This window comes from Humulus lupulus, chromosome X, assembly GCF_963169125.1.
Source record: "Humulus lupulus chromosome X, drHumLupu1.1, whole genome shotgun sequence".
Classification (NCBI taxonomy): Eukaryota; Viridiplantae; Streptophyta; class Magnoliopsida; order Rosales; family Cannabaceae; genus Humulus; species Humulus lupulus.
Window position 1 is genome coordinate 152963365 of NC_084802.1, and position 72089 is coordinate 153035453.

General features: G+C 39.3%; 1 protein-coding gene across 1 annotated transcript; it reads left to right on the forward strand.

The window, feature by feature from the left end:
- Nucleotides 1–16644: 16644 nt before the first annotated feature.
- LOC133806379 (uncharacterized) lies at nucleotides 16645–44677 on the forward strand (the record flags this gene model as incomplete). Its single annotated transcript, XM_062244488.1, has 3 exons — nucleotides 16645–16875; nucleotides 16993–17154; nucleotides 44219–44677. Coding segments are annotated over exons 1-3 (852 nt in total), but the record flags the coding sequence as incomplete, so codon positions are not given.
- Between the last annotated feature and the right edge of the window lie 27412 nt (nucleotides 44678–72089).

Consider the following 72089-nt stretch of genomic DNA (forward strand, 5'->3'; position numbering starts at 1 on the left):
TATTATATGAATATCAGAAAATTCTGAAATTCTTTATTATAACTATAATCTTGTTTTGGTGCGAGAGGATTAATATTGTAGGGAACGAATTTAAACAGTTCGCAGTAAAACAATGTTATATGGAATCTTTGAATTAAATACTGTAAGTACAGCTCATTAGTATTATGAATACATGTAATCTAGATCTGGATTATTGATGTAGTAGGACATCTTAGTGGAGGTACTTTGTATAAAGTGGTTATACATGAACAGGAACATGTATGTTATTAATATTAATAATACTATTTACTTTATAATTATTCATAAAACATATCAATAAGATGATCATATACAAATTGATCTTAATCTTGATGTTATTATGAACTCTTGTTTATGTCATATGAGTTCTTTGATTCACTCGTTACGGTTTGTCAAAATAATCAGGCTGAAAACTTTTGTTTTGGGAACCCATTTATGTAAATGCCTGAGGACAAAATATACAGATATGAAATCTATACCTTTTCGAGAGGAGTTGAATAATGGTTCCCTTAAGGGTTGGCTTTTGGAACTCAAAGGTTAGTGAGCCCAAATTCAAAATCAGTTTATGAATTAACCTTCAATAGTAAAGATAATGGTACTTAAGGAAACAAGATATAATTAAAGAGTTTAAACAGTGATTTATTCATACATTAATTATGAACCAATAATAGAGGATTTAATTGTATGTCGTGATTAAATCGATGGACACTTTTTATATATTTAAAATTAATCAATAAATAAATGTCTATAATTACAAGAGTGCAATCTCAAATTTCTAGTGGAATACTAATGAGATTAATAAATGAAGGCTATTATATTAAAGAGTTTTAATTAATAATATAAATTTATTGGAGCTTGAAATTATAGGTCCGTAGATCCCCAAGATAGCTCTATCAACAATGTTCAAGGTAAGAGTTGAAATTTGGAAAAACCAGGAAAATGGCACATTTGGAGGAAATTTATTCTTCAGGGTCAAATATGTAATTGAGACAAACTATTTTTGAAATTAATAAATTAATTAATGATATTTTTCAAAAATTATTTTTTAAATAAAATGGTATGTTCAAAAATACAAATAATTAAGATAATTAATTTTGAATTAATTAGCTTTATTTATTTAAATAATGTTTAAAGATATTTATGATAATTCAAATTCGATTTGAATTTAAAATGATATTTATTCTTTAATTAATATGATAAGTAAGTTATCATATTTGGATATTAAATACTAATTAAAAGAAAATGGTTGGAACACATCCTTGAAATCAGGGATGCGCTACACGCCAACTACAGTATATGCACTGTAGTTGGTATGTAACAAGGTCCAAGAATGGGTCTTGGATATTTATTTTATTTATTTAATTATTTAATAATTGATTTATAATTTGAATTTTGAATTTTAAAAATTTATTTAATTACTTTATAAATCTATCAGACGGAAATAATTTCACTAAACTTTTGAAAGAGAATAATATACTTTTAACAGAGATAAAAATAGATCATATTGTTTTTCTCTTTCCCTGAATACTATCTCACACCTAATATTCCAAGATCTCATGTGTTGAGAATATCTTATGAATCAAAAAATTTCCCAACCATTACTCTTCTTGCCCACACACGTCTTGAGGTGTAGAGATACATCTTAGAAGATCTTGGTCTGAGTATTTTGAAGAACTGATTTGGTTTGGATGTTCGTTTGAGATACAAAAAGATAGCAAGGATTCTTCATAGTTCTTCAACTGGTAAATCTTCATCTTTTTATTTCTCTATGATTAATGTTTTTCATATTATGGATCCTATTATTTTAAAGTTTTTTTTTTAAAAAACATTTAAATCTCTAGGCCCAACACCCCGTGATTTCCGTTGTGCATATGGTAAACCAGTTACCAACATATATTTCAAGACCCGTCCATTGTGAGAACGGCCGTAGTTGTTATTTGACTTGCTGAGGGTATATATATATATTTGATTTACATTTGACAGGTACACTGTGATCACATTATTATGTGGAAATTTATCAACTTTGACGAAAGTTGATTTCTTCTAGTGATAATAGCATAAATTCACAATGATTGCTATCTGGCTTGGGTCGATTTAATGTTTATATGGGTTCTTAGTCGTTGTTAGAATCTAACTTTTGGTGATAACTTTGGGCGATTATGGAATTGATGGTAGTTAGAAATAAAAGATAAGTTTACTACAATACCCTTAGGATATGTTAAGATGACAATTATATAGAGGGGCATTAAGATCTTTTGGATGAAACGTTAGAAAAGATGAGCATAAGATCACAAAAGTTACCATTTGTCACCATTTCCTCTTCATCTTCTTCTTCACTCTCAAGAACTCTTTGTACCAAGCCTTAGAACTATGAGGATTTCTATAGGGGATCAAGCTTAATTAGTGGAGTTAGCAGCAATCAAAGGTCACCTACAACCTATGAATTTCAGATTCCATAACAAGGTTAGGACATTATTGTTCTTCATGGTGTTCTTGAGGATTTGGGGGGTTTTTATTGATTTTTGAAATTGATGACGCTAGGTTTTTTATTTGGGTAGATTGAGGTTAGAAAAATGTCTATTTATTTTTGTAAACACTGAATTCAAAGTGGAAATCATTAATTTGTTCAGTTTTAGAGATTGAGGAAAATTGTTGATTTTAGATCTAACTCTTGAATTTTTGACGTGGGGTTTTTAATTTGATGTATGCTTGATGATATATGATGTATATGGAGTTCTATACAAGTTTTGTAGTCTTTATTATGCTTAGAATTGGGTGGAAACAAGTTTGGGGTCGATTTGGTAGAGTTTGAGAAAACTGAAAAACGTAGGAATTTGGGCACTGTGAAGGGTTAGTCGACCAACCTAGCAATTTTCTGGGCGCATTTTTATTTCTTGAAAATGGTCAACCGACCCTTATTGACAGCATTGTTTCGGTTCTAATTTCAAGGGATTTTTATGGGTAACCTTGGGGGATCGTGAACTAAGATTCCTAGAACATAATTGAGTAGGTTTAAAGTGTATTTGGAGCCTAGTGAGGTTCATGGAAACTTTTTGGTAGGTTTTGGTTTATTGGTAAACTAAACCTACATTATCATGATTGTGACTTAGGGCTATTTGAGGATGCTTGAAGGAGATCGCACTTGGGTCGATATGTTATTCATTGCTAGAATCTAGGTAAGAAAAGTTGGGATATGCACATAGAACGGGCTTTAGCCCATTATTTTAGAAACGGTTATTACCGTAGCATTGAAACAGAACTTGGGCTATGTTCCCTTGTTGCACACTTGTTACTGTGCATATTGGTCATTGGAGGCAATTAATAGTGTTTGAATGACATTGATTTATATTTATGCATTCTCTTGCATTATGTTGATTGTATTGATTTCTGTATGATATTTATTGTGTTAAATCTTAATTGAATTGACATAGGAATTTGTATGTGGTTGCATACCTCATTTGTTATGCTTATTGGTGAATTATTGGTAATGAGGATGCAGTTAATACCTTAAGCATAGTGTTATGAGACACACTTTGCTATCTGTGGTGCTTTATTAGGCATCTATCATACACATGGTGTTGGTGATGTATATTGATTGACATAGTTTGTGGTAAAATTATGTATGATTTGAATATATATGGTTATGATTTATGATTCATTACTATTGTTATTGTATTGTATGGATTGTTATTTATCTGATTTTTATATGTGTGGCATGACTTATTTATCATATAATTGGCTATTTATATATGTTGTGATTGACACTTATGCTTTGTGGGACTTTTCTTGCTAGTCTCTGGCCCACAGATGCTCTTTGATGTATGTATGGGTTATTATTTGATAAATCAACCATGAGTTGGAGGGCTTGGCGAGGGTGTATACATGTTCAACCTGCTTAACCTATGGGGTTAAGTTATATGAGGGACTTGAGTCAAAAGTTAGATTTGTCGCTTAGGACGACTTATTTTATGAACAAAGGTTGTAACAATATTTTTATTTAAATCTAATGGGATCCCATGTCACCTTTTGTAAAATGATTTGAATCTTTTATTAACTTTTAGTAATTACTTACCATTTTATCACCAAATGACACTTTTGGGTCAAAACATCTTGCTTAACAAGATAGGTATTGTTTTGAATACACTAGGTAACTGTAACGTCCCAAATTTTCCAATAAGGCTTAGTGCCTTAATTAGTGGGCCAGGAGGGAGTAATTTAATTTATATATGAATTATGCGAATTTAATTGAATATATATGTGAATAAGTGAAATATATGATTTATATTATAATATGGATATTTATGCATGTTTATGTGTACTAAATATGCTTGTTGGCTCGTTTTCATTAAAAAGTGCATTTTCGTAATTTCGACCTGATGATGGTATAATTGTAATTGTATGTGTTATGTGATTGAGATCACATTATTATGTGGATATACTTGCAATGTTCGACTTGAGTTGATCCTTTAGAGCAATTTAGCAGAAAAGTCACAAAGGGGACTTATACCCGACTCAAGGTGAGTCAAAGGGTATTTTAGTAATTTTACATAATTTGGGAAATTTCTTGGGCTATGGTATATTTTGAGGGAAATAATAGTATTTGGAGGTTTAGTAAATTAATTGGGAATTTAAGTTGTTAATTGAGGTTTAGTGGAGTTTTGGGAAAATTGACCAATTTTCCCTTGGGGATGCCTTGAAGAGAGATTTTGGGGTGAGGGTAGAATGGTCTTTTGACCTATTTGGCTGAGGTGTTAGCTGGGTTAGGTAGCTCACGTTGGGGGCTTTCCACATTCATTTCGGGTTGTCTTCTCAAGCTATCACTCAATAGCAACATTCAAGCTAGGAGCCAATCTTGGTAGGGGAATTCTTGGGGAATTGGAAGGATTCTAGAGACATAGCACTGCCAAGGATCTCCACTCACCTTAGAATTCGAAATTCAAAGAGGTTTGGTAATTTTTATTTTAAGTTTTTCAAGCTTTTGGGTGTGTTCTTGAATTTTGGAGTGTTTGTGTTTTTAAACTGAAATTTGAAGTGCTTAGAGTTTAGGAATGGGCATATTGAATTTTGAAATGATGTTTTTGTACTTCAAACTTTGGTGTGTTGTTGGATTCTGTGATTTAGGAGTAGAATTTTCGGATTTGGATGATAAGAGATTGAGTTTTAATCTCTTGTCAATTATGATGTTTTAATTGTTTCTTGGGGTTATAATACCAATTTGTGACTGTTTTATTGTCAAAAATCAGACTGGAAGCATCTTAGGATTGAGTTTTGTGTCGGATTATGTAGAGATAAATCGTAACATAGCTATTGGGGTCGAATGTTTATGGGAAATTCTTGGTTTTCTAGCGACCTAGTGCAACTGTGCTAGATTGTGGCACAACCGCACTAGTGTCCTAGAAACCATATAATTTTTGTTTGATTGGAGTTTGGAGACTAGGGGCGTGACCGTACCCATACCCCAGAAACTCCAAAATTTCTGTGGGCGTGACTGCACTAGGGGCAGGCGTGACCGAACTAGGTGCCCCGAAAAATGGTTTTGCTGATTTTTTAGGGCTCGGGGAGTTTGCGAATCCATTTGGTGGCCCACACAGGGACTCGGGTGACGTTTCTAACATACGGTATACTGAGAATAGTAACTTTGTAAGTTGGAGTTCGGAGTGAAGCTCAGGATTTGGATTCAAACCCTTATGAGAGTAAGTCTATGATGTGACTAGATTTCTGCAAGGCTCAGGATCAGGATCGCAATTGAGGCTGTATCTTCATTCGCATGTAACTCGAGGTAAGAAAACTACACCTGTATTGAAATTAGGGCTTGAGCCCATGTGATTGAACGTGGTTGTAACTCCTCCTGGGCATGTGTTATTTGAGTATGAATAATTGTGCTTTATGTAGTTGTGTTATGTATGCAATATTTAATAGTTTATATTTTTGAGTGCAATATGCACTTGTACGACCCTATAGTCGCTTTCAAAAGAAACTAGAGTTTGAGTTACGTTTGTCCAGCTCTATAGTCATTTGAATGAAACAAGTGCGGTGCGCGCTTGGGTGGCCTTTGGCCACATAATAGATTGAATATTTTCATGAGCGTTGTTTATAATTACTAAGTAGATCATTTATAATTGTAATATGTTGATTGTTTGTATGTGTTAATTGAGTTTTCTTGCTGGGCCTTGGCTCACAGGTGCTACATGATGCAGGCAAAGGAAAGTTGGACAAGCATTGAGTTGGAGAGCTTCAGGAGTGACGTGTACATATGCGGCTTGCTTGACCATCACAGTCAAGACTTCTTTTGGAGATCTAGGGTTTTGTTGTTTTACAGCTTAGGTAGGCTATTATGTACCTTGTGCATTTCGTTTGTATCAATTATGAACTCTTTTCTTTGGGATCCCGCACATGTACCAAATGTTTTAATGAAAAATAGTATTCGACTGACCAAAAACTTTTAATACCAAATTTTTAATTAACCTTATTTATACGTTTTAGTCAAAATGACTCGCTTAATGAGTTGAGCAAAATTTTAAACACACAGAGTGCAACAGCCTTGGTTTATTAGGGCATTACAACTTAGTATCAAAGCCGCCAAGGTTTAATGATTCTTGAAGATTTGGTGGCCATGTACACTCGCCACTAAAAAAAGGTCAACTCATGGTTGGGTAACCAATGATCTAAATATATGTTAATTGCTTGACTGAAATAGATATGTTGTATTTGCATGCTAGCATAGAAAGCATGAAATATACTGATAGGGCCTGGCCCTTGACTGTTATATGTACATGAAAAGATATGCTTATTAGCATTGCTACATTAAGTTAGCATTGTGGAAATGCTTATTAGCATTGTTATTGCATGTATTTGCTTAATTGGTTGTGTTGGACTGTGGGGTGACTTCTAAAACTCGTTATCATTGCCTGATAAGTCGAGTCATTGATTGCAAATATAATTGGAGAGTTATGCCTCCAAGGCGATCCGTTCGACTAACCAGCACCGAGATAGTGGCTAAAGATGATAATCAGGATCAGAACCCTCCATTAGCCCCTGAGAACTAGTAGCAGGTGCTTGCTGATATGCAAGCCAGACTTCGGAGCTAGGAGGATGAGATCCGGTTATTGAGACAGCAAGTTCCATCAGGGAACGTGTGACGCCCCACATCACTATGGCTCCTTTCTGGAATGACGACTGGCCCTACAAACCAAGACAAGTCTTTCCAGCGTGATTTGTCCTCACTCGCACACTTCCTGGGAAAACTTCCCAGAGGGTCACCCATCCCTAGATTACTTCAGGCCAAGCACGCTTAACCATGGAGTTCTCAAGTGATGGGCTACCGAAAAGAAGATGCACCTTCCTGATATAGGTAGTACCCATCAATCCATTTAAGCCCTCTTCAACTGTGTAGTCCCATACCTGCACAGTCTTAGAATCATCACACTTGACCTTCCCCAGGCGGTGTGGGATTGCACAGCTTACCCGGTCTTTCCCCTTACGGATCACGGGATTATGACTGTCACAGAACGTTGCACCAGTCACGCAACCTGCTGTGGTACAAATGGTACAGCAGCCAGAGGTTTAAAATACGTTGCAGCCATTGTACGAAAGATTCAAGAAACAACACCCTCCAACCTTTGAGGGAGGTCCAGATCCACTCAAGGCTGAGTAATGGATGAGCCTGACTACCTCCATCTAGATTTTATAAGGGTTGTAGGTAATGACAGAGTGGCTTGTGCCACCTTTATGTTTCAAGACGATGCCCATATTTGGTGGGAAGTGGAGTCTCAAACTCGAAATGTCACTACTATGAGTTGAGATGAGTTCCGACACCTATTTAACCAGAAGTACTATAGTAATGTAGTTAGAGCAGCGAAAGTGAACGAGTTTACCAGTTTGGTGCTAGGCAGTATTTCAGTCGTCGAGTATGCATTGAAGTTTGACAGGTGGGCTAAATTTGCACCTGACTTGGTGCCTACAAACGCAGCCAGGTAAGATAGATTTGTTCAGTGGGTAAGTGCTATGATAGCCCAGGATGTTCGGATTAATTCAGTGCCTGGGGAAACTACTTATGCCCAGGTGGTTGAAAAATCCCTCATGGTTGAGGAGGCAGAGAATAAGATATGGAGGGAGAGTGTTGCACGATGTGATGTTCAGAGGGCAGTGCCTCCATTTGTTTGATCGGGTATGGGCGAAGGCCCTAGTTACCAGAAGAGGAGACCCTTGACACCTCTACCCCTGCAGGTTCTGATAGGAGGGGTCGAGGTGTTCAGGCTGGCCACCAGGGTGCCAATGACTTGGAGGAGTTACCCAGAGTGTGCTAGGTGTAGGAGCACCATCTGGGAGAATGTCGGACGAATGCATGCTATCTGTGTGGGGTGGTTGGAAATCTCAAGAAAGACTACTCAAGCTCAAAGAAAGAGGAACCAAAGAAGGCAGACAACTTGACTCTAGCTCGAGTGTTCACCTTGACGCGGGCAGAGGTTGAGGCTAGTCCCATAGTAGTGACAGGTCAGCTTTCTAGTGCTGGCATTTGTTACACTATATTGATTTATTCTGGTGCTACACACTCATTTGTTTCTAGTAGATTAATTGATAGATTATGTAGACTTTGTGACTATGATACCGTGGGGTTTGGGACCTTATTGCCTACTAAGGAGGTGGTAGTCTCTAGGAGATAGGTTAGGTCATTGCCAGTGGTGGTTGAGAATAGAGAACTATCAGTGGATTTGATTGAGTTTGGTATGGATGATTTCAACATGACTTTGGGAATGGATTGTTTAGCCAGGTACGGGGAGACTATAGATTGCAAGAAAAAGATGGTGACTTTTGAGCCTAAGGGTAAGGACCCCTTTGTTTTTGTTGGCACTGTGCATGGACCCCGTATTCCTATGATATCAGCATTAAGAGCTAGGGACCTAATGCAAGGAGGTTGCAAAAGCTTCCTGTCTAGTGTGGTGGACACCACTAAGGTCGTGTCAATGGGACCAGAGGAGACCAAACTGGTTTGTTCGTTCTTGGATGTGTTTCCTGAGGACTTACCAGGATTTCCACCTCATCGGTAGATTGAGTTTGTTATTGAGTTGGCACCAGATACAAAACCAGTGTCTAGGGTACCATATAGAATGGCTCTGGAAAAATTGAAGGAGTTAAAGGTATAGTTACAAGAATTACTAGACCTGGGATTTATCAGACCTAACTTCTACCATGGGCTACACCAGTTTTGTTTGTGAAGAAAAAGGATGGGACCCTGAGAGTGTGTATAGATTATAGGGAACATAATAAGTTGACTATCAAGAACAAGTACCCACTATCGAGGATTGACGAACTGTTTGACCAGCTGTAGGGTAAGACAGAGTTCTCGAAGACTGATCTTCAATCTGGTTATCACCGGCTGAGGCTTAAGGGGAGGATATTCCGAAGAGGGCCTTTCACACAAGGTAAGGGCATTATGAGTTTCTAGTCATGTCGTTTGGGTTGACTAATGCCCAAGTGGCGTTTATGGATATGATGAACAGAGTGTTCAAGGATTATTTGGATTAGTTTGTGATTTTATTCATTGCCGACATCCTAGTTTACTCTCAGACAGAGGTAGAGCATGAGCAACACCTCCAGTTAGTATTATAAAGGTTGAGAGAGCAACAATTATATGCCAAGTTTAAGAAGTATGAGTTCTAGCTACCGCAAGTGACATTCCTCGGTCACATTGTTAGTAGAGACGGGATTAAAATTGATCCGGCCAAGATTGAAGTAGTTAAGGACTTGCCAAGGTCAAGGAATGCCTCGTAGATCAGAGTTTCCTTAGGTTGGCAGGGTGAAATGGGCGCTTTGTGGAAGGATTGCAAGAACTGATACGCAAGAACTTAAAGTATGTATGGTCACACAGATATGAGAACAAATTCCAGGAGTTGAAGCGACGACTGATTATTGCTCCAGTGTTGAGCCTTCCTTCAGATGGGGATAAGTTTGTGGTGTATTGTGATGCATCGAGACTTGGGTTAGGTTGTGTGCTGATGCAGACTGGGAAGGCGATTGCCTACCAATCATAAGAGTTTGAAGTATTTTTTCACTCAGAGTGACTTAAATATGAGACAAAGAGATTGGCTGGAGTTAGTAAAAGATTATGACTGTGAGATTCTTTACCATCCAAGGAAAGCCAATGTGGTGTCAAATTCTTTGAGGTATGAGAGGACTAAGACAATTGTTCAGTTCAAAGTATATATCAAAGGAATTGGCAAAAGACATGACTAGAACGGGGATAGAGTTGGTGGTGGGCCAGTTGGCCAATATTACCTTGCATTCCACTCATATGGAGAGAATAAAGGAGGGCCAGATGAATGAACCCCATTTTATAAAGCCTAGAGAGTACATCCTAGTGGGAGTAGCTAAGGTCTATACTGTTATAAAGACGGGTTTCTGAGATACAAGGGTCGGATTTGTGTTCCGACGGACGCGGGTATCAAACGGGAGATTCTTGATGAATCTCATACCAGACCATATTCATTACATCCAGGCACCACGAAGATGTATCAGGACCTAAAGTCTTTCTATTGGTGGCCTGTGATGAAGAAAGAAGTGATTGACTATGTGGCGAAGTGTCTAACCTGTCACTATTGATTTTGTAGGGGGCTTGCCTAGAATAGTGGGGCAACATGACTCGGTATAGGTGATTTTAGACATATATACCAAGTCAACTCATTTTCTGCCTATGAGAATAAACTTTACCATGGACCAATATGCAGAGTTCTATGTGAAGGAGATTGTACGTCTCCATAAGGTTTTGAAATCCATAGTGTCAGACTGGGAACCCATCTATACATCCAAGTTTTGGGAATGCCTGCAGAAGACTATGAGGACTCAGCTAAAGTTCAGTACAACTTTCCATCCTCAAATAGACGGGCAATTTGAGAAGACAATTAAGACAGTAGAGGACATGCTTGGGGCATGTGTACTAGATTTCGAGGGGTCCTGGAGTAAGTATCTTCCGTTGATAGAGTTTTCATACAACAACAGTTATCAATCAACGATTGGTGTAGCTCCATATGAGAAGTTGTTTGGCAGGAAATGTAGGCCACCTATTCATTGGAATGAAATGAGAAGAAGTACTTGGGTCATGAGATGTTTCAGAGAACTAGTGATGCTATTGAGAAGATAAGAGTTTGAATACTCGCCTCGCAGAGTAGACAGAAAAGCTACGCTAACCCTAAGCATAGGAACGTAGAGTTCCAAGTTAGGGACCATGTTTTTCTTTGAGTTTCACTACTGTGGGGAGTGAAATGGTTCTAGAGGAAGGGCAAGTTGAGCCCTAGCTTTGTGGGTCCTTTTGAGATCCTAGAAAGGATCGGGCAGGTAGCCTATAGATTGGCTTTGCCCCAATGATTTATCAGGAGTCCATGATGTGTTTCACACCTCAATGCTTCAAAAGTACGTGTCGGATACGACCCATGTACTAGGGTATAAGGATCTAGAGCTTCAGACATATTTTTCTTATGAGGAGCGACTAGTTAAGATCCTAGACAGAAAAGAGAAGGTTTTGAGGAGCAAGACGATTCCTCTAGTTAAAATTCTATGGATAAACAACAAGGTCAAGGAAGCGACGTGGGAGCTAGAGTCAGATATGCATGATCATCATCCCAAGCTATTCAGGTAAATTTCAAGGATGGACTTTCTATTAGGAAGGGATAGTTATAATGTCCCAAAATTGTTAATAAAGCTTAGTTCCCTGATTAGCGGACCAGGAGAGCATAATTGGATTTATATGTGAATTATGCGAATTTAATTGAATATATGTGTGGTTAAGTGAAATATATGAGATGTATTACGATATGATTGTCTATGTGTATTAAATATGCTTGTGGGCCCATTTTGTTAAAAAGGACATTTTCGTAATTTTATATTGTATGTGTTATGTGATTGAGACCACATTATTATGTGGATATATTTGCGATGTTCGGCTTGATTCGATCCTTTAGATGAATTGAAATAGAACTTGGGCTATGTTTCCCTTGTTGAACACTTGTTACTGTGCATATTGGTCATTGGAGGCAGTTAATAGTGTTTGAATGACATTGATTTATATTTATGCATTCTCTTGCATTATGTTGATTGTATTGATTTTCTGTATGATATTTATTACGTTAAATCTTAATTGAATTGACATATGAATTTTTCTGTGGTTGCATACCTTGTTTGTTATGCTTATTGGTGAATGATTTGTAGCGAGGATGCGGTTAATACCGTAAGCATAGTGTTGAGAGAGGAACTTTGCTATATGTGGAGCTTTATAAGGCACCTTGTTAGGCATCTACCGTACACATGGTGTTGGTGATGTATATTGGTGATGTATATTGATTGACATAGTTTGTGGTAAAGTATGTATGATTTTAATATATGTGGTTATGATTTATGAATCTCGAGTATTGTTATTGTATTGTATGGATTGATATTTATCTGATTTGTATATGTGGGGCATGACTTATTTATCATATAATTGGCCATTTATTTATGTTGTGATTGACATTTATGCCTTAGGAAACTTTTCTTGTTGGGCCTTGCTCACGGGTGCTCTTTGATGCAGGTAAGGGCCAATATTTGAAAAATCAACCATGAGATGGAGGGCTTGGTGAGGGTGTGTACATTCGACCTACTTAAACTATGGGGTTGAGTTATCTGAGGGATTTGAGTCAAAAGTTAGATTTTGTCGCTTAGGACGATTTATTTTATGAGTAAAGGTTGTAACAATATTTTTATTTAAATCAAATGGGATCCCATGTGAGCTTTTGTAAAATGATTTGAATCTTTTATGAACTTATAGTAATTACTTACCATTTTATCACCAAATGATAATTTTTGGTCAAGACATCTTGCTTAACAAGATATGTATTGTTTTAAATAAACTAGGTAACAGACATGGTTTATGAGGGCGTTACAGGTCAACTCCATCGTTAAGAAGTATTCCTTCTAGTACTTCCCTGTGTTGCACTTGTAAGTGGCATCGGTCAAGAAACTCCTCGAACTATCTCGATCATAGAAATGGTAGAAACCTGTGTTGTTCTGCTTCTAGGTTACATTTGAGATCGAAAAGGTAGTTGATCTCATGGGGAGGGGTAGTTGGCCACTTCCTCAAATGGTAGAAGATGTCCAGTGCCGATAGCATTCTATATCCGTTGCAGGTAATTTTGAAGGGCTCGATCTCGAAATAATTGTCCAAACCTGGAAAAATGTTATTTAGAGGCAGGGTAGCACCGACCTCAATATTATACATCGACCAGGTGCTGAAAGAAACCCCATGGACATTGGCACATTGTTCAAGGGTAGGTATGTACAAAGTAATCCTGGGAAGTCCATACTTCTTCAAGATACCAGCCAAAACATTTTTCGAAAGATGGCTGGCTAGAGCGACATACCAAGAGATCTTCTTCTTCTTTATACCAAGCTTAACATGTACGTGAGAAAGAAGCAGTTCAGGAATATATTCCTCCGCAAGTTAGATGTGCCCCACGTGTTGCATTCCGACCAACCTCAGGATCCTTCCAGTTTATTCGAGCAGTTTTTTAACTCTTGCCATATTTTTCTTGGATCTAAGAGATGAGGGATTTGTGTTGGCCTCAAAAGGTGGGATTTGAGATAAAGGAGGAAGAGTTGGCTGCTCGGTGTCTTCGAACAACAATGTTAAGAGGTCTTCATCTATTGGCCTCTCACTTCCCCAGTAAGCGTGCATGAATATCTGAGAAGAAGAAGGGGAAGTGAGATTCTATGACAAAGAGAAATTAAATAAAAGGTGCTCGTAGATACACTCATGAGTATATCTGACCATTGGAAATTAAAGACAAACATAATTGAGTATACGACGAGTAAAGTTTCAGAACAAAAAGTGAAAATGAAAAGTTTTTTCAAGAAAATTTTTCATCTTCATAACAAGCGGGAAATACCCAGGCTTCAAAAAAAGGTAAAAATAGAGTTTTCACCCTACCTTTGTTCCCAAATCAATGATTCTACACCTACAAACTCTACCTATCATCTCTAGATTGCCTAAAAATTACTTTGCTAGTCTCCTAATCCCAAAATTACCAAGAGATCCAACAACAACAAAATTAGAAAAAACTCAAGAACAATAAGTTTCTTGTATTTCACAAAATCACATCAAAATGTGTATATTCCTTAAAAACAAATGGCAAAAGATAGAAAATTAGAGTATGACAACATACTTGGAATGAATATGACGAAAATATTGTTCGAAGAATGCCTGAAAAAGCCTCAGATTGATCACGAACTGAAGAAGCTTTTACTGGAAAAAAGTTGAGTTCTTGGGAGAGAGAAAGCAAAGGTAAGGATGAAAAGGAATGGTGAAATAGCCTTATATACTCGAGTAGATGGATGATGTCATCAGCACATTTTTGTGTGTGGGAAGTTGTGAAGATGTGAGTTTTCTCCTTGGTAAGTTTGTCATTATGATTATTTACCTTTCCAAGACAAAAGAAAGTACATTCAAAAGGACATGTTAAAATGGACTGATTGTATAAAATGTTTGCTCGCATAAGTTTATTTGATACTGGTTGCATCATAATAAAATTAGGGGCAAATGGTTTACCCCAAAACTAGCGTGATGACGTGGAAAAAATTTGAGACACGTGGCAGTTAAGCAATGGCAAAACAGACAAGAAGTGTGGTCGATACACGACCAGTTGATAGAGAATCGCAAGAAGATTTATCATACAGCTGGACATACTATACTAAATGTAGCAGTCAACAAGGGAACAAGAACATTCGACCAGGTTGGTTGATGGTATTTGAAGAAGTCTTTCGAAGCCATGATTATAGGGACATTTTTTAGATATTTCTATTTCTGTGCAAGTGGTTTCCCGATGAAGACCAATCCCACTTTACTCCTGAACTTCGCAAGGGTTGGTAAGTGCTTTTTTCCTTGAGTTGTTTCGTCTAAAAATGTCCCGCCCGTAACTAATCCTTAGTCTTGAAATATCTCATTTCAGGTCCCTTCCGTTGTACACCTTTCGTGGATTCTTTCGACGAAATATTTTAGCCAATGACCACCCTCCGCGATGAAGAGTTGGACCTCACCTTCCTCGTCACTGATGCCCACCTCCAGTAGTATGGGTTACTGCGGGAAGGGCAGAGTATAAGCTTGGTGGTCCTCACCAGGTTTCGGGACTCGAAGCATTCATGTCACGAGGTGAGGCTCCACATGGAATACATGGCCGCTAAGGCGCAATTTGAATTTATGCAATGCCTTCATGAAGATCATGTGGAGAGCCTCCTCACCATCAAGGTCGCTGTAGGAGCAAAGGAAGATGAAGAGCTTGAGACGTGGATCGATTCATCTTCCATGCCTCAAGGTAAATCCCCAATTGTTCTTCATTATTATAAGAACGTAAGGGAGGGAACTAGTCTAGACCATTATTTGTTTTTGCCCTCACTCCACGAGTGTGGTCAAATCTCAGGATGTCGTTGGTCCGAGGAGGACTACCAAGACTATCAAGACCTCATCGACGTATTCCTTTGCAATTCGAGGAGGAAGAGACACCCCAAAGGTCTCGCGCCTCTGGACGAGGTGACAACTATGCACGCCACTTTATTTTGTTAGTAGGAGACCAATATAATGCAGGAGATTAGTTAGCTCATCCATGAATTCGCCCATTCCATCCTTCACTCAGAGGAGCCTGATCTCGGTGGGGCTCTTGAGGAGATTTATACTTAGTCTTGCATGCATTTTTACTTGTTTTCATTTCTTTCCTTCCTTTCCGAACGGTTAACCGGTTTGTTTCCATTGTGCAAAAATTATTGGCTGATCCAAATTGTTTAGCTCAAAGCATCAGAGGGTGTTGGGACCTCTCAGATAGACCTCCTAGTGGTGTGTACCACGGCATCCACACCTCCGGCTGTCGCGCCACCCCCCGTGGCCCCCGCAACTCCTAGAGCTGCTCCACTGGTCCTCACCCCAAGGATAGTGGCTCCTGGTGAGGTCATTGACCTTGAGGTTCCCCCCCCCCCCCCTAAAGATGGGGAATCCTCTTCTAAAAAGGGCACGGAAGTCCCTTCAAAGGTGCCTGACTCTCCACCAGTCAGGGCACCTCGATTAGTAATCGTCCCAGAGCATTATGATGGGGAATACTTCGAGAAGCACAAGCAGGTTGTTGAGTATTACAACGCCTATACTGACGAGGGTAGTGAGGACTTCAAACTCCTTGCTGAGTTCCTAAGCAAGGATCGACTATAGGATTTTGTTGCTCCTCCCAGTCGCGAGGAGCTGGAGCCTCTCCTCGTGTTGTGAGTACGAGGGAAGATTGCTCCGCTCACCGCATAGCTCCTCCAAGGGATAGCGGGCTCCTTCACTCATTGTGGTAGCGACAACGAGGTTTCATATTTGGCAGCCGCCACTCCTTCGTAAGGGTAAGTCTTCATGTGTTTATCTTAGTATTATTTATTTCATTGACTTCTTTTTACTGATTTGTTACTCTAACTTTGGCACAGACTACGAATTTCAATCAACGGCTCTGGGACTTCATAACTATGCAGTCCTTTGAGCTGAAGGAGGCTCGGGAAGAGTTATTAAACACTTCAAAAGAGATGGAGCGATTCTGAGAAACCGCAGTCCCATTGGAGGAGCACTAGCAACTCTAGAATAAAATGGAGGACACAAGGGCCTTTGTCTGTGAGATGGAGAGCATGCTAGTCACTGAGCAGTCAAAGTTGTCCACCCTGGAGGAAACTTCCTCTAACTTATTAGAGGAGGTCGTGGGTCACACTCGTGCAGTGGAGGAAGATCTGGCTAAGGCCCACGAAAAGCTCTGGTTGAGCTGGACGGAGTCTTTAGCCCACACCGAAAAGTTGATCAAAGCCAGAGAGGATGCTGCACGGGCAGCTACTTGAGCCGAAGCTGCCACCAAGGAGGCCGAAGACCTCCGTCTCCGAGTAGAGGAATTGGAAAAGGACCTCGACGTGACAGTTGATGATACACTCTTTGTTGTGTGGCAGAGCAACAGAGACATGGATCTCTCATTAATCGAGGACCCCAACATTAGAACAGTGATGAAGGCGCACCTTGAGGTGGAGGAGGACAGGGCGGCCCAGAAGAGGGAAGCCACTGCGGCGGGTCGCATCCCCAAGGATGATTGTGTGATCAAGCTGGTGGAAGAGGTTCCTCCAGGCTAAGGGGCACAGTAATTTTGTCATGTATACTGCATTTTTAGCTATGTAGGCCTACGTACCATAGTTTATTGGGATATAAACAATCAAAACTTGAGTCCCTGAGCATTATTGTAAATATTTTTCCATTTAAACATATGCAACTTGCACTACTTTATCACCATGATTGCACTCTTATCATCGAATTAACACTTAGTAAATAGACAACTTGGACTTTGTTAATTCAACTCAATGTAACGTAACTCATGAGAGTTCCAAGTCACCGACTTAGGTCTTGTGCGTGACTCTCGAAGACTCGAGTCTTTATTGACTTCTCTTAATACATAGACAATTTTTAAGCATTTAATGTTGCTCAGGCTCATGGCATTTAGTGCGAAGTCGGGTGATACTTGATGCAGCCCTGCGTCCTAGAGATCCAATGACTCAGGACGGGGCTAGCCTGTGGTACTTAGAGCTTGAGGATCTTTGTGCCAATGTCTATACGTTTATGCTCTCATGGTCCTAAGAGTAAATTATGCGGTGCCAAGTGAGGGCACTTGGCTATCCTACGCCTTTGAGTTCCAACGTTTCAGGCTTTTAGGACGTCTATACTACTGTAGACTTTTTTCTGAGTGCTCGATGCTTAGGACATTTAGTGTTGCCTTTCAAGCTTCATGTCCTTGAAAGTAACTTTAATGTTGTCCTATTTTCTTGAGTCCCAATGACTCGAGCCCCTAGGAACTCATTCACACTAAGCCACCTGCCCCCCGGGTATGTAGTCACCTGTGGTTTAGCTCAAACCTATTGATTTACCCCTCGAGTGCGCAACTCGGGGCCTAATCAAGTTGAAGTTGTGAACATATCATCCTAGGTTGAGGTAATTGAGTTCCCTGCCATAGACTCGGTTTTTTCGCGACACTCAAGTTTTAGCACTCGAGGTCTAGCTCCGAGTTCCAATGACTCGGGCTTCCACTCGCATCTCAAGATCGTAGGACTAGGTTAGTGCTCCTCAGGCACAATGTCCATGGGAGGTGACCTAAGTCCATTCTCGTACAAATTTTACTCCTAGGGTCGACTCCTGTCTCTGAGTGCAAGAGACTCGGGCCCCAATTCATATCTCGAGATTGATGGACTAGATTATTACTTATCAGGCACGAAATCCACGAAAGGTAACACTAAGTCCATTCTCGCACCATTTTGGAGCAATTAGTGCAAGGTCCTGCAGAGTATTCTGCTTAAGTATTTGGTGACTTAGGCTCGTGCTCGAGTGCGAATGACTCGGGCTTCCGTTCACATCTCTAAGATTGGGATTTGGTTATTACTCCTTGGGTGCGCGCTGTCCTTGGGAGAATACACTAAATTCATTCTAGCGTTACTTAGATCTCTTTAGCACTGGATATTTCCCAGGCTAGTTAGTTATGTGGTCTCATGACATTAGGGACGCTAGCTTAGCTTCCCCAGTCATTGACTTCTCGATGCTATTCTTTCTTGCAACCTATTGGGACTTGGTCAGTGCTCCTTGGGCGCAACGTTCACAAAAGGTAACCCAAGTTCATGCCTTAGTACCACGTTGTAACGCCTTGGATAGCCAAGACCGTTACACTGTGTATTTATAAAAGTGCAAGACTTGCTAAAAAAGTCTTTCAGTTAGAAACATGTTACTGAAACTATAATTGAACTAGGGTTAAAAGATTTTGGTCACAAAATTTGCATTTCATATATTTAAATATTTTAGTACATGGGATCCCAAAAGAAATAGCGTTTAAAAGACGGTTTACAAAATTTCAGGTTATAGGTACAGCTACTAGCCACTCTAAGGGAAAAACAGACATTTAGGCTTTCCTGTCCTGTACCACTCCTCGGTCGTCGCGGCCGATCAGCTGACTATGTACATTCAGCCTCAAAGCTCTCCCACTCAGGACTGGTCCACCTTACCCTTGCCTTTACCTACACCACATAGCACCCGTGAGCCAAGGCCCAGCAAGAAAACAGAATAACATAGCATAATCATCAATTAAAAAATCAGATAACTCGAACAGTATAATCATATACTTAACAACACAAAATATCCATAATCAGGTATTCAGCATACAAAGTTTGTCAATTAACATTAATAACCAATTCACATATAATAACCAGGGTCGACGCCCTTAGGTCGCACCCCTTATTTATCCCACTGACTCAAGCCCGCTTAAACCGATCTCAGTGAATATCAAGCTTTCCTCAGCTACCAGCGGCCAAGCCACGCCCTATGCGCAAATATTGATTTCGGCACTCTTAGGCCATTTATCACATGTCCCATGGCATAATACCATCTATGACATCATACAGATATAGGGAGCTCTTAGTCCCAATACAATCACATAACCAGGTGCAGTTTTCTTACATTTGGATTCCTGTTGCTTTGATCAATGATGACAACCCTCAAGCATGATCCCTTCCGAGCCCTAGCATACACCTAGTCACAGTCACAAGTTAGAACCATTACCAAACTTCAATCACAAAACCTAACCTCGAGACCAATCCCGAGCCCTCGGGAAGCCCTAATTCCACCAAACAGGGTGGTGGAATCAAACCCCGAGCCGAAATAACCCAAAAACCCCCTTCTAATAATAGGGTAGCGCTACAATGCCATAAAGAGGGTGCTATAGCGCTACAAGCAGAGCCAAAAAGCTATGAAACAATAAGACCTAGCGCTGTAGCGCCCAATGACTAGTGCTACAGCGCTAGTCACAGCACAGCCAAACCCATATTTTCTTCCTTCAATTTTCCCCGAGCCAAACCTCTCCAAAACTCATCCAAACCTCAACCATATCCCAAAACAAGCCTACCAACATCTATAAATCATCCCGTAAGACCCAACCATATGAAAATCAAGCACATGCACCCCAAGATAAAGAATTCACCATGATTGAGCTTAAAGCTTAAAACTCAGCAGAACAATAGAAATTCAGGACTTTGAAGCTAGAACTTCTTACCTTTGATGGAGGATTTTGACCTAGGTTATATTCCACACCTTCTTAGCTTTCACTCCTCAAAACCACAGGCTTAATTCCCTAGAATTCCCATCAAAACTCAGCTTAGAACAACAATTTCAACACCAAAAACCAGAACTGAAAAACATGTTGAAACTTACCTCAAATGGACTGAATTACTCTTGCTAACTCCTCAAGCCAAATCAAGGGCACAAGTGTGAATTCTTAGCCTAAAGTTCCTCAGAATTTCAACCTCAAATTCCAGCAGAAAGGGTGAGAGAAACCTAAACCGTGAGAGAGAAAACAAGACTTTTGTTTTTCCTTCTTTCCCTTCCTTTTCCTTTTGTCTCTTTCCTTCCTTCGGACTTCTAAAGTTTTCTACACATTCCACTAAAGCAATAAATCAAAAGTAATACTTATCTCTGATTTTTTTTAAAAATGACCAATTTGCCCTCCCATAATTCCTAAGCCTTTAAATCAATCTAGGGGCATTTTGGTCATTTGCTCCCAATTCCTGCTAATTCTTTGAATGTCTCTAATATTTACCGCTTACTTTCCAACACCTAACTAATCACCAATTATATTCCTCAATATCAAATAGACTCCAATATATTTCCTAAATTCCCAGAAATACCCCCAGGCTCGCCCCGAGCCGGGTATAAATTCTCACCGTGACTTTTCTGCTGGACCGCTCACTAGGATCACCTCGAGTCTCAAGCTACAAATATATCCACATAATAATGTGGTCTCAACAATTAACACAAAGATTTACATTTATGCCCTCAATGGGACAAAATTATGAATATGCCCTTATAACCTAATCAGGGCCTACATGCATACTAGTACACATAGTCATGCATCACATATATCTAAATAATCATATAAACATGCTTTTAATCATTTAAAAACCACATATAATCCAGTTATGCCCTCCCAGCACACTAATCAAGGCCCTTAAGCTTTATTAGTAAATTTGGGTCGTTACACACGTACACAAGACTTAGTCTTCCATTCGCATCTCCAAAGCAAGGGACTTGTTCGGTGCTCCTCTAGCGCAATGTCTACAGGAGGTGACCTAAGTTTTTTCTCGCAGTACTAGGATTCCTATTCTTTAGTCTTTAGATGCTAAGCCTACCCTGCTCTGAACAAGCTTGGTTTCTTATGTCACGGACTCAAGGCTCCTTAGTTTCTTAGGTTTATTTATTGTCGGGGTATTGATGCTAAGCCTACTCCAGTTTTGACAAGCTTAGTTTCCTAGGTCATCCTCCACCAGGCGTGGTTCTCTGTGAGGTTGCTGCCCTAACTGAATGCCCCCCAAGTGATCGAAGATGAGTCTACGATCACTTGTCCAAGCCAATGAGCAGGTGCTCTATGAGTAGTACATACAAAATAAAGAAAACTAACAAATATAAGGAGATTACTAAAAAAAAGGTCGGTAGGACGCTACTCGAAGCTGAAAAGCTTCAAGGGGCTCCTCCACAAGTTCCAGGGACTCTTAGAGTAAAGTGTGGTTTGTGGTCAGATCATACATTTCTCATCGGTGCGTGGAGACTGCTGCTTCAACCAGGAGCATGGCCTCATAACCATAGGCCTTAGAAAATGGTGAGTGGCCCATGGAGGTCCTGGCAGTGGTGTGGTAACTCCACAATGCTCTAGGCAGCTCCTCAGGCCAAGCACTTTTCGCGTCTTGTTGACTGCTTCAACCTGCCCATTCTCCTGTGGGTGGGCCACAGAGGAAAAGGTCTTCACAACCCCATGCCCTTAACAGAAGTCCATGAACACCTCATTGTCAAACTGCCAACCATTGTCAGGGACTATCTTCCTCAGGAGCCCGTAGCGACAAACGATGTTCTTGATGATGAAGTTCGGTGCCTTCTTAGAGGTGATTGTAGCGAGTGGCTCAACCTCGACTCACATTTTGAAGTAATCGACGACCACTATTGCATACTTCACTCCTCCATTTCCTGTGGGTAATGACCCGATAAGGTCAATGCCCCAGACCACAAAGGGCCAAGGACTGGTCATCTAGGTGAGCTCATTTGGAGGAGCTCAAGGTATATTAGCGAAACACTAAAACATTTGGAGGATCTTCATTCATGGTGGGCCAAAAGTATTCTTGTCTCAAGATCTTCTTGGTGAGATCTGCCCCCCAGCGTGGTCCCTGCAAAATACCCCATGCACTTCTTGGAGTATCAGACCGGTTTCTGTCATGAACACACATCAAAGCAAGGGCAACGAATATCCTCGCCTGCATAGTTTGTTGTTCATGATGACATACCGAGGCGCCTAGTAAAGTAGCTTCCAAACTGCTTTCTTGTCTTGCGATAACTCACCAAATAGAAGATATTTCACTATAGGCTCCATCCAACTGTCCTGGGGTTGGACTGCTTCCACTTCTTGGTGGTTGGGGACTACATTTCACCAAATACAAGATATTTCACTATAGGCACATGGGGACTACATTGATCGGTTCAACATCCCGATGGTTGCGAGCTTGGCCAGGGCATCAGCGTTAGAGTTCTATTTCCATGGTACTTTTCGAATGGTGAATTTTTTGAAGTTGTCTTACATTTCTTGGGTCTTCGCTAAGTAAGCGGCCATATTTTTCCCTTGGGCCTGGTACTCCCCAAGTATCTAATTAACTACAAGCTGGGAGACACTAAAAATCTCAGCCTTGAGCTCAAGTGCTACTCGGAGACCAACAATGAGTACCTCATACTCTGCTTCGTTGTTTGAGGCATCAAACCCAAATCTCAGAGCACTGTTAACCATGTGTCCCTCGACGGATACAAAAATGAGGCTTGATCCAGCGCCATTTTCATTAAATGATCCATCTACCTATAGCTTCCTTATGGGCCCAACCACCATGGCGTTCCTATGTCTCTCGTGGTTTTTGGTTCACTCGGCGATGAAATCTGCCACCGCCTACCCCTTTATGGCGGTCCTCGTGTGATAAGTGATGTCAAATAGACTACGTTCGACTGACCACTTGAGGAGTCTCCCAAATGACTCTGGCTTTTGGAGGACTTGCCATGAGGGACGGTTCATGAGGACCTTGATGGGATGTGCCTGAAAATAAGGCCTTAGCTTCAGAGAAGCTACCATTAGGAAATAGGTCAGCTTCTCCATGAGCAGGTATCTGGACTCCACTCTGAGGAGTCTCTTGCTCACATAGTACACGAGGTGTTGGACACAACCTTCCTCGTGTACTAAGGTGGCATTAATGGCATTCTCTGAGATAACCATGTAGATCAGAAGAGGCTCTCCCTCTATGGGATTCGACAAGACTCTGCTCCGAGGAGTCTGCTGCTCACATAGTACACGGGGTGTTGGACGCGGCCTTCCTCGCATACTAAGGCGGAACTAATGGCATTCTCTGAGACAGCCATGTAGAGCATAAGGAGCTCTCTGTCTATGGGCTTCGACAAGATATGTGGGTTTTCCATGTGTGCCTTTTGCTGTTAGAATGCCTGTTCGCACTCATCTGTCCATTCAAACCTCTGACCTCCTCGGAGTATGATGAAGAACGATATGCACTTGTACTTTTCCTTGGAAACAAAGTGGCTCGGGGCGGTGATCCTCTTGTTGAGGCTCTAAACATCCTTATGCTTTCGGGGGGATGGCATATCTCTCAGGGCTTTGATCTTCTCGGGGTTTTCCCATCCCTCGAGCACTGATAATAAATCCTAGGAACTTTCCGGAGGAAACTCCAAAAGTGCACTTCTGGGGATTCAGTTTCATCCCAAACCTGCGAAGTACTGAAAATACTTCTACCAGGTCCTTTTCATGGTCGAGGGCTGTTCTAGACTTGACCAGCATGTCGCTACAAAATCCTCCTTGTCCAATCCCAATTGTTCCTTGAACATACAGTTCACGAGCCTTTGATAGGTGGCACCAACATTCTTCAGCATGAAGGGCATCACTTTATAGTAGTAAACTCCTTTATCAGTTCAGAAGCTGGTGTGTTCTTGATCCTCGACATGCTTGGAAATCTAGTTATAGCCCAAGTACGCGTCCATGAAGGAGAAGAGCTCATACCCAGAGGTGGCATCGACCTGCTGATCTATTTTCGGCTGCGGGAAACATTCTATAGGGAAAGCCTTGTTTAGGTCAGAGAAGTCTATTCAAGTCCATCAAGTGCCATTTGTCTTGGGCACGAGGATTGGATTGGATACCCAGTTGGGGTATTGGTCGTCCCGAATGAATTCATTTGTGAGCAGCTTGTCTACCTCCGCCTTTACAGCTTCCACTCTATTTTGGTCAAACGTTCTCCACTTTTGCTGAATCGGAGTGACGTTTGGATTGACATTCAAGGCATGACAAATGATATTTCAGTCAATGCCAGTCATGTCGAAGTAAGACCAGGAAAAAACATCCTGATTTCCCTAAAGAAAGCCCACCAGTGCATCTTGGACTTCTGTCTTCAGATTCTTCCCTACCATGGTCTTCCTTTAAGGGACGGAGGCATCGGGGGCCACTTCCTTGACTTCCTCCATTGGCCCGATAGCCTTCTCTTCCTAAACCCACGAGTTCAATTCGTTGGTTGAACTGGGCTACTACCACACTTGGTTGAACAAGAGCATAGGATGGATACAGAGGCCACGAGGCCTGGCATCGTCAGAGCGAGAAAGGCAACTGGCCCCCCAAATGCTCTAATTTGGGCATCTTCCCAACTAATATATTCTTGTGCTCGGCGAGTGAAGTCGTCGAGCCTTCAGCATCCTCTCCATTGGAGATCATCCCATAACGTGGAACCCCCATGGATGTCGACTTGTAAGGCCATCAGTTGCTGGCCATCGTCGACCCTCTTGGTCCTCGCAGCTTCCTCCTTGAAGTGTTTGATGTAATCATTGAGGGTCTTGAAGGGTCCTTGCTTTATGATGGCCAAAGGGTTTACCTCAAAGCTCACCTTCCGATAAGATATGAATTTCCTTTGGAATGAAGACAACAGCTGGTGCCATGAATGAATGGTCCCGACCTGTGTTTCTTGAGTCATTCATCTGCTGGTCCCATCTAGGTTATCAGGAACACATGACACTTGGCATCTTTGGAGAAGCGATGCACCGACATCAACCTATTGAACTTTGAGAGGTGGTCAGTGGGATTCGTACTTCCATCATATGATGTGATGGGAGGCATCTTAAAGCCTCACGGTAATGGGGCTTCTATAATGTGAGGAGCACATGGCTCCCAGTCCTTGTCTTCCAAGTCAGAGTTATGGCTCTGCTGTTGGGCCATTTTGAGCATTATCATCTTCAAGCTCTCTAACTTCGCGCGAAGGGGGTCCTTCCTCTTGGGTTCGTGCTTGAAAGCATTGTTACACCAACGAGCATTCAGGTCGTGTCGTAGGTCAGTTTGGCCTTGGTATGCACCACTACCCTCGTGGTACGCTACTTATGTTTCCCCATTGGACTCAATGTTAACCGAGATGCTGATGCCGCGTTCTCAGTTAACGAAGATGCTTCGCCTATTGGTTCCTGGGCCATTGCTCCTATGGTTTTGGCGAGGAGCTGCGGGGACACCACCTCTAGGCCTCACGCGATCCGTATTAAGATGCTTGGGTGGAATGCCCTGGGCTCCACGGGTACTAACGGTCTGGCGGTGTCCTCAGGCACCTAGGCCTTTACCCTTACCAGCTAGCCTCAGGACTTGGTTATCTTCAGGGCTCCGACGAGCCTTCTTTTGCTTGGGAGTAGGATTTTCATCGAACTTACCCTTGCCATGATCTTATGACACAGGTGGGGCTCCAATTCCAGCTGGGTGCATAGGGGGCACGCTAGCTAGTGGATCTCGTGTCACATCAGCGGGGTGCTTGGGAGGCATATCGACTAGGTCAAAAGGTGGCACTCCAACTGGGTGCACAGGTGGCACACTAGCTTCCTGCGTAGTTGGAACTTCGCCATGGGGGTCCATTCGCAGCCCTTGGGCCACCAGAGTATCTCTCATGGCGTTAACCATCTCCTGTAGGGCGGCAATATTGCCCTCCTAGGTGTCGAGTTTCTGCTGCTAGGTGGCTACTCGTCCTCTACGCCATCGTATTCGGTGTTTTTGTCGTAGTCTTCCACCATCTTAGGGAAGTCCTACAGTGGTGGACAGCTATTTTCTCCTCCCCCAACTCTGGCTGGAGGAGCTACATCGTCTGGTGCGTTTCTCCAAGTGGTCACTATGACTACGTTCTTCAAGCTTTCTTCAGGCTCTCGATGAAAGCACCAAAAAGTTGTTTGCCTTTTTTTCTATCAACCTAATCTGAGAATTTAAAGAAATTAATTGACAAGAACACAATGATTTTACGTGGTTCACGCTATAAAAGCCCTAGTCCATGAGTCTCTGATATTTAGTGAGCTTGAGGCTTGTTTGAGCAAGCTCTAATGGTGGTTCTCAGGCAGTGTATACATTGCACTGAGTTACATAGTTTCTCTCTTTAAAAATTCAAACTCTTTACAAGGATATACCCCAGCCCTATTTATAGAGGCGGGATCATTAATGTTAATCACCTATCATTCATACAAATTCTCTCATTCTAGGGTATTAATGTTGAATTAATATAAAATGGGTTGCACTAATTAGAGACTACGACCCAAGCGGATTGCACGGGGCCCATAGCAAAAAGTCGCGTACAAACTTTATGGGGAACATATCTCTGAATGTCAAGGTGTGGTGCATGTTTGCCCATGTCAGGCGACGTTGTGTGAAATTCTGATTGTCGAGGGTATAAACTCGACCCCACTAATCGAGGCTCACCAAAAGTTATCAAATGATCTTCTGGTGACCCATACCCGTAGTGACTGACACCTGGCATCTACTTTATGTCCGAGGACCATAATACTAGACCTGAGAGATGGGCGAGTGAAGAGAGCCTCTCGGGACGTGGCCTCACCTGAAGGAGGAGGGAGATGGAACAATTTTAAATTTTATCTTTTAGATTCTTTTTCGGAAAAAAATTTATTGATATTAAGTTTATTAGTTTAATTTTAAATTTTATGTTTAATTTTTTTAATTAAATCTTATTATTTATGTTAATTTTTTATTATTCAAAATCATTTTTTAATTAAAAACAATTTATTTATTTTTAATTAATTCATTAATTAGTAAATATATGATGGCATTTTGGTCATATTCAAAAAAAGTTTGACCAAAATCAGGCTTAGGGTATTATTTTGTTCCATTATGCAAAACAAATGTTATGAATTGTCAAATAAAAAAATATATGGTCCAATCGCTAACTTTTGCACAACACAGAGGCCAAAATGATATTTACACTATAATATATATTGTGATTCTAGTTTTAAAATTAAATATTTTTTTCTAATTTTCTTTTAGAAAAAATATTCAATATAGTAAAATATATGAAAATTTTAAATTAAAACTATGAATTTAAAAAGTTTATTTGTCCAAATTTTTGTTATTTAATTAAATTAATTTTAAAGTAAAAAAATTATATATAATATTTAATTAATGGCTATAGCAATTAAAATAAGTAATATCTTATTAAAAATAAATAAACGACAAAATAAGAAAAATGTATATTTATGTCTTTTTCACTATTACATATATGTTGGGATAAACAAAATACATTAAATGACAAAAAAAATAATAAATTTAAGCAAATAAATATTTTTCGGCTATAGTTTTGAAAACATAATTGATAGAGTAATTTAAATACTTTAATATAAAATTTTAAAATATGTAATGAGAAATTATTATGACACATTTATTACTTTTACTTTTATTTTCAATTCTTTACCTTATTTAGATGACTTTATTTTTTTTTAATTTATTTACTTTACTTATATGACTTTAAAACTAACGATATTAGAAAACAATAAAAATAGTGTTAATTCTAACGAAAACCAACAATTTTTATTAAACTCATATATATAATATATAAAAATATATATAAAAAGTAATCAATAAAATAATTTAATAAACAAACATTCAACAGAGCGATTTTTAAAATGTAACACTTTTATTGAAGTATTATTACTATTATTGTTACTAAGCACTTCTCAATTTGGGGCAATTTTCTCAAAGTTATATTACTCCTGTCACCTGCGCTTGAGGGATTCAAAAAGGTATTGTTCTCCGATCGTTGATTGCATCTTTTTCGATTTCCTGAAATGGCTGATTCGGCTCAAGTGATATCCGTGAAGCTCAATGAAAAAATGATTCTATTTGGACTTTCCATAAGGAATCATTTTTTCCTGGTCCTTTCAGATATTGAAAAACCTGGGAAAAGCTCTTTTGAAATACAATGATTAGCTACAAAAGTCATTATTTTCATAAGTTCATAGCTATATTTGAATCTTATTATTACTTAGTAATGTTTTAGATTTAAGTCAAGTTATATATTGGCGTGCTATATTGTAAAAAAAAAAAAAATTACTACTTTGGACCTTGTATTTTTTTTCCGAATACACGATCGGCTCATGTGTATTTTTAAATGATAATTCGAACCTTGTGTTTTACAAAATGGATCAAAATGGTGTCATAGACCCAATTTTGGTTAAAATATTTTCAAATATATTATTTTATTCTCAGATCCTCGACCACCTCTTCAACTTCTCTAAATTTATTGCATCACCAACGATACAAGAATTAATCTTATAATTGAACATAATTTGACCAAAATCAGGTCTAGGATACTATTTTGATCCATTTTGTAAAATACAAAGTCCAAATTGACATTTAACAAAACACAGAGACCGATCGTATATTCAGAAAAAACATAAAAGTTAAAATAATATTTTCCAATAAAAAATCAATAAATTCATACCACACTAACCCAAATTTAATATGAGAATACAACAAACAATTAATACATAAAATGAAACAATAAACGATACTCAATTGATTATCAAATAGGCACGCTTTTTGAGATTTGATAAAATTAAACAACAAACAATACTAAAAATGAATACTGAAGATTTGTTTTTCAATAATTATGAAAAACAAATCCAATAAGAAATATATATATATATAATTACTCAAAATCACAAATGTAGATATAATCCACAATATCTAAACAAAATTTTATGCGCCACAATTTTTTAGTTTGAGATCTTCTAAAATAATAGTTTAAATTTTAAATTTTTATCGTATAACATCTAAATAATTATATTAAATTTATAATAAAACTAATATACTCTTGCCATTGGGAAGTGCAACTTGCTTCACACTACTTTGCTTAACTAATAAAAGAAAGAAAAATCCAAACGGCATGCTTGATGGCAATAGAAAAAAGTACTCATTCGCCAAATTTTGCTCTTTCAACTATGGAGGCTTCCATATGAAAAGCATCGGTGAATTTATTTTTTATTTTCTTGACAAAAGACAAAGCATCAGTGAATTTTAATATAAATAAATTAGTTCAAAACTTATCTAGGGAAATTGCTCAATGAATTTTGAAACATACAAAAATTTAATTTTTGTTGGTACTCCTAAACGGTTCTAAAAAGCAAGTAACTAATTATGAAATGTTATTTCGACTTGTTTTCTGATCCGACACTGAAGTAACAGAATACATTTCTTAGGTACAGATTGTAGCTTTAGTTCAAAATACAAAAAACTAAGAGAAATGAATACTTTATAGCAATCAAGATTGTTAATGATGCTAGAGAAAAATATCTTGCAATCGACTATAAAGATTATTTGGTGATGTACACCAACTCACTATATTGTAATCACAACTATGTAAAACCCTAAATTGACAATCTTAATATAAGGAGATTTTTCTTTAAATAATATATTAGTTTTTTTTATTGGACTTGAAAATTTTTTCTCAATTAATTAAAGAATATTTTGTGATATTATTTTATTAACAAATTTCGTGGTAAATGCAGGTTGTCAAAATAAAATATATGTTTATATCTTTTCATTTTACAAAAAAATGAAACCTTGTCTAATAAAAAAATGATTTTTCAAATCTTTATTTATTTAAATAATGTTATTTGCTATGCTAATCATTTAATGCAGATCGTGAACTATATTGAGAAATTATTTGAATTCTAAAAATCAATGAATTCGTTCTAAATGAATCTGAACTTTTGGTTTGTCCATGTTTTATTATTTTATAAATAATATAGTATTTTGATTAAATGATTATGTGATAAATTAAGAGGTGTGACTAAATCATATGTCAAATTAAAAGGTGGGACAAAATCATACTTTGTCAAATAAAGAGGTGTGACAGTTGGTACAGTGTGGAGCGGAAGGGTGACAAAAAAAAATTTAACCAATGACAAATCCAATATCACATATATATACCTATACATTAAATCAAGATTCATACATCTCGAAGCCTATCAAGATTCATCGCTATCTAATGAGACAGCATTGAGTTCCACACCAAAATCTTTGAAGTCAACCCTCAACATATAAGGACGTGTATGGGCACGTAGGATATAGATGGCAAAATTGAGACTCTCTTAATGTACTCAACACATGAGATCAAGAGAGATTTGGAGAATATAGAGGCTATAAGAGAGAAAAACGTTGTTTTTTTTAGGTTTTCTTAGAAGTGATCAAATTCTATCATTATTTAATTTAAACTTTATAAACCTAAAATTAATCTGACAGACTTAGACTCAGTCAAAATTAATTTAGTTTTTTTTAATTCAATTTATTTAATAAATATTTTAATCAAATTAAAATAATTATGTAATAAATAAATAATTCAAATTATTAATAGTTAAAACTTTAATTGAACAAACAGGGTTGTGAGATGTGTCACATGCGAGTCACTATGCAAGCAAAGTGTTGGGCGTGTGGCACACATGTGCCTCCCCAATTTTATCTCATTTATTCATTCAATTGATAGTACAATATATTTACACATTAAAATAATATAATGTATCGCAAATGCATTGGAACACGTATTTTTACGTGATTCGGGTTATTAATTAACTCTAGTCCACGAGTCACTTGTATTAGGAGGCTAAGAACTTGCAAAGCTCAAGCTCTCTTGGTTTTCAGGCAGTGTATGAGCTCACTCTGAAAGTAGAATGTTAGCCCACCATTTTGTTGGGGGAAATGTCTCTGACACTGCCATGGCGGTTGTTGCACGTTTCCTCATGTCAGGCGGCGTCGTGGGACATCCAATTTTTCGTTTGTACAGAGTCAACACCACGATCCACGTGACAATAGGTGTCACAAAGTTGTCTGTGGTCTAGGGTAATCGTGCTTGACACCTGGTTACCATTCTCCTGGGCGGGAGGAAGGTCCTCATAGACTCGAAGAAGGTGATAATGGAGATGAATGTCTTGAATTTATACTTGGTGCACCATCCTGCAAAAGGATCCTTGGGGAATGACGCCTCTAGAAGGATGTATTCCTCCGGTGGTGGTGAACTGTGGCAAAGAACGGCCTTACATCCCTTGGAGCCCAGAATAGGCTCTGAGAGACTTTACCAGCTTATGTTGAACTATAATCCTCCTTATAGTGTGACACGTGTTATTCAGAGAAAACACGAAAAATACTTACCCCCCAAGTCTTCAAATAAAGAAAGCATGAACTCTAATGCTCCTTAAATGAGAGAAGCATTCTCTAGAGATTCATGCTTGGGCCAAGACTGTTGGCTGTCCTTAAGACCTAACTTTTCCAAAAAGGAGGGTGCGATGTGTCGCCTTCCAATTGTCAAGCCCATTAACCGATGCCATTTAATGAGGGGTCTTTTCCATACCTTAGATTTCCTTTTGCCTTTTTTAGTATGATCCTCTCCTTGATTTGTTTGGTCGTCTAATCATGCTCAAGTAGCTACTCCCTAGATAATCAACAATTGAGATTGAGTGATGTTTTGCCCACGTCTGGGGTTATAAATTCAAAAAATTTCCTCCTGCAAACTTTTCACCTTTTGCATTCAAGATTTTCTAATTCCAAAGCTAAGAACTTCCATTCACAGAGAAACTATTTTACTCAATCCTGAAATTCTTCGTTGTCGATTCTAGAGGGTTGGAGAGAGTTTTGGGATTAGGCTTCACAAACATTTGTTTGTATTACAACTCAATGAAAAAATAATACAAGTAAATCAATATCATAAAATAGTTAAACACAAATTACATAAATACAATGGATAAAGTTTAGAGTAGACCTTCCTTGAAGAACAAAACCCTATGGACATAAAATCACAAGCTATGAATTTATGTGAAACACAAAAGTGACAAGGCTTCACACAAATGAAGATTTATTGTCCAAAAATCTCTATTCATATCCTTCCTTATGAAGATGCTTGAATCTACAACTAGTGGAATGAGATTGGGATTTACAAGCCTTGGATCTCCATGCAATTCAAGCTTTCTTACTGAAGATCGTTGAGAAAACTAGTAATCTTGGAGCTAGAGAGAGAGTGTGTGTTTTTCATTAGTGAGAGAAAAAGAGAGTGATCAAGTCACCAATTAACTCATTTGAACACCTTAAATAGTATAGGATCCTCATTAAACTCAACCAATGGGATTAGAGCATTTAAATTTAAGTTTTGAAGCTAAAACACATAATCGTACGGAAATTTTGTAATGAACCAGGTGACGCATCGCCTGGTACCAGGTGATGTGTTGCCCTATACAAGGTGACACATCACCAGGTACTTTATCTCTCTAAGGTTTTGAGTGACAGGCGATGCGACCCCTCCGAGGAGGCGACATATCGCTAGTGCCTTTGTAATTCGACTCCATGAGGTTTTTCAAAACACCTCTAAATGCTCCCAAACATTTTGGGTACTCTTATATACTCCAAATAAACATTTTGGGCCAAAAGTTTGATTTAAAAATGCCTATACTCAAAGTCAACATTCATATGTTGACTTTTGTGAAATCGTTATTATTTTAGCACCTCTTTGTGCCTAAACAATTCCACCATGTACTTAACCAATCTCAACATTCCCCCACTTGGTTAAATACATCCTCTCTTTTCTAGACAATGATATTAGCGCATAAAGTAATATACCTTTTGGGTTTGAACTTTACCTTAGTGAAAAAACTACAAAGCTCAAATCGAAATATTGAGGTATTCTTAAAAGATTGAACCCAACATTCCTAATGATTAAAACCAGTAGTGTCTCACACACCTCTATCTGATTACTGATGTATTTCCCATTGTTCGTGCCCGGCACTATTAATGGCCTTGTGCTTGATCCATTCATGAACCATCCAGAGAGAAAACTCCTACTCTCTTGAGAGGCGACCCACCTCTAGGTTCATATAGGTGAAATTCTTACAACATTTTTGCTACCTTTAGAGATGCTTTTTACTCTTAACTGAATTTCATTAAAAACCTTAGTCTTAACTCTGACTTCGGTAGCAACCAACATTAACTCACCCTTGATGAGACTTTAGATTGTTAATGTTGAAATTATTCCCTTATTGAATGACTTGTTCTTACCCATTGAACTCTACACTTAATGTAAACAAGTTTTGAGTTGGGTTGTTGTCATTGGGAATCTATATATCAAGGAGTTTTAGTTCCATCCCTCTATTTGTGGAACTAACAAAATTACTCCCAAGAGGTTTGGTAAACTCACCCGTTAAGTTCGTACATGATTTCACATATGAAATTGATATGATACTCTTATCAATCAATTCCCTCACATAGTCATGTGTTAGACTTATATGTCTAGACTTCCCATTGTAAATCTTATTGTAAGCTCTATTCAAAGTAGCCTAATTATCACAATTATCTAAATCGTTGATACATCAATCGTGGTTCTTGGTATCTCCAACATGAAATCTTTTAACCACTCAGCCTCTTTGCCAGCTGCCGCTAGAGCTACAAACTCAGATTCCATGGTTGAGTGAAATATACAAGTTTGTTTCTCAAAACCCCAAAAACCCGCACCCCCACCAAGGGTGAACACCCAACCGGTTGTGGAGAGATTACCTCCTATGCCGGATATCCAAATTGCATCGGTATATCCCTCAAGTACCTTAGGAAACTTAGAATATTGGTGGCATAACTCTTTGGCCTTTTAAGGTATCCAAACAGTCTTTCAACCGCCTTCCAATGTAAGATACTTGGATTGCTAGTAAACATATTAAGTTTACTAACCAGAAATGTAATGTCCACTATAGTACAATGAGCGTCATACATTAAACTGCCAATTGCACTTTCATACTCTAGTTGAGCCACCGCTCTCCCTTCATTATTCTCCAGCTTTAGACTTGAATTGAATGGTGTGTTTGCCTTTTTGATATTGAGATGACCAAACTTGTCCAGTATTTTCTCAATATAATGAGCTTGACCTATATATCAATCAACACTCCTTCTAACTTTAATACCTAAAATGGTATCAACCTCTCCAAGGTCCTTCATCTTGAAGTTAGAAGATAGAAACCTCTTTGTTTATGTTATGCCTTTCATTTCATTATTCAATATCAGCATATCATCAACATATAGACACACTAAGATGACATAGTCATCACAAGTCTTAGAATATAAGCACTTGTCCGCATAATTGTGTCTAAACCCATCCAGAACAATGGCCTCATCAAACTCCTCATGTGATTGTTTAGGTGCTTGCTTCAAACCATATAATGATTTGACATGCCTACACACCTTATATTCATTCCCCTTTATGGGTGTTCCATGTACACCTCCTCATCGAGGTTACCATTTAGGAATGCTATCTTGACATCCATTTTATGAACATATAGGTTGTGTATTGAGGATAAGGAAAACAATAATCTTATTGATGTTGTCCTTGCTACCGGTGCATAGGTGTCAAAGTAGTCTATGCCCTCCTTTTGACTAAACCCCTTGGCCACCAATCTTCCCCTGTAGGCTTAAAAAGGTCCATTAGTATTGTACTTTTTTTGAAATACCCACTTACACCCTATTGGCTTTGATCCTTGTGGTAGATCAACAATCTCCCAAGTGTGGTTGGACATGATGGAATCCATCTCATCATTTATTCCCTCTTTCCAAAATTTAGTCTCTTGAGGACATAGCCTCTTGGAAAGTCTTAGGATCATTCTCCACTTGAAGTACCATAGGATACTTCCAAGTAACTCCCTTATGGTTTCCCTCTACTAGGTCAAGAGTCTCCACTTGAGAGGTTTGATTTTTTAATCCACTCTCTTTAAGCCTTTGTCTTATTATGGGCAATTTTGGTTTCTCTACAACCTTTGAAGGTAACTCCTCTTGAGTTCCTTCCAATGAGATTTGTTCTTAAGGCTTATTGTCACTATACAACAAACTCTCAAAGAACTCCACTTCTCTTCATTCAATTATCACATTAGACTCCAAGTCTAATAGCCTATAGGCCTTGCTATTTGAGGCATAGCCTACAAACACACATTTGATGGCCCTTGGACCTAACTTGGTCCTTTTAGGCTCCGTGCTCTTGCAATAAGCAAGGCACCCCCACACTTTGAGATATCCTAGGTTGGGCCTCTTTCCCTTCCTTATCTCATAAAGTGAAATTTTGTTCTTTTTTATAGAAATCTAGTTTAGAATATGACAAGCGGTAAGCAAGGCTTCTCCCAATAGAGCAAAACTCAAATTCGCATGTAATAGCGTAGCATTAATTATTTCAACATAGGTTCTATTTTTTTCATCAGCTATACCATTTTATTGGGGAGTATAAGAGGTTGTACATTCATGTATTATACCATGCATCTCACAAAACACATTAAACTCATTGGAAAAGTATTCACCACCCCTATCACTTTAATTTATTTTCCAATTCATTTTCAACATCGGCTTTATAGATTTTGAACATGTTAAAGGCATCATCATTATTTTTAAGCAAGTATACATATGTGAATCTAGAACAATCATCAACAAAAGTAATAAAATACCTATGTCCTTGACGTCCTAAATTACCTAATAAGGCTTAGGGCCTTGATTAGGGGGCCAAGATGGAAAATTATGGAATACATGTGTTAATTATGAAATATGTGTTTATGTGATATATATGTGTATCATTATATGATTACGTGAGTTATATTATAATATGACTAGATTTACTTGTTTAGGTGTATTAAATATGCATGCGGGCCTGTTTCTTATTAGAAGGGCAATTTGTGAAATTTGGCCCATTATGGGTATATTGGGAATATATGTGTATATATGTGATATATGTGTGAGACCACATTATTATGTGGATATATTTGGGTTACTCTGCACGAGGTGATCCTAAGGGAAAAGTTAGTGGAAAGTCACAACAGGACCGAATACCCGACTTAGGGTGACTCAAGGTGTATTTTGGGTATTTAGTACATTACTGGGATATCGGGTAATGAGAGTAAATATTTGAGGATATATTTGGAGTTAGTGATACTAGGAGGGAATTTTGGGGATTTTGACCATTTTACCCTCAGGGACGTATTTGGTACCCTGGGCATTGGGATTTACTTAGAGTTACTTGAACTCTAAGTAACCTCACAAAAATAGAAAACACTTACAATGCTCAACAAACTCTCTCAACTCTCTCTCTCTCTCTCTCTCTCTCTCTCTCTCTCTCTCTCTCTCTCTCTCTCTCTCAATTCCTTGGGAATTTCTTATGATGTAAGAGGAATCGAAGCTAGCATAGACTCGGGATTGCTTGGGGAAAGGCTTAACATCATTTTGGGCAGTAGAGTTATTGACTTCTAACCTTAATGCTATGTGTTTTTTATAGTTTAGCTAAGTTTTGGAGTTTTGAAAACTCAATTCTGAATTTGGAGATATGGTGAGGTTTTGGCCATGTTTAAGATTTGGTTTTGTTGGTATTGAAGTGCTGAGTTAATTGGGAACTTTATTTTTGGGATTTGGCTATGTTTGGATAGGATTTTGGTGAGATTTAGCTTGAAGAAAATGAGGAAAATTTTGGGTTTCCATGTCGAGTCGCGGCCCTGTTCCTGGGGCATCGCGGCTCTCATGAATGGCAAGGAAAAGGAGGTGTTGAACCTCCGTAAGGGCCGCAATACCTGCAGGGAGCACCACTGCACGTGTGTTCCAAAGGAGAGCCCTTAGGCTCTCTAACTTGGGGCGGATCACGGCTCTTGGGCCTTAGGCCGCGGCGCATGAAGAGCTTTTGAGCCCCAGGAAGGCTTTGAGTGCGGGAACTCAAACCTAAAGGCTCGGGATGGATTCTACTACCCGGTTTAGTAGAACTCGACGTTCCGGAGGCTAGAACTTGGTCTGAAAGCCTTTATTTGATCATTATTGATGAGATTATATATTACAGTTGTGACTAGGTTATCACGAGTGGATGGATCGTGCTCAAGGGTCATTTATTATACATTTTACTCGGACATGAGGTAAGCAAAACTGCACCTGATCTGCATTTAGGGCTTGGCCCGGTTATAGTATAGGATTAATATTATGTTGAGAATGTTCTATTAAACATATTAAATGTGATGTGTTTACCTATGTTATGTAATAATTGTTGGTATGTATATCTAATTGGGAAGCTCATCTTATAAGTTGAAGATTTATCTGTGTTACCTAATGAAGAGATTGGCTTAATAGTCAAGGGTATAACCGATTCTAAAGACTCGATGTAACGACCCAAATTCAGTGTTAAGGCTTAAGGGCCTGGAGTAGTGTGCCTGGAGGGCATGATGGGATTTTGTGTGTGACTTTATTAAGTTTAATGCATCATTATGATTTATTGCACGTTATATGACTATTGGATTATTTGAGATGCATGACTATGTGAATCAGTATGCATGTAGAACTGATTGTCTTAAAATGAGCATGATTGTAACTTGGCCATGTTAGGGCATAACTGTGATAATTATACTATGTGAATTGTGCCATGTGAGTGTGATGTTTTACCAGGATGCACGCATCGGGACGGTCCTAGTGAGCCAGTTAGTCTAAAAGTCACAACGGGTTGTTGTACCCGGCTCGGGAGGAGCCCAGGGGTACTTCGGGAATCTTGTAAGTTGAGTTTAGAAAGAGTGATTAGTATTGGTAATTTGGTAACCATTTGTAACTGCTGTGAGTAACAAGTTTTAAGATAGGAAGTGGTAGAATTGAAATGAAAGTGTTAAGACTTAAGTACCCTTGAAGGTTTAGCTTAGAAGGATTAGTAAGGAGGGGTAATTTGGTCTTTTGGCAAGGCAAATAGACATTATGCAGCTGGGATTTAGGGGGTACGGTTTGGGCATTTGGGTCACTTGTGGCTTTGATAAATTAGAAGAGAAGGAAAAGAAGAGGAGAGAAAGGCTAGGGCAAAGAAGAAGAAAGAAGAAGAGGTGTAGAAAGGGGCTGAAGTGGGAAGCTCAGAAGGAGATCAAGGGAACTTTTAGGGTGGATTCTACTCTTGAGGTAAGGATCTTATGCTTATTTAAGTTTGTTTTCTGTGTTGGTTGAGGAATTTAATGCTTGAGTTAAGATTTTCATGGGTTTTGATTTGGGTTGTTGAATTTGAAATCAAAGGAGTGGATCTTGTGTGTATTGATGTTTTGGATTTGATTCTAGTGTTTATGGGGTGTTAGATTGTTCATATGAGGTTTGGATTTGAGTTTTGGGGTTTAGGTTTTGGTTTGGGATGATTTGGGGAGGTTAAAGCTCGGGGAAAATTGCAGGAAAAACCCAGAATTCTGGGTCTGCGAAGGCGTGCCGCGGCAGGGTTTTTGTGTGCCGCGGCAAGGGAGCTTCTGTCTGATGGGTGCCGCGGCACAAGGATGTGGTGCCGCGGCACAAGGCAATTTTCAGGGTAGCTCTTTTTGGCAATTTTAGGTCTTAGCTCCGGGGGTTCGTGGGATGCCTCCGGGGTGTTGTTTTAAGGTTTTAGAGGTCCCGAGAGTGCGGGATTGGTCCCGGGAAGTGGTTTTGGGTTTGGTTAGTATTAAAAGTGTTTTATGTGTGTTGTGACTAGGATTTCGGAGAGGCTCGTGCTAAAGGACCGTGCTCGTGACCGTGGTACTTTGGAAAGCACGGGATACAGGTAAGAAAACCGTAACACCCGAGTTTAGGGCATGGCCCCACTGTGTGATTGTAGGGCGTGGCCCCGGATTGTATTACGTGCAAATGCTTAAACTTAAATGAACCATGATGTGTGTGAATGTTTATTTTGAATGTACTATATGTGTTATTATGATGAAACGAGCGGCAGAGGCCGGGTACGGCATAGGCCGGGGCGGCCGTGGGCCGAAAGTAACACAGCACATGGGATGCTTATATTCAGGGTGGGACCCAAGGGATACATGAGTTATCCTCGCGGTGAGAACCGAAACTCCAGGCTTTGGTAAGGCCTTGGGAGCGGCATGGCCGTACTTGTTTATTATGGTGGTTTTCCTATGTATCAGTGAATTATTGCCAGCTATTTACTTTGCATATGTTATGTGTTATTTGGGTTTTCTTGCTGGGCTTCGGCTCACGGGTGCTCCGTGTGGCAGGTAAAAGCAAGGAGTCAGTCAACCGGCCATGAGTATGGAGAGCGTGGGGGCGGCGCGTACATGTTCGGCCTGCCCGACTGCTTTGGTTGGGGGCATTTTGTATATGGCTGTATTTAACCATTCTTTTGATAGCTGATCAAGTGTAAATCTATTTTGAGTTGTAAATATTTTGTAAACCTTATTTTGGGATCCCAGATGTTTTATAATTAACGTTTTTAATGAAACTAAACATTTTCAAAGAGTACAGCCTTAAACTCTGGTTTATTCACACTTTTGGTTTTAGAAACCACTTGAGTCAATTAGATGCACAATTTCTGTTTTAAACTCACTTAGTAACGGCTCTAAGGTAGTAGGGCGTTACAACTTGGTATCAGAGCGAGCCAAGGTTTATTGGTTCTGGAGATCGACCGAACATGTACGCACGCTGCCATTGAAAAGCTCGACTCAAGGTAGTTTGGTATGATCGGTTGATATATTCATGAATATGTGTTTAATGCTTTGTGTGCCTGCCTAAATTATTATGAGCATGATCATTGAAATAACATATGCATGATGCCAGGGCAAGGCCCGTTGTATGCTGCATGATATTTGTATGGCACTTTGGTCGATTGATCTTGGTTGTTGTTGAGATTGAGAGGTGGAAATTGGACCTTGTTATCATGCCTAATGAGCGGTGTCATTGATTGCAGGCATTTAGTTGCAATGCCTCGCCAATCATCGAGACTCCGCGGCATTCAGGCCGAGGATGATAACCAGGGGCAGGACCCTCCACCTGCTCCTCAGAACTGGCAACAGATTTTAGCAGAGATGGAGGCTAGGTTGAAGAAAACAGAGGATGAGCTTAGTCAGTACAGGCAACCAGCTCCTCCACCGGCCACTGTGATACCACCACCGCCTAGTGTGGTACCGGCTCCGGTTCAACCTGTGACTGGGAACAGGTTGGAACCTCTATATGAAAGATTCAGAAAACAACAACCTCCTACCTTTGAGGGGGGAGCAGACCCACTGCAGGCTGAGCAGTGGATGAGTACAATGTCGGTAATCCTGGACTTCATGAGGGTTGAAGGAAGGGATAGGGTTGATTGTGCCAGTTATATGCTTAGACATGATGCACGAATATGGTGGGAGGTGGTGGGGCAGCGAAGGGATACTGCTATTATGACCTGGGAGGAATTCAAGAGCCTTTTCAACGAGAAATACTACAGCGTAGCCGTTCGAGCGGCGAAGGCGGATGAGTTTAACAGTCTGACTCAGGGCAGGTTATCTGTCACTGAGTACGCCTTGGTATTTGATAGATTGGCGAAGTTTGCGCCAGAGCTTGTGCCGACTGATATGGCCAGAAGGGACAGATTTGTACGGGGATTAGGTGCAATGATCGCCCGTGACGTGAGTATTACAATGGCTCCAGAGACTACCTATGCGCAAGTGGTAGACAAGGCCCTCACTGCTGAGAGGGCTGAGGATCAGATCTGGAAGGATAGCGCTGCTAGGCGTGATACCAGGAGGGTAATGCCTTCTTCTTCTGGGCCTAGTCGGGGCAGCGGCCCCAGTGAGCAGAAGAGGAGAGTACCAGACTCATTTACTCCCTATGGTTCCGACAGGAGGGTTCGCGGTTCCGTGGGTGGCCGCCAGGGCGGTAATGACAACTGGAGGAGTTATCCATGGTGTCCTCGATGCAGGCGACGGCATTAGGGCGAGTGCCGGTCCGCCTCTGGAGCGGGTACCGGCATCAGGGCATGTTTTGTTTGTGGAAGCACCAGCCACTTGAAGAAAGATTGCCCGCAGGCTAAGAAGGAGGAGCCTAGGCAGGGTGACAGCCTCGCGCCTGCTAGGGTCTTCACCTTGACTCAGACTGAGGCAGAGGCCAGCCCATCAGTGGTCACAGGTCAGATTTTTAGCGCTGGATCCTTGTTTACTGCATTGATTGATTCTGGTGCTACGCACTCATTTGTTTCTGCTAGAGTGATTGATCAGCTGTGTAGACCTAGTATTTTGTATGCTAGGGGTTTTCAGACTGTATTGCCTACAGGAGAGCTGGTAGTCTCTAGGAGGTGGGTTAGAGCCTTACCAGTAGTTGTAGATGGTAGAGAATTGTTTGTTGACCTGATTGAACTAGATATGGACGATTTTGACATAATACTAGGGATGGATTGGTTGACGCGATATGGAGCAACAATTGATTGTAGGCGACGAATGGTGACCTTTGAACCGGAGGGCGAGGCACCCTTTGTGTTCGTGGGATCGGTGGATGGACCGCGGGTACCTGTGATCTCGGCACTAAAGGCTAGAGACCTGATGCAAGAGGGTTGCATAGGATTCCTAGCAAGTATAGTGGATTCCTCTAAGGTGGCGGCAGTGGGACCGAATGAAACCAGAGTCGTCTGCGAGTTTCCAGACTTGTTTCCAGCAGATCTGCCGGGGTTGCCGCCCCAGCGGGAGATCGAGTTCGTCATAGAGTTGGCTCCGGGAGCAGAGCCAGTATCCAAAGCACCTTACAGAATGGCTCCAGCAGAATTAAAGGAATTGAAGATCCAACTGCAGGAACTACTTGATTTGGGGTTTGTCAGACCGAGTTTCTCGCCGTGGGGTGCTCCAGTTTTATTTGTTAAGAAAAAGGATGGATCGCTCAGGATGTGCATCGATTACAGGGAGTTGAATAAGCTGACCATCAAGAACAAATATCCATTGCCTAGGATCGACGATTTATTTGATCAGCTTCAAGGGAGTATAGTGTTTTCGAAGATTGATCTCCGATCAGGCTACTATCAATTGAGGATCAGAGATGAGGACATACCAAAGACTGCATTTCAGACTCGGTATGGGCATTATGAATTTCTGGTTATGTCCTTTGGATTAACCAATGCCCCGGCAGCATTTATGGATTTGATGAACAGAATTTTTAAGGATTACTTGGATAAGTTTGTGATTGTGTTTATTGATGATATCCTAGTATACTCCCAGACAGAGACAGAGCATGAGCATCATCTGCGTCTAGTGTTGCAGCGGTTAAGAGGGCATAAGCTATATGCCAAGTTTAGTAAGTGCGAGTTCTGGTTATCGCAAGTTTCATTTTTGGGCCATATTATCAGTAAGGATGGGTTACTGGTCGACCCAAGTAAGACGGAAGCAGTGAGGGTTTGGCCTAGACCCAGCAATGTTCCTGAAGTTAGAAGTTTCCTTGGACTAGCAGGTTACTACCGGCGGTTTGTAGAGGGGTTCTCCAGAATTGCTACTCCGTTGACAGAATTGACAAGGAAGAAGACCAAGTTTGTGTGGACAGATCGATGCGAGAATAGCTTCAAAGAGCTGAAGCGGCGGTTGATTACTGCACCAGTGCTGAGCCTGCCAACAGATAATGAGAAGTTTGTGGTCTACTGTGACGCTTCCAGACAGGGTCTGGGATGCGTGTTGATGCAGGCTGGGAAAGTGATAGCGTACGCATCAAGGCAATTAAAGGAGTACGAGCAGAGGTATCCCACGCATGACCTGGAATTAGCTGCAGTGGTATTCGCACTTAAGATTTGGAGACACTATCTGTATGGAGAGAGGTGCGAGATATACACTGATCACAAGAGTCTAAAGTATTTCTTTACCCAGAAGGACTTGAACATGCGCCAGAGACGGTGGCTTGAGCTGGTAAAGGATTACGATTGTGATATCCTATACCATCCTGGGAAGGCTAATGTGGTGGCTGATGCATTGAGCCGAAGGGGCCCAGGACAGTTGTATAGTTCGAGGCAGATATCTGACAGACTAGCAGGAGAGATGACCAGAGCAGGTATAGAGCTAGTGGTTGGGAGGTTAGCCAACATTACTCTTCAGTCAACACTCCTCGAGAGGATTAAGGAAGCACAGGGAAAGGACCCCCAGTTAGTTGAGCGTAGAGAGAACGTCCTATCGGGAGCAGCTAAGGACTTCTCTATTTCTGAGATGGGTTTGTTGAAGTACAAAGGATGGATTTGTGTTCCGATTGATCCAGACATTCGGCGAGAGATTTTGGACGAGTCTCATACCACTCCCTACTCTTTGCACCCAGGTTCTATGAAGATGTACCATGACCTGAAGGTTTTGTATTGGTGGTCAGGCATGAAGAGGGACGTGGTGGACTATGTGGCTAGATGCCTAACCTGTCAGCAGATTAAGGCGGAACACCAGAGGCCAGCAGGATTATTACAGCCTCTTGGGATTCCCGAGTGGAAATGGGAAGATATTGCCATGGACTTTGTGGTAGGATTGCCAAAGACCGTGGGTCAGCATGACTCGGTATGGGTGATTGTGGACAGGTATACCAAGTCCGCCCACTTCTTACCTGTGAAGACGACTTATACTGTGGAGCAGTATGCAGAGCTTTATGTTAAGGAGATCGTTCGACTTCATGGGGCTCCGAGGTCAATAGTATCCGACAGAGACCCCACTTTCACTTCCAAGTTTTGGAAGAGCCTGCAGAAGGAAATGGGCACGCAGCTTCGGTTTAGTACCGCTTATCATCCTCAGACGGATGGACAGTCTGAGAGGACAATTCAAATACTGGAGGACATGTTACGAGCTTGTGTCTTGGATTTTGAGGGATCTTGGAGTAAGTATCTCCCTCTGATTGAGTTTTCGTACAATAACAGTTATCAGGCGACTATCGGAGTGGCTCCGTATGAGATGTTGTATGGTAGAAAATGCAGATCACCGATTCACTGGGATGAGACAGGTGAGAGAAGGTATTTAGGTCCTGAGATGGTTCAGAGGAACAATGAGGCACTTGAGAAAATTAGAGCTCGTATGCTCGCCTCCCAGAGTCGCCAGAAGAGTTATTCAGATCAGAAACGCAGGAGCGTAGAATTTCAGGTTGGTGATCATGTATTCCTCAGGGTTTCACCCCTGAGAGGAGTAAAACGATTTGGCGTTCGGGGCAAGCTGAGTCCCAGGTTTGTTGGCCCATTTGAGGTTCTAGAACGAATTGGGGAGGTGGCTTATAGGTTAGCAATGCCTCCAGCTTTATCAGGAGTTCATGACGTGTTTCATGTGTCCATGCTCCGGAAGTATGTTTCGGACTCTACTCATGTGTTGAGCTATGAGAACTTGGAGTTGGATCGGGACTTATCATACGAAGAAAAGCCTGTTCAGATCCTTGATAGGAAGGACAAGGCCTTGAGGAGCAAGACCATCCCCTTGGTTAAAGTATTGTGGAGAAACAGCAAGGTCGAAGAGGCGACATGGGAACTGGAATCAGATATGCGGGAGCGGCATCCCGAGTTGTTCAGGTAAATTTCGAGGACGAAATTCTCATGAGGAGGGGATAGTTGTAACGACCCAAATTCAGTGTTAAGGCTTAAGGGCCTGGAGTAGTGTGCCTGGAGGGCATGATGGGATTTTGTGTGTGACTTTATTAAGTTTAATGCATCATTATGATTTATTGCACGTTATATGACTATTGGATTATTTGAGATGCATGACTATGTGAATCAGTATGCATGTAGAACTGATTGTCTTAAAATGAGCATGATTGTAACTTGGCCATGTTAGGGCATAACTGTGATAATTATACTATGTGAATTGTGCCATGTGAGTGTGATGTTTTACCAGGATGCACGCATCGGGACGGTCCTAGTGAGCCAGTTAGTCTAAAAGTCACAACGGGTTGTTGTACCCGGCTCGGGAGGAGCCCAGGGGTACTTCGGGAATCTTGTAAGTTGAGTTTAGAAAGAGTGATTAGTATTGGTAATTTGGTAACCATTTGTAACTGCTGTGAGTAACAAGTTTTAAGATAGGAAGTGGTAGAATTGAAATGAAAGTGTTAAGACTTAAGTACCCTTGAAGGTTTAGCTTAGAAGGATTAGTAAGGAGGGGTAATTTGGTCTTTTGGCAAGGCAAATAGACATTATGCAGCTGGGATTTAGGGGGTACGGTTTGGGCATTTGGGTCACTTGTGGCTTTGATAAATTAGAAGAGAAGGAAAAGAAGAGGAGAGAAAGGCTAGGGCAAAGAAGAAGAAAGAAGAAGAGGTGTAGAAAGGGGCTGAAGTGGGAAGCTCAGAAGGAGATCAAGGGAACTTTTAGGGTGGATTCTACTCTTGAGGTAAGGATCTTATGCTTATTTAAGTTTGTTTTCTGTGTTGGTTGAGGAATTTAATGCTTGAGTTAAGATTTTCATGGGTTTTGATTTGGGTTGTTGAATTTGAAATCAAAGGAGTGGATCTTGTGTGTATTGATGTTTTGGATTTGATTCTAGTGTTTATGGGGTGTTAGATTGTTCATATGAGGTTTGGATTTGAGTTTTGGGGTTTAGGTTTTGGTTTGGGATGATTTGGGGAGGTTAAAGCTCGGGGAAAATTGCAGGAAAAACCCAGAATTCTGGGTCTGCGAAGGCGTGCCGCGGCAGGGTTTTTGTGTGCCGCGGCAAGGGAGCTTCTGTCTGATGGGTGCCGCGGCACAAGGATGTGGTGCCGCGGCACAAGGCAATTTTCAGGGTAGCTCTTTTTGGCAATTTTAGGTCTTAGCTCCGGGGGTTCGTGGGATGCCTCCGGGGTGTTGTTTTAAGGTTTTAGAGGTCCCGAGAGTGCGGGATTGGTCCCGGGAAGTGGTTTTGGGTTTGGTTAGTATTAAAAGTGTTTTATGTGTGTTGTGACTAGGATTTCGGAGAGGCTCGTGCTAAAGGACCGTGCTCGTGACCGTGGTACTTTGGAAAGCACGGGATACAGGTAAGAAAACCGTAACACCCGAGTTTAGGGCATGGCCCCACTGTGTGATTGTAGGGCGTGGCCCCGGATTGTATTACGTGCAAATGCTTAAACTTAAATGAACCATGATGTGTGTGAATGTTTATTTTGAATGTACTATATGTGTTATTATGATGAAACGAGCGGCAGAGGCCGGGTACGGCATAGGCCGGGGCGGCCGTGGGCCGAAAGTAACACAGCACATGGGATGCTTATATTCAGGGTGGGACCCAAGGGATACATGAGTTATCCTCGCGGTGAGAACCGAAACTCCAGGCTTTGGTAAGGCCTTGGGAGCGGCATGGCCGTACTTGTTTATTATGGTGGTTTTCCTATGTATCAGTGAATTATTGCCAGCTATTTACTTTGCATATGTTATGTGTTATTTGGGTTTTCTTGCTGGGCTTCGGCTCACGGGTGCTCCGTGTGGCAGGTAAAAGCAAGGAGTCAGTCAACCGGCCATGAGTATGGAGAGCGTGGGGGCGGCGCGTACATGTTCGGCCTGCCCGACTGCTTTGGTTGGGGGCATTTTGTATATGGCTGTATTTAACCATTCTTTTGATAGCTGATCAAGTGTAAATCTATTTTGAGTTGTAAATATTTTGTAAACCTTATTTTGGGATCCCAGATGTTTTATAATTAACGTTTTTAATGAAACTAAACATTTTCAAAGAGTACAGCCTTAAACTCTGGTTTATTCACACTTTTGGTTTTAGAAACCACTTGAGTCAATTAGATGCACAATTTCTGTTTTAAACTCACTTAGTAACGGCTCTAAGGTAGTAGGGCGTTACACTCGACTTATAAGTCGAGGGTTAAAAGACTCGACTTATCAGTTGAAGGTTAAAGACTCGACTTATCAGTCGAAGGTTAAAAGACTAGACTTATCAGTCAAAGGTTAAAGGCTCAACTTATCAGTTGAATGTTAAAGACTCAACTTATAAGTCGAAGGTTGAAAGGCTCGACTTATCAGTCGAAGGTTAAAGAACTCAAGTTATTAGTTGAAGATTAAGGGACTCGTGTTATGAGCCAAGAGTTTAAAGGCTCGGCTTAGGAGTCGAGGACAGCAATAGCGTGTTGAACGCTGGCCGATAAGGTTAAGCCAACCCGGAAGCGAAATATACACTTGAACGCCCCTAGGGTCCTTTGGAATGTTAAGCATCAGACCTGCTTAGCCAGCTCTAAGGCTAGTTATATGAAAGACGGGCAATAGGCCCTAGTGTGACTGTATAGTCACTTATCTGGGTTGATTGCATGCATGAGTAGGGTTATTACTACTAGGCATGCTAATTATGAATTAGTGATCTGATAATGTACTACTTATAAGCATGATTATGTTTTCTTGTTGAGCCTCGGCTCACGGGTGCTAAATGGTGTAGGTAAGGGAAAGGAAAAGCTGGACCAACCATGTGTTGGAGAGCTTCAGGCCAACCATGTGTTGGAGAGCTTCAGGGACGGAGTGTACATATGCGGTCTACTCGTCTGCCATAACCGAGGTTATCAATTGGAACTAGGGTTGGACCCTAATTTTGCCTCCTAGATCAGATTTTGTATACAATTTTGGGTTTGTAACCGTTTTAAACTATGTTGGGATCCCATATATGGAAGTCAAACTCTTTTAATGAAATGGTTGACTTTTGACCAAAATTTTTAGTACCTAAACCTGTGGTTAGTTTTAATTACACGATTTAAGCCCAAATGACTCGTTTAGCGAGTTAAGCATTATTTAAATTACACATTGTAAAAGTCGTGGATTAGGAGGACGTTGCAACTTGGTATCAAAGCCGTTTAGGTTTAAAAATTTCTAAAGATTTGCTGGGCATGTACAATCATCGCTAAAGACAAGCTAGACTCGAGGTTTGGAAACTATTTATGTTAAATTGTGTTTACCTGCCTAATTAACATATGAATGTCTCATTTGCATGCTTTATTAGGAAGCATGAGTTACACTGATAGGGCTTGGCCCTTGACTATTATGTGTATGATAAGGGATGCCCTTATTAGCACTATTACTATTATGAATATTGAGAAGAATGTGCTTAATAGCACCCTGATTGAGCATGCATATAAACTGGCTTGCTTATTAGTATGATTGTTGTATGTGAAAGCTATTAAATTGCTTATTAGCACTGTTATTGCATGTGTATGCTTAATTGTCCAGTCTTGAACCGTGGGAGTGGTGCTGGGCACCGTTATTGTTGCTTAATGTGTCGAGTCATTGATTGCAGATAGACTGGGAAATATGCTTCATGGGCAATAAAATGAACCAGCCAGCGCTGGAAGTCAAGTCAGAGATAATGATCAGGGTCAGAACCCTCCGCCAGCTCCTAAGAACTGGCAACAGGTGCTTGCTGATATGCAAGCTAGGATACAGAGGCAATAGGAAGAAATTTTCCTATTGAGACAGCAGCAGGTTCCAGCAGGGAACGCTGCACTGGTTTTTCCACCTACTGAGCGCTTCGGGAAACAACACCCTCCTACCTTTAAGGGGGGGCCAGATCCGCTGCGAGCTAACCACTGGATGGGTATTACCACCTCCATCCTGGATTTTATTGGGGTGGTAGGTAATGATAGAGTGGCCTGTGCTACATTCATATTTTGGGAAAATGCCCGAATCTGGTGGGAAGTGGTATCCCAGACCAAAGATGTGAAAACCCTGAGCTGGGAGGAATTCAGAGAATTATTTAATGAGAAATACTATAATGATGCAGTTAAAGCTGCAAAGGCTGATGAGTTCAGTATTTGGTGTAGGGCACCATGACTGTTACAGAGTACGCCCTAAAATTTGATAGGTTGGCCAAGTTTGCTGCAGACTTTTTCTCAACTGATGTGATTAGAAAGGAGAGGTTTGTTCGAGGGATAAATGTTATGATAGCCCTGGATGTTAAAATTACTTCAGTACCTGGAGTGACGACTTATGCTCAGGTAGTGGAGAAGGCCTTTACTGTTGAGGGCGCTGAAAACAAGATCTGGCGTGACAACGCGGCCAGAAGGGACACTAGAAGGGTGGGACCTCCCTTTATTGGAGCTAGTAGGGGCAGAGGCCCTAGTGACCAGAAGAGGAAGACCCCAGATACCATTGCAGTTCCAGGCCTAGACAGGAAGCCACGACGAGGTATACAGGTTGGCCGCCAGGGTAGCAATGAAAGCTGGAGGACTTATCCAAAATGTGCTAGATAAAGGAGACGTCATCTGGGAGAGTGTCAGGCGAAGGCCAGCTTTTTATGTGGTATAGTTGGGTACCTTAAGAAAGATTGCCCAAGGGCGATGAAGGAAAAACTAAAGAAGGCAGATAGCTTGGCTCCAACTCGAGTGTTTGCATTGACACAATCAGAGGCTTAGGCTCGATCCTCAATAGTGACATGTCAGCTTTCTAGTGTTGGCACTTCTTATTTTGTTTTGATTGATTCTGGGGCTATACATCCCTTTGTATCTAGTCGGGTGATTGATAGGTTTTGTAGACCACGGGAATAGTATGCAGTGGGATTTGGAACTTTATTACCTCCAGGGGAATTAGTCGTTTCCAGGAGAGGTGGATGGTTGAGAGTTTTCTGTTGATTTGATTGAGCTAGTCATGAGTGACTTTGATATGATCCTGGATATGGATTGGTTAGCCAAGTATTGGGCAACAATAGATTGCATGAAGAAATGGTAACCTTTGAGCCTGAGGGTGAGGATCCCTTTGTATTCATTGCCACTGTGCATGGACCCCGTATACCTATGATATCTATACTTAGAGCTACAGACCTATTGCAGGGGGGATGCATGGGATTCTTACCTAGTGTGGTGGATATCACTTAGGTCATGCCAATGGGACCAGGACAGACCATATTGGTGTATGTGAGTTTCTGGATGTGTTTCCAAAGGATCTGCCAAGATTACATCCACACAAGGAGATAGAGTTTGTGAATGAGTTTAAACCAGGGACAAAACCAATGTTTAGGGCACAGTATAGAATGGCTCTAACAGATCTGAAGGAACTAAAGGTTCAGTTACAGGAATTACTAGACTTGGGTTTTATCAGGCCCAGTTTCTTGCCATGAGGCACACCAGTTCTCTTCGTGAAGAAGAAAGATGCATCTCTAAGGATATGTATCGATTATAGAGAATTGAACAAGTTAAATATTAAGAACAAGTATCCTCTGCCAAGGATTGATGATCTGTTTGATCAATACAGGGTAAGACGATATTCTCCAAGATAGATCTTCGATCTGGTTACCACCAGCTAAGGATCAGGAAGGAAGATATAGCGAATACAGCTTTTTGCACCAGGTATTGGTATTATGAGTTTCTGGTAATGTCATTTGGGTTTACTAATGCCCCAACTACATTTATGGATATGATGAACAGAGTGTTCAAAGATTACCTGGATCAGTTTGTGATCGTCTTCATCGACGATATTCTGGTATATTCTCATCCAGAGGTAGAACATGAGCAACATCTTAGGTTGGTTCTACAGAGGCTGAGGGAACAAAGACTATTTGCGAAGTTTAAAAAGTGTGAATTCTAGTTACCACAGGTGACTTTCTTAGGTCATATAGTCGGTAAAGATAGAATTATGGTGGATCCAGCAAAGATTGAGACGATCAGAGATTGGCCAAGGCCCTTAAGGGATTTTGGGATTTGGGGACTTTAAGCATGGGAATTTTACCTAGGGTGCTCGGGATTGAATCTACTATCGTGTTTGGTGGAATTCAATGTTCCGGAGACTAGAACTTTATCTAGAAGCCCTTTTACGATTATTGATTGTATCCCTTATCTTGGCTTGACTAGGTACTAAGCTAGGGCTCGGGGATTGGATCGTGCTCAAGAGGCATCGCTCGTAGTCAGTACACTTGGGAACTAAAGGTAAGAAAACTGCACCTGGTTGTGGATTTATAATGGGACTAAGGGTTCCCTATTTTGTATTCTTTGAAAGGATGGTATTATGCCATGTGAACAGTAAACCAACGGCCTAAGAGTGCTAAAGTTTACACTAGCGCACAGGGCGCGACTCAGCCACTGGTAGTTGAGGACAGCTTATTATGCACTGAGCTCAGTTTAAGCGGGCCGGAGTCAGTGGGGTAAACAGAGGGTGCACCCTAAGGTGTCGACCCTGATTATTATGTGATTTGGTTGTTATTATTAATTGGTGGATTGTTATGTTGTATAGCTGGGTGATGATTAGCTGATTCTTTGGTTGAATCTTCATGCTTTGTGATTACTGTGGTATGTTAAGTGTATGAACATGCTTAAAGGGTTATCCAAATGTTGTTATTGCTTGTTATGTAAAATGATATGTTTTCTTGCTGGGCCTTGGCTCACTGGTGCTTCGTGGTGCAGGTAAAGGCAAGGGCAAACTTGATCAGCCCTGATTTGGAGAGCTCTGAAAACAGAATGTACATGATCAGCTGCTCAGCCGCCACAGTTGAGAGGGAGACAGGAACAGGAGAACAAGAAACGTCTGTTTTTCCTTAGAGTGGCTAATAGTTGTTTAAACGTTGGAAATTTTGTAAACTCACTTTTGAACGTTGTTCCTTTTTGGGATCCCATGTGTAAAAAAAATGTTTAGTTATAAGAAATGTACCCTTTTGAGACCAAAACCTTTTAACCCTAGTTCATTAGTGGTTTTTGTATCACGTTTTTCACTAAATGACTTGATTAGCAACACCTTTATAAGTACACATTGTAGCGGTCTTGGCTGTCCAGGATGTTACAACAATTGCCTATGCATCACGTCAGCTGAAGGAGTATGAGCAGAGGTACCCCACACATGATCTAGAACTTGCGGCAGTGGTCTTTGCATTGAAGGTGTGGCGACACTACTTGTGTAACGACCCAAATTCACTAATAAGGCTTAAGGGCCTTGATTAGCATGCCTGGAGGGCATAATGGAGATTACGTGTGATTTTAGTGATTTAGATGTATAATTATGATTTAAAGCATGTTATATGATTACTTGAGTACTTGAGATGCATGACTATGCGTGTTTGTATGCATATAGGCCCAGATTAGGTTAGAAGAGCATAATCGTAATTTTGGCCATTAAGGGCATAACTGCTTTGATATATGTGATAATTGTTGAGACCACATTATTATGTGGATATATCTGCGATCTGTGACTCGAGACGATCCTAGTGAGCTAAGTAGCGGAAAAGTCATAGCGGGGATTTATACCCGGCTCGGGGTGAGCTCACGGGTGTAAATGGGAATTTAGTGGATGAGCTGGAGATTATTGTAACATTGAGGAATGCTATTGGTGATTAATTAGGTATCGGGAATTAAGAGGGAAATAATAGAGACATTCGAGGAAGTAGCGGGAATTAGGTAAAATGACTAAAATGCCCTTAAGTGGACTAAAGGATTAGAGTTAATTGGGAGGGCATAAAGGTCATTTGACTCTTAAGGATGGGTATTACTGGGGTTTTGAGTTAGTGGAATTTGTAGAATATGAAAGAAGTCTGAAAAAGAAAGGAAAAGAAAGAGGGAAAACAGAGAGAGTTTCTCTAAGTCGGTTTACACTTTCCTTCACCTGTTTCTTGAGAATTTCTGGAGTAAAGCTTAGAGGAGAGCTGGGATAACTAAACATCAAGGATCTTAACCTAAGACTAAGGGATTGACAGAGGTTTAGCAGGGTTTCACCAACACTTGAGGTAAGATTCTAGAGTTCATCCATTTCTGTTTCTGGTTTTTAAGTTGTGGTACTTGAGCTGAATTGAATGGAACTTTGGGGAATTCAGGCTTAAGGCTGAGGAGTAGCAAGCCAAGGGAGCCTAGGGATAGCTTGTGGGCGAAATTCTATCAAAGGTATGAATTCTAAGTTCTAATTCTGGTGTTCAGCTGGTTTATGTTGGGTTTTAGAGTTTGGAGGTGGCTATGGTGAATTTTGAGTTTGTGATTGCATGTGCTTGGATTTTAGATGGTTAGGGTGTTTGGGATGAGTGGAGTGTGGTCATGAGGTTGTTTTTAGGTTTGGGTAGGAGTTGGAAGAGGTTTGGTTGAGGTTGGCTCGAGAAAATCGCACAAGGGGAAAATTTGGTGTTGGGCTGTCTGTGACTAGCGCTACAGCGCTAGCCTTTGGGCGTTGTAGCGCTAGGCCATTTTGCTGGAAGGGTTTTGGTTTCTGTCTGTAGCGCTATAGCGCCCTCCCAAGAGCGCTGTAGCGCTACCCTGCCTTCTGAAGGGGATTTTAGGGTAATTTGCAAGGGTTTTTGACCTAAGGTTTGGGGTTTGGTTCCACTACCTTGTTTGGTGGAACTAGGACATCCCGGGGGCTCGGGTTTGGCCCCGGGGCTAGGTTTTGAACTTGAGGGTTGATGTTGACTTTGGCCATGATTGTGTTTAGGTGAGCGCTAGGGCTCGAGTGGGATCGTGCTCAAGGTGTCGAAGGATTAAAGCTATTGAATTGAAAGGTAAGAAAACTGCACCCGAATGTATGGTTGTGAATGGGACTAACTGCTCCCGAAAGTTGTATTGTGTCATCGTTGGTATTATGCCAAGGGACACGTATAAGCGGTCTAAGAGTACCGTTCATGAGTTTAGCGCACGGGGCGCGAATTAGCCATTGAGTGCCGGAAATAATAGGATAACAGAGGGAGCTGCCTGTGAGCGCTAGCCCTGGTTATCGTCTATGCATTATGTGTTTGAGCTGAGATGCTTAGTATACGAAATACTTGATTGATGATATACTTGAGTTGATGAGATGCTATATGTGTAATTGATTTGTTGCTAGTTGTTCATGCTCTATTGTTCCTGTGTTTTCTTGCTGGGCCTTGGCTCACGGGTGCTTCGTGGTGCAGGTAAGGGCAAGGGCAAGTTGGACCAGGCTTGAGGTGGAGAGCTCCGAGGTGGAATGTACATAGCCAGCTGTTCGATCACCACGGTCGAGGAGTGTGTCAGGACAGAGATTACCTAACAGCTCACTTTTGCCTTAGTATGGCCAGTCGATGTATCTAAACGTTGTAACTTTTGTAAATGGATTTTAAACTGTCAATTTTGGGATCCCATGTTCGTAAACAATGTTTAGTAATGAAAACGTACTTTTGAGACCAAAACACTTTTAATCCTAGTTCCTTTACTATTTCAGTACACGCTTTTACTTTAATGACTTGATTAGCAAGTCTGGCACTTTATAAACACACAGTGTAGCGGTCTTGGCTATCCAGGGCGTTACAACTTGTATGGTGAGAAGTGTGAGATATACATTAATCAAAAGTACTTGAAATACTTCTTCATCAAGAAGGACTTGAACATGAGACAGAGGTGGTGCTTAGAGCTGGTAAAGGATTATGATTGTGAAATCTTTTACCACCCAGGGAACGTGGTGGCAGAAGCCTTAAGCCGGAAGGTTTCAGGACAGTTTTACAATGTTAGGCACATATCCAGAGAGTTGGCAAAGGATATGACTAGAGCAGGTATTGAGCTAGTGGTGGGGCAGTTAGCCAACATTACCCTCCAGTCTACTCTTTTAGAGAGGATCAAGGAGAAACAGTTGAGTGACCAACAGTTGGGGAGGATTATAGGGGACGTCCTAACTGGAGTGGCTAAATACTATACAATGTCACACATGGGTTTATTGAGGTACAAAGATTGGACTTGTGTTCCGAAGGACACTGGGATCAGATGAAAGATTCTGCATGAATCTCATACTACCCCTTTTTCTACATCCAGGCACCACCAAGATGTACCAAGATCGAAAATTTTTATATTGGTGGCCTAGGATGAAGAGGAATGTGACTGAGTACGTGGAAAAGTGTTGGAAAACCAATTAGAGCATGCAGCGTCAAACTTTGCGTGGTGGGTCCGATAGTGTTTTATTTTTATGAAACAACACAACAACAATATACAAAAAAATTCAATAATCATATAAACAATTTATATGACCAAGAAAATAATCCATAAACATTATCATACAATACTATTAATCATGCAACAAATATATATAAATATACAATATATTTATATATACAACATATAAACACAAAGTATCAAGAACAATAACTTTTACCTTTTGAAGTTTATCAAGTGTCATTAAGTCTTTTCGTATTTTTATCATTCTTCCTATCCAAAGCTTTGAGTACTAAAACCATGATCTTCCAGAGTGTACTCTATACCTCAAGATGTGTGTGGGCACATAGAGAACATGGGATTGTATTTTAGAAATCACAAGTATTTCTCAACATATGAGAACTTGGATTATGGTATGAGAATGGCTAGAATAAAGAAGAAGAAATAGAGAGAGTTTTCGTCTAACAAAATCTCTCGGAACTATTCTGAATTTTCTCTGTATTGTTGTGTGTTTCTATTGTGTGTCTCATGTTTTTGTGTTTCATGTCTATTTCTTCTTCTTCTTCTCTATCATATATATAGAGATTTATGTTACCTTATTATTCCTAATAATAATAGAAATATAAAATATTATAATAATGATGGCAGGATTAGATTTTTAGGTAAAAGTATAACTTACAATATTTGAAAAACTATTATCAAATTATTAAATAGTTAAATAAATAAAATAAAAACTACACAGATACAATATCTGTATAGTGGTACACGCATCGCACAGTCCTTGGACTGTGTCAGGCGTGTACTGCTATTCCCTTTTCAGGGATTTTGCATTTTTCTTTTATTTAATTATTTAACTAAATCAATCTCCCACAAAATAAGATGTTAATCTTTTTAAGGAAAAGATGACAGCCATATTACAAAATTTAAATTCTAAATTCAAATTGATGATCATCATTATCATCATCTTTTAAAATTCAATAAATAAAAAAATATTTTTGACTTACCAATTTTATTTTCTCCCACTCAAATAAAATAATTAATTTCAAAAATTAATTTATTTATTCATATATATATGTGATATTCGAAATTTTATATATTTAAATTAATAAATATATTTTCAAAATTAATAATTAATTCCAAATTAATTAATCAACTTCAATTATCATATAATTGCATACTTGACCCGAAGAATAAAATTCTTCTCCAATTCTCAAATTACAGTTATACCATTGTATCAACTCTTACCTTGATATGGTGTTGATAGAGTCACTCGGAGGACCTATGGACCTATAATATCAAGCTCCAATAAATATTATATTATTAATCAAAACTCTTTGATTAAATAATCATATTTATTAATCTCATGATTACTCCACTAAAAATATGAGATTGAACTCTTGATAATTATAGAGATATAATTACTGAGTACTTTATTAAGAATAAAGTGTCCATTGATATAATCATTACATATAACGTTACTCCTCTATTAATGGTTCATAATTAAAAGGGAATAAAATTATTGTTTTACCCTTTTAGCTATATCGTGTTCCTAGAGTACCATTGACTTTACTAGCGAAGGTTGTGTCACAATAAGTTTGTGAAGTGAGCACTCATAACCTTTTCAATTCCATAAGTCAACCCAATAGGGAACCATTATTCAATTTATAAGAAGGTATAGATTCCATATCTATTAAACTACGTCCCCAGCCATATACATCATTGAGTCCCCAAAACAATTGTTCTTAGCCTGATCTTTCTGACAAACGTTAACGCGTGAATCAAAGGATCAGATGAAATATATAGGCATTCATAGCAACCTCAGGATTAAGATCATCGTGTATATGATCATCATTTGATGTGTTTTATTAATACTATGAAACGGTGTTTAAACAAGTATTAACAAATCACATCTGGTCCAGTTCTACATACTCTCAACAAGCAATGTACCTCCACTAAAATGCCCTACTACACTAGTAACCCGGATCTAAGACACATGTATTTATAATACTAGTGGACCGTACTTGCAATAATTAATCTAAAGATTTCATAGCTTTATTTTACTGCTAACTATTTAAGTTTATTATCTTAATCTCGATCCTCCTATACCAATATGAGAATAAGACCACATAGATAAACTTTGGAATTTTTTAATATTCACTTAATATTATCATATAATAGCAGACTTAGTCTATATATATAGTAATTCAATTCAATTATTTATTTCATTTAAAACATTTGTCAACTACAATTGCTTTAAGGGCACTATTCCCAACAATCTTCCACTTGCCCTAAAGAAAATTGAGGCATCTCTTTTAATATGTCAATCATATTCTCCTGACGGATTTTATCTAACAAAATCTTTGTAACAGTTTTATAAAAACTGTTTTGAAGTTATCTTCAAGATTATTACATCAATTATGTAAAATTTTCTTGTATTCAATGATACTTCATTTCATGTGCTTTACCCTCTCATGATTTCTAGTTCTTCTAGAATAGTTGTATCTCCATTGCTTTCGCAGTGAGATGCTAGCTGCGTATTCTATTCTGAAAACCTTTTCCAGAGTGTCAAAGAACTCAACTAAATCAAACAACCTATTTAACTACTCGTAGCTGTCACATTTCGGCTTTTGTGGTGAAACATACAAATCTGAAATGTCTAACACATTTATAGATTAATGCGTTTCCTCCACAGTTACGGAAGTTGATTCTGATATCAATCTTGAAGATTTAATATCAGATCATTCATTGAGATTTCAGGCCTTTGCCTAAATGCACGTACATATAACCTCTATTATATTTAAAATACTCAAAACTAAGTCCTTATAATTTTTCAATGACTCAATCCATAATGGATTGACTACTGTTGACTATTCCCACCATTTAGCAAATGTCAATTCGAAAATGTAACATTCGATACATTAATCAGTCTATCACTGAGTTGTATGAATGTTGTCTCATGTCCTCTTTTCTAGTAAAAGAATAAATGGACATTTATTATTTAGATAATACATCCTCCTCACCAGGACGGCAAAAAGCATTTCTTGGATTCTGTAAACTAAAGTGTTTAAGCTTCTTATCTATATAAGTTTCTTGAGACAGAGCCTAAGGATTGTTCTTTCAATCTCTACAAAATTTAATGTACAGAACATTCTTGGCTTTTCTAAATCCAATATTTAAAAATGTTCAGCTAACCATTTCTTTTCTATTGACGATTTCTCTGCATCATTCTCAATGGTTAGAACGTTGTCAATATTAAGAATAAGAATCACAAAAGAATCTTTCTAGTCGAGATCTTCAAATGATTTTGTCATGTAAGCCATTCTAGTAATGTAACGACCCAAAATCACTAATGAGGCTTAAGGGCCTTGATTAGTGTGTCGAGAGGGCACGATTGGTTTATGTGTGAATTAAGTAGTTTAATGCATGATTCTGTGATAAGCATGCTTGTATGGTTATATGAATGTATATGTGAAATGCATGTCTACGAGTATTAATATGCATGTAGGCCCCGTTTAGCTTAAAGGGGTATATTTGTAATTTTAGCCCGTTGAGGGCATAAATGTGATTACATGTTTTAATTGTGAGGATCACATTATTATGTGGATAAATCTGCAGCATGCGACTTGAGGCAATCCTAGGGAGCTAATTAGCAGGAATGTCACAACGAAACCTAATACTTGACTTGAGGCAAGTCAAGGGGGTATTTCGGGTATTAGATGGTTATTTGGGTTATCGAGTTATGGAAATAAATAATTGGAGATATATTTGAGGTTAGGAACCTTAGGTGAGAATACTGGGGAATTTTATCATTTTTCCCTCAGGGACGTTTCCGGTACCCCGAGCCTCGGGATTGACTTAATTGCTTAAGGATAGACTAAGTAAAATTTAGAAAGTGGTAAAAACACCAAGAACCGACCCTTCTCTCTTCCTCTTTTTCTCTATCAAGGAAAACTATAAAAAAACTAAGGGAACTAGGCTGGAACTCAGAGAATTGAGTAGAGGATTTGGAAGATTAATTCAGTAGAAGCTAAGGGATCTAACAAGGAACTGAGGTAAGCATTGAATTATACTTTTGATCATTTGGTTATGCAGCTTTGGGGCTGGATTTTAAGAGTTCTTGGGTTTAAATTTAAGGTTGAATTGAAGCTAAAGACTTGGGAGTTAGCTTAGTAATTGCTTGGAGGATTGAGTCTTCAGTGAAGGTAAGCTCCAATTTATGATATAGTGTTTGAATTCTGGGTTTTTCTGACTGATTTTGGTGTTCTTGAGTGTATGGGTTGCAGAAATTAAAATGGTGTTTTGATGAGTTTCTAGATTAGGATTTTGCTGGCTTATGTTACTGAAATCATGCTAGAATGTTTGTGATAATTGGAGTATATTATTGGGATGGTTATGGATGGTTTTGAGTGAGGTTTGAGTGTTAAAAATGGTGGTTTTTCTGGGTTCGAAGGGGTCGGGCCGTGGCATAGTTCTTGGTGTGTCGCGGCCCTCTGAAGCTGATAGGTGCTGGAGATGGAGGGTGGGTCGCGGCATGGGGTATGTATGGTCGCAGCCCGTGTCAGTTTTTGGGTGAGGCTGAGCCTCTGGTTGGGGCCATGCCGCGACATGGGGAGCTTGGGCCGCGGCCCTTAAGGACATTTGTGATCTTTTAGAGTTTTTAAGTGCGGGAACATATCCTAGGGTGCTCAGAATCGATTCTACTACCGTGTTTGGTGGAATTCGATGTCCCAGAGGCTAGAACCTTATCCGGAAACCTTTTTACAATTATTAATGGTATCCCTTATCTTGGTTGTGACTAGGTATAAGATAGGGCTCAACTACGGATCATGCTCAAGAGGCATCTCTCGTAATCAGTACACTTAGAAATTAAAGGTAAGAAAACTGCACCCGGTTGTGAATTTTATAATGGGACTAAGGGTTCCCTATTTTGTATGCTTTATGAAGGATGGTATTATGCCATGTGAATAACCAGCAAACGGCCTAAGAGTGCTGGAGTTTACATTGGTGCATAGAACGTGGCTCAGCCACTAGTAGCTGAGGATAGCTTATTATTCACTGAGCTCGGTTTAAGCAGACTGAAGTCAGTGGGGTAAACAGAGGGTGCGACCTAAGGGCGTCGACCCTGATTATCATGTGATTTTATTATTATTATTGGTTGATGGATTTGTCATGCTGAATAGCTGAGTGTTGGTTTGTTGATTCTCTGTTTATGTCTATGGACTATGTGATTAATGTGGTATGCTAAGTGTATGAACATGCTTTAAGGGTTATCAAATTGTTAACATTGTTTGTGCTACAACATTATGTTTTCTTGATGGGCCCTGGCTCACGGGTGCTACGTGGTGCAGGTAAAGGCAAGGGTAAGCTCGATTAGCCTTGAATCGGAGAGCTTTGAAGGCAGAATGTACATGATCAGCTGCTCAGCCGCCACGGTTGAGGAGGAGACAGGAACAGGAGGACCATAAATGTTTTTTTCCCTTAGAGTGGCTAGTGGTTGTTCATACTCTGGAAATTTTGTAAGCTTATTTTCAAACACTGTTTCTTTTGGGATCCCTTGTACAAAGCGTTTAATTATACGAAAGGTATATTTTATGAACAAAACCTTTTAACCCTAGTTCATTAGTGATGTCAATGACACATTTTTAACTAAATGACTTGATTAGCGAGTCCCGCACCTTTATAAATACACAGTGTAATGGTCTTGGCTACCCAGGGCGTTACAAGTAAAGACTTCTTAGACATTCATTTAAATCAATCCCACAATCCATGCATAAAGCAGTGGACAAGAGTATGTAAACTGATTCAAGTTTGGTTGTAGTAGAAGACATCTATTCAAGTAATAAATTCTTCTTTATGTTCATAGCCTTAGGCTATTAACCTAATTTTGAAAAGTCTACACTTTCCTATGTTCCCCTCTTCATCTTGAATATCCTATTTCAAACTGAAGTTTAATGAACTTTAGTTTGATGTTCAAGAATCCAGATGTCATAGAATTCCAAATTCCATTTCTAAATTCATGGTGTTTCAACCATTGTTTTCTGTAAAAACTTTTTCATTTCATATACTAGTATGTGAATGAAGTATAGTTATATTGTGTTACACACAATTTAAATATCTTTACATTTGTAATGGAGTAGTTACTAACTAATGCTCCCACTACAACAATGCTTTACATAATTTGTGATATTCTTTGGTTTCATCATTGTTAATTATCAGTAACTCGCTTACTTGACTTGTAGTCATTATTTCTAGTATAACTTAACTAGAAAATATAGTGCTTATAACAATCATGCTTCATTAAGGTAGCATTTAAATAGATATAAACTCTTTTGTAATCTTTTATGATTATTAAACGGTTTCACTAAATGACTTCATGGAAAATTTTCAATTTTCCATTCACACAAGCACTTATGAATCCCAACTTCTAAGTCTTCGATGATGTACAATCAAACATGTACAGAGTATAACAAGTTTTAAAATTATAGAAATAATAAAGACGATAATGACTACTCATTATCTATTTAATCTTATCCAATATGATTATATTCTATTTCCAAAATACTAATTTTGCTTAGCATTCTAGTTGTATGTGAGTTGGGTTTGAATTCCAAGTTCACGTGCAAACTACTTGAATTCCAAATTCAAGTTTAGACTTCCTTTTGATCAGATCAAACGAGTCTCTAAGTCACTTTATTTTGAATGTTGCATAAAAATTTCTAGAAATTTTCTTTGCATTTGATCAAAGTTAAACATATCTAAAATAGATGTCAATCAATATTGACTTACTATTTATTATTTCATTTAGCTTTGAACATTAAATGGTTCAACATACATCTCTATGTATTAGCCAAACAATTATGTGATTTTTGAGCCTTTATTAGAGAAAGGTCTTTTGGTTTTGCTTTAATTAACAGACTATACAAACAGGGAGAGAACCATTGAATGGTTGAAATAAAAGACTATTTTTTATTTGTTTTTTGTGTCTAATTAATTACAAGCCAATCTCAAAAATAATTCACATATATGTTTCACTTAATTAGGACTGGAATAAAATGTCTTATTAAATCTATGATTTTCACAAGAATGAATAATTCATAATTATCATTTATACTCATTGATGAAATAGGTGGAACAAGTATATTTCAAAAAATAACAACTTAATTTATTATTCAAAAGAAATACTAAACTTGGTCATTCATCAAATAAGGAATCTAAAGCCATAGTTTCTAGAAAAAGAACTTTATTACAAAGTTGAAATTGAAAAACTAATTCCCATTTCAGTTATCTCTATGGTCTACTAATCTGCAATCATTTTCTTGTTTTTCTTTCGCATTCTTTTTCTTTCTTGAATAATGCATTCCTGAAAACAAGACAAAAATATGGTGGCATAAAAATTTGAATTAACTATTCAAATATATTAAAAAGAGATGAGAAAATCATATTTACTCTTTCTTCTTGCAAACTTCTTAAGTGATCAAAAAAATCTATTTTGATCCTCTCCCATATCTCGTACATAGATATGAGGTTCACATATCTCAATTTAAGATCGTCTGCCATAGCCTTTAGTATGCAATGACGAGCCAAATAATCAGATCTCATCCAATTCACATATTTTTTATGACTATCACAATCAGATAAAGTTGATGGTTTATCTGGAGGCACTTCAATGATTGCATCATACATCTTTAGTTCATCTAGAATTATGTGTATGTTTCTATACCAAGCATCTAGATTGTTGAAGTCTAAATGAAAAATACTTAGGAAGCCATCACAAGGATTAACTGGTTCTTTCTCATTTTGAGGTTCTTAATCAAGATTAAGAGGATTATTCATTGTTGTTGGAAATAAATAAATAAAATATAATGAATTAAAACATATAATAAGTATCAGATTTTTATTTGGAAAAGTAAATATGATGCACGAATGCAACATATAAAAACACATAAAAATATACTAATCCACGATAAACTAATTTGAAAAGTTAATGGACCGCCTTAGGGTAGGTCAGACTAACCTCAAATTAATTTTGAGACAAATCTCAATTTCATAAGTGAAAACTTAAAAACATCTTTTTCTCCTTTGACTTATGAACTACCGCTAGTTTGGTCAAGATGTACTAGTCGTGCTCGAAAGCCTAGATACACCTTTGGAGTGTAACCCATTATTTTCAATCAATGACTTAACTCAAGAGTGTGCCTTAGGGTCAGTCAAACTTGAAATACATCACTAATTATATTCTCATAAGAGAAGTCAACATTGAGATAAAATAAACATATACGGAAGCCTTTCCTTAGGGAGGCCGCAAATGAAGGCGACACGAGGCCCTTCCTATGTTTCTCGGTGTTCAACCAATAATGGAGACCAAGGACTTATTGTCATAACTCCCTCTCCCACTCACTATTTTTGGAAAAGTGTGCTTTTCACAAAATCAATATTTTTTAATTTAGTGCTAAAAATAAATTTAATTATTTTTACCAAATAATGTTCTATTAATTACTAATCCAATTAAGCAAATAATTAAAATTGTACCCTTAATTATAATTCTAATTTTGCTTTAATTAAGAGAAAACCATTTATGTTTTAATAAAACATTTTTCATTAAAACAACAAATCAAAAAATTTAAATTTGATTTACCATCTTAACTAATTAAGACTAAATTATTATTATATAAGTTATCAAATATAGTCATATAACAAAAAAATATAGGACATTCCTAATAACAAAAAAATGCATGCTAGTTGCATACTGCGTGGGTATATGAATGACATGTTACAATGCATGACAAAATATTTAACATTTTAATCACATTCAAACATTTATAATAAATAAATAAAATAAAAGCGGGTATGGTAACTTTTGGGTATTTCTAGAAAAAATTACAACACTTTCAAAAATATACATGAAAAAAGAAACCTAGACTAATTAAGGCTTGATGAAAAGTACTTTGATCTTCAACCTTGAGATGTAGTCTTTTGAGCCAATGCCACCCTTTTTCCATATCTACTTTGAATTATAAGACTTTTTAATTATTTTAAACAAACTTTTAAAATAATTAAACTTTGAGTTTTAACACCCAAAAGTTTCTAAGGCCCAATTTGAATTTGGGTGATTTAATTCAAAAGTTAAAATTAAAAAAATTAATTTTGATAACTTAAAATTCAAGATAATTTTAATTTTGGATATCTTAATTAAAACAATTTTAATTATGGAAGATAACAATTAAAACATTTTTAATTAGGGTAAATAATCACCATTATTCCAATTATAGAAATTACCAAATTAAAACCATTGCAATTAAATTTCTGATTTTTTAATTAAATGAATAATTAAAATTATTAGGCAAGGCAAAATGGGGCGGTGAGGCGGGGTGGGGCCCCGACCCGACGGGGCATCTTTGCCCCAGTTAAAATGGGGCGGAATTCAGGGCGGGGCGGCGCCCCGCCCCGCCCCGCTATGAATTCAAACAGGGCGGGGCAGCCCCGCCCCGCTAAGAATTTAAGCGGGGCGGGACCGCCCCGGTTCAATTTTTTTTTCTATACTCTAACCCAATTCTCTCATGCTGCTTATATATATAGTACGTAAAATTAACATTTTATATGTGGTTTAGAATATTTTTAATTCTATATAGACTAGAAAGAATTATAAATATTGAAAAATATGTTTTATATAATTCATCCTTATTCTTGTATTTATTCTGTAAATTTTAAAATAAAAAAAGAAAATATAATATTTGATGATGTAGTTGATACCAAGTGTTAAATATAAAGATTACAATAAAAAATAATATTTAGGCTTAGTGAAAATTCTAAAATTATAATTTAATGTTTATATAAAAAAAAAAGTTAAATGGGGCAAACTTGCCCCGATTAAGCCGGGGCGGGGCAAAATGTTTGCGGGGCGGGGCGGGGCGGGAGCGGGGTGGGGCAAACCCGCCCCATTTACATGCCTAAAAATTATATTTATGGTAACAACATATAAAATGTTGTACCAAGGGGCGGTGGCGGGTGGGAGGCTCGGTTGGAAGCTGGCGTGGGCACGGCTGGGCGTGGAGGCACAGCAGGTGCGCATGGCTATAGGCTGGAGAGCGCAGGGGCACGGCTAGGCGTGTGGATGGCATCCAGCAGGCGCACGCAAGGGCGCGAGTGGGGTACGCAGGGGCGCGTACTGGATAGCAGGCAGGCGTGCGCATGGGCGCGACTGGGGTGCGCAGGGGTGCGACTTGGGTAGCAGCTCAGGGTCACAACAGAATTTTATACCCATAATTTTTATAGAAAAAATTATGAAAATCCTATGCCCCAAATTGGCTTACATATTTCATCTAGAAATTTAAGAACAATTCATAAACCCAAAAGCATCATAATAAACAACCCTTAAGAATCTATCATCATGAAAAATAAACATCCATCCATTCAAACATATATCACATATAATATAAAATTGCATACGATCCCTCACAACAATTGATAATATGTATAGATTAATGACCTGCTCTAGTACCAATTGTTGGAAAACCAATCAGAGCATGCAGCGAAAAACTATGCGTGGTGGGCCCGTTGTTGTTTTATTTGTATGAAACAACACAACAACAATATACAAAAAATTTCAATAATCATATAAACAATTTATATGACCAAGAAAACAATCCAGAAATATTATCATACAATACTATTAATCATGCAACAAATATATATATAAATATACAATATATTTATATATAGACAACATATAAACACAAAATATCAAGAACATGAACTTTCACCTCTTGAAGCCTATCAAGTGTCCTTGAGTGTTTTCATATTCTTATTGATCTTCCTATCCAAAGCTTTGAGTACTCAAACCACGATCTTCTGGAGTGTTCTCTTCTCCTCAAGATGTGTGTGGGCACATAGAGAACATGGGTTTGTATTTTAAGAATCACAAGTATTTCTCAACACATGAGAACTTAGATTATGGTCTGAGAATGGCTAAAATAAAGAAGAAGAAATAGAGAGAGTTTTTGTCTAACAAAAGCTCTGAGAACTATTCTGAATTTTCTCTGTATTGTTGTGTGTTTCTATTGTGTGTCTCTTGTTTTTGTGTTTCATGTCTACTTCTTCTTCTACTCTATCATATATATATATATATTTAAGTTACCTTATTATTCCTAATATTAATAGTAATATAAAATATTATAATAATGATGATAGGATTAGATTTTTAGGTAAAAGTCTAACTTGCCATATTTGAAAAACCATTTTCAAATTATTAAATAATTAAATAAATAAAATAAAAACTACACAGATACAATATATGTATAGTGGTACACGGATCCAATAGTCATTGGACTGTGTTAGGCGTGTACTGCTATTCCCTCTTCAGGGATTTTACATTTTTCTTTTATTTGATTATTTAACTAAATCAATCTCCCACAAAATAAGGTGTTAATCTTTTTAAGGAAAAGATGACAACCATATTTCAAAATTTAAATTCTAAATTCTAAATTCAAATTGATGATCATCATTATCATCATCTTTTAAAATTTAATAAATAAAAAACTATTTTTGACTTACCAATTTTATTTTCTCCCACTCAAATAAAATGATTAATTTCAAAAATTAATTTATTTATTCATATATATATATGACATTCGAAATTTTATATATTTAAATTAATAAATATATTTTCAAAATTAATAATTAATTCTAAATTAATTATTCAACCTCAATTATTTGAGGATACCTTGTATGGTGAAGATAATACTCTCATATCTTTGAACAGTGCTGCTAAAAGTGAAAAAAATTTAATGGAAAAAACTAGTCACAGGCAGACTAACACCAGTTTTTTCCTCCTGCGATTTTCTTGAACCAACCTCAATCAAAACTCCTCCAAATCTTTCCCAAACTCAAAAACAACCTTATGACCATACTCCACTCATCCCAAGCACCCCAGATACCTAAAAATCAAGGACATGCATCCCCAAACTCAAAATTCACCATAGCCACTTCTAGACACTAAAACTCAGCAGAAACCAATTGAACATCAAAGTTAGAGTTTAGATTTTATACCTTTGGTGGGATTTCGACCACAAGTTGCTTCTAGACTTCCTTGGCTTGCTCTTCCTCAGCCTTAGGCCTGAATTCCCTAAAGTTTCCATCCAACTCAACTTAAACACCATAGCTCAAAAACCAGAAGCTGAAACTGAAACTGAAGAACTCTAAAGTCTTACCTCAAGTGTTAGTGACCTCTTGCTAAACCTCTGCCAATTCCTCAAACTCAACTTAGAATCCTTGATGCTTAGTCTATCCCAGCTCTCCTCTGAGCTCTGCTCCAGAAATCCTTAAGAAACTGATGAAGGAAATATAAACCGACCTAGAAAACTCTCTCTGTTTTCTCCCCTTTCTTTTCCCTTCCTTTTCCTTCTTTTTTTAGACTTCTACACTTCTCTACAATACCCACTAACATAAAGTCTCAGTAATTCCCATATTTAGAAAGCCAAATGACCTTAATGCCCTCCCCTTTATTCCTAACCCTTTAATCCACTTAAGGGCATTCTAGTCATTTTACCCAATTCCCGCTAACTCCTCGAGTGTCCCTAATATTTCCCTCTTAATTCCTGATACCTATTTAATCACCAATGATATTCCTCCATTTATACCCCTAAGCTCACCCCGAGCCAGGTATAAATCCCCACCATGAATTTTTCACTACTTTGCTCACTAGGATCGTCTCGAATCACAGACCACAAATATATCCACATAATAATGTGGTCTCGACAATTATCACATATATCAAAGCAGTTATGCCCATAATGGCCAAAATTACGATTATGCCCCTCTAACCTAATCAGGGACTACATGCATACTAATACACATATTCATGCATCTCAAATATTCAAATAATCATATAACATGCTTTAAATCATAATCATGCATCTTAATCATTAAAACCACACATAATTCCCATTATTCCCTTCAAGCACACTAATCAAGGCCCTTAAGCCTTATTAGCGAATTTGGGTCGTTACATATATAATAATTCAATTCAATTATTTATTTCATTTAAAACATTTGTCAACTACAATTGCTTTAAGGGCATTATTCCCAACACAAAGTGTCTAACATATCAGCAGGTCAAGGCAGAGCATCAGAGACCAGCAAGGTTGTTACAGCCTCTGGATATCCCATAGTGGAAGTGGGAGGATATCACGATGGATTTCGTGGTGGGGTTGCCTAGGACAGTGGGCCAGGTTGACTCAGTCTGGATCATCGTGGACCGGTATACGAAGTCAGCTCACTTTCTACCAGTGAGGACGAATCACACGGTTGACCAATATGCGAATCACTATGCGAGAGAGATAGTACGCCTTCATGGGACTCCGAGGTCTATCATGTCGGATAGGGACCCTATCTTTACTTCCAATTTTTGGGGAAGTTTATTGAAGGCGATGGGTACACAGCTAAAGTTCAGTACAACTTATCATCCTCAAACTGATGGCCAGTCTGAGAGGACTATCCAGATATTGTAGGACATCATGAGAGCATGTGTATTGGGATTTTAAGGGGCCTCAATTAAATATTTTCCTCTGATCAAATTTTCCTGTAATAATAGCTTCCAAACGACTATTGGAGTGACACCTTATGAGATGTTGTATGGTAGGAAGTGCAGATCACCCATTCACTAGGATGAGTTGAGTGAGAGGAAATATTTGGGTCTTGAGGTAGCTCAGAGGACCACTGAGGCTATCGAGAATATTAGAGCTTGGATGCTAGCTTCTTCGAGTAGACAGAAGAGCTACGCTAATCCCAAATATAGAGATATAGAGTTCCAAGCTGAGGAATATGTCTTCCTCCATGTTTCACCATTGAGAGGGGTGAAGCGATTTGGGAAGAAGGGCCAGCTTAGACCTAGGTTTGTTGGACCATTTGAGATCCTATAGAGGATCGGTCAGGTGTCCTATAGGTTGGCCTTACCCCCGGCATTGTCTAGTGTGCACAACGTATTTCATATTTCCATGTTGAGGAAGTATATATCTCATGAGACTCATGTGTTGAGTTACGAGGATCTGGAACTCAAGACATATTTATTGTAACACCCTGGATAGCCAAGACCGCTACACTGTGTACTTATAAAGATGCAAGACTTGCTAATCAAGTCATTAATTTAAAAACCTGTCACTAAACATGTATGAGCTAGGGTTAAAAAGGTTTTGGTCTCAAAAGTTTCATTTCATATAATTAAGCGGTTATATACATGGGATCCCAAAAGAAACAGAGTTTAAAAGTTGGATTACAAACTCCCAAAAATACAGACAACTGTCAGCCATACTAAGGCAAAATGAACAATTTATGGGTCTCGCGTCCCTGCCTAAACCTCAACCAAGGCGGCTGAGCAGTTGGCCATGTACATTTCGCTCGCAGAGCTCTCCAAATCAAGGTTGGTCAAGTTTTCCCTTGCCTTTACTTGCACCACGTAGCACCCGTGAGCCAAGGCCCAGCAAGAAAACATGATGTGCAACACAAATAATAATAACAGATAGTAAATTCACTAAGCATGAACTCTCATCAAATAATCCACATTAACCATTCAGCATATATTCAGAATCAAGGATGTAATCAATCACTTATAACATTCATATCACACAATAATCAGGGCTGACAACTTAGGCCGCACCCCCTGTTTACCCCACTGACTCCGACCCGCTTAAACCGAGCTAAGTGCATATTAAGCTGTCCTCGGCTACCAGTGGCAAAGTCGCGCCCTGTGCGCTAGTGTAACCCTTGGCACCCTTAGGCCGTTGGTTCACTAATCAGCTTGCATGGCATAATACCATCTTTTCAAGCATACACAATAGGGAACCCTTAATCCCATTACAAATATTCAACTAGGTGCAGTTTTCTTACCTTTAATCTTTGCGATTACTGATTATGAACAACGCTCCTCAAGCACGATCCGTTCCCGAGCCTTAGCTTTTATCACCTAGTCACAACCAAGGTGAAGGATACGATCAACAAACTTAAATGATCTTCTAGACAAAGTTCTAATCTCCGGAACATTGAACTTCACCAAACACGGTAAAAGATTCAATCCCGAGCACCCTAGGTTAAATTCCCAAGCCTAGAATCTCAAAATCCCAAAAACCCTTAAGGGCCGTGGCATTAGCCATCCATGCCACAGCATGGCCCCAACCAGAGGCCTCCCAAAGCACAAAAATAGGTAAGGACCGCAGCCCTACTTAGACCATGTCGCGGCCCGCCCTCCTTCCTCAGCACCCATCAGCTTCGTAGGGTCGCGGCTCACCAAGAACTATGCTGTGGCCCGACCCCTTCGAACCTAGAAAAACCTCCATTTTTAACTCTCAAACCTCATCCAAAATCACTCAAAACCATCCCAAATCCACAACTCAATTATCCAAAAACTTCCCACAAGATTCCAACAACACAACCCAGCTGAAACCTAGGCTAAAAACCCATCAAAAACCCATTTCAATTACCGAAACTTTCTAACTTAAAAACACAAAACCCAGCCATGAAAACACTATAACTCAGGCATTAAACCTTAGATTAGAGCTTACCTCAGCTGCAGAACCACTTCTCTAAGGAGAATCCAAGTCAATTCCCAAGCTTTTGCACCTTAATTCTGCCCTTAACTTCAAAATCACAATCACCTCATTACTCAGCCAAAAGTTCAAAGTTTCTAACTTCAAAACACAGTTTCATTCTTACCTTAGCCTTGATTAAATGTTCCCTAGATAATCCTTGAGCTAGCCTCAAATTTCCCCTCTGAATTCCTCTGAAATCCCAGCACAAATTCCAGTAATTTCTCCAAAATACTCAGTGTTTTTCCTTGAGAGAAGAGAGAGAGAAAAGGGCTAAGAAAAGAGTCGGTCTTATTTTGTTCTACTGTTTTCTGAAATCTTCTTAAGTCTATCCTTAAGCAATCAAGTTAATCCCAAGGCTCGGGGTACCGGAAACGTCCCCGAGGGCAAAATGGTAAAATTCCCCAATATTCCCACCTAGACTTCCTAACCTCGAATATATCTCCAATTATTTATTTTCATAACCCGGTAATCTAAATAACCACCCGATACCTGAAATACCCCTTGACTTGTCCAAAGTCAAGCATTAAGCCCCGTTGTGACTTTCCCGCTATCTAGCTCCCTAGGATCGCCTCAAGTCGCCTGCCGCAGATTTACCCACATAATAATGTGGTTCTCACAAGTATAACATTTAATCACATTTATATTCATATAATCATGCAAGCATGCTTATCATGTAATCATGCACTAAATCAATAAATTCACACACAAGCCAATTATGCCCTCCTAGCACACTAATCAAGGCCCTTAAGCCATATTAGTGATTTTGGGTTATTACATTTATCCTTTGAGGAGCAGCCAGTTTAGATTTTAGACAGGAAGGACAAGGTCCTGAGGAACAAGAATATACATTTGGTTAAGGTATTATGGAGGAATAGAAAGGTCAATGAAGCGACCTGGGAGCTAGAGTCAGATATGCGGGATCAGTATCCCGAGCGGTTCAGGTAAACTTTTGAGGACGAAATTCCTATAAGGAGGAGATAACGTCCCAAATTACCTAATAAGGCTTATGGCCTTGATTAGGGGGCCAGGATGGAAAATTATGGAATATATGTGATTTAATTATGAAATATGTGTTTATGTGATATATATTTGTGTATCTGTACGCCCTAAATATTCGCGCACTTCGGCGAGCTAAGAAAGGGCTTAACTCAGTCTGCCACATGTCAACCGTCCACCAGGAGCTATTTGCTACCATCCCCTAATTTAACCAGCCCGAGCTAGTTAATCATTTAGCTACTCCTTGGGGCCATTGTGTCGACATGATGAGAACTACGAGCTATCACCACATTAAGCTCGTAGTGCATTAAAGGCCTGACACCTCCGAATCCTTGTAAAGTCAACTACGCAATATAAACGTGCATATCCAAGACGTCACGTGTCTATTCTATTCCTGAATTCTCGGACACGCAGTATAAACGTGCGTGTTCAGACATCCCACGCCTGATTTGGGCCATGCGGCCCATTATCCCTCCTTACCTATTGATTAGACCACACTTCACTGCAAGGTTTAGGAATTAATCAATAATGTCACATAAATGATTTGATGGATGAGGAGATCACGGGATGACCCCAGTACCTACCCAGATATCATCTTCCTATAAATACC